The sequence below is a fragment of the Lissotriton helveticus genome, chromosome 3_1, assembly GCF_964261635.1.
Source record: "Lissotriton helveticus chromosome 3_1, aLisHel1.1, whole genome shotgun sequence".
In the NCBI taxonomy this organism is placed as follows: Eukaryota; Metazoa; Chordata; class Amphibia; order Caudata; family Salamandridae; genus Lissotriton; species Lissotriton helveticus.
In genome coordinates this window covers 2,064,748,384-2,064,820,472 of record NC_136061.1, presented here as the reverse complement: position 1 = coordinate 2,064,820,472, position 72,089 = coordinate 2,064,748,384, and positions in this window count along the sequence as shown.

Sequence of the window (72,089 nt, the reverse complement as noted above, 5' to 3'; positions counted from 1 at the left end):
AAGCGCAGTACATAACTATTGTGGCCAGTATCTATCTAACTTCCCACTTCTTCATCCTTGCTCTAACATTAGTGGGAGTTTAAGGAATCAATTCTACAAGCACTATGGACTCACTCCATTAGAGTCGACTATGACAGTACACCAGTCTTATTCTTCTTCTTCTCTCTTGTTTAGCAAAATTGGTACGTTAACTACTGCAAGCCGGCATAATGCCAGCGCAGTCAACTTGCACCCGAGAAAAACAGATGCCCGCCATGATGAGTGAGACAGACTTGCGTTACTGTACCAGTCCAGTACATGCAGGTGGTGATGCTCTTACTTTTCTATTACGGGTGGCACTGAGAATACTCTGTTACAAGGGCTACTGCTTAATTAATTTAACTTTCACCCTACAGTGCCAATGAATACTAGAAAAGGAAAATGAAGAAGATAAATAATCTGATTATCTATCACTGCACATGGTATGTATTTGCTTACATATGGGATGACTTTAGGTGCTTTGCTTTTTATTGAGTCAACAGTGATACATCCACACAAGAATGACCGAGTTCTACTAAACTTATTACCAGAGGTAGTGAGTGGCCATCGTAATAGCCGGATATATGCTGTGCTTCCAATACAAACTACTGCTACTATTCATGGTAGTATTCGGACAAAATTACAACTTCTTTTCCTTGCCTTTCCTACACTGGGACAGACGTGCGGGTGCGGTGTTACATGCTCTTCAAAGTAACACTTAGTTCATCCAGTGACCGTCTACTCTCTCTAGATACACATATGCTATCTAAGAGTCAGATAGTACCATGATCCAGGCATCCATCCATTCAAACTATATGCCAATCATTCTTCTTCATGTCTCTCATCTGGACAAACCTTACGTTTTCTCACGGGAAAACAACCTTTTCATTTTATTTGGGAAACCGCAAGCCATACATCCGTGCTTGACTTGCATTTGAATTTCAACCAAAGCATATATTGCGCACACATACAGTTTCTGTTTCACCCACCCAGACTGTTCTCCTTCCACCCATCCTGGCTTCATCCTTCACCCAGCCATGCATCATATTCCTTCCCAGCCACCTCGGGCACCAATCAAACACGTATCATTCTTCTTTGTCAGTCATCATTACTTTTAACTTGCTCGTCCTTCCACACTTACTTACACCCTTCTTTCGCTTTTCGTTCATCCCATCCATCAAGTTCATCTCAGATCTGATTTGGATTCTCGAAAAAAAATTCACCGCTGAGTTGAAGTAAATTTAGAGGAGGCTACTACCTGGTTGATAAAAACTTTGTTCTAAATTTGAAAGTCTGCTTAACAGTATAGTAACTAAACTGTAGAACATATATACTACACCCGTGCAGAGAGCACACTATGCAGTCTGCAATCTCAATAAGTAAGGAATATAAGAGCTTACCACTGCCCGCCACTACCGTGGCAACCCGCACAGCTGTTTCGTCCGGCACTTGCACCGCCTCCTCCCCAGAAGTGTCCTCCTCCACCTCCGCGCTGGGCCCAGCACCCGATGTTCCACCTACAAAGTACATTTAAGAATGTTAGATGTCATAGACAGTCACCACTCACTAGTATTTTGTCTAGGAATGAAGAAATGTGAATACAGAAACCAATCTAATCATTTGTGACTGTCTACTCTAAAGTAAAAATGTCATTTTTTCCAGGGAAGGGTGTTGTCTTGCTGCACTTTTTGGCACAACTGATAAATGCTTGCTTTTTAACACGCACCATATTTCTCATAACAGACAGAAGCTTCACTTCTAAGAACAAATCATCATCACTAGGACGGAGTGACCAACGATTCAGCACCAAAAAGAAAAATTAAAGTTCAAACCAGGTGAGGGCTCGACTCGCCCACAATAAATGTGTGAAATAAATCACTAAGCACTTTTCCATTTTTAATCAACCGTTTATGTTTTATGACAAGCTTGATTTTAATAAATATTTTTACTTTTAATAAAGCTTTAAAACTTAAATAGACTCAGTGGTTTTTGGTCAAGAGTGAATGAGCAAAAGGTTTTGCAATTTGCAAGCATGAGTCCGTGCCTCTGACACTTCTGGACTCTGACTCCGTACTCTTGTCCTGCGTTGGATAATTATCATTGGGGGATCAATCATCGATGAATTCGGGAGCTAAATGACTCTGCCAAACTATCTAGTCAGTAAGGAGATTGGGGGGTTCTTCAAAGTCTGATATCACTGAGGTATGTGTAAAGTCTACCTGCGCCTATTATAATTGATAAACAATGCACTATTTAGTGTCCATAGTTCTGTTTGTGCAGATTTGTCCCTGCAACAGTAGTAGTATGGATTGTCCTCCTATCCAAACCAAAAGTAAAGTAGTATCTTATTCTTTCTTGGTGGTCATTCGCCTTTTTATTGTTGGTAATTGTCAAAGCATAAACATTTAGAAGACTTGAAAAGACATTATGGACAATCCCAGAGGACTGCACTCAGTGCATAGAGCTATTGCTGACTAGAATGGGAGTTTTGTTTAACACCTTTTGCCAAATGTGCAATGTTAGTTAGCTACACAGACAGACTAATAAGAATATTCTAGTAATACCACAGGTAGTCATAGTAGAGGCAGTATAAGAATTTAGGTACAGTCTACAAGAAGATCAAAGACGATTTAGAAAAAATTGAATGAGGAACGCTAGGAAAATATAGGTACTTTATATTAAAATTAAAACTTACCGGGGCCATCAAAGGAGCCCTTGCCTCCTCCTCTGTCCTCTTGCCCCTGGGGGGAGCTGATGTACAACATGAAAGAAAGAAAGACCCGAAAACATGGATGATTGTTGTCAACCAAATCAAACATTTCAAAAGAACAATAAGAACATATTTTGGCGAAATAGCAAATAGACAACTATTCCACGGGATATATTGACCTATCTCATGTGGTCTACTACGATATTAGTATTGCTTGATTCGCGGACTGTCGACTTGGAAAGTTATGTAACTCACTAAACAAACTACTAAAAAGGTTCGCCTAGGACTGGCAGGCAGCAGTCCGCAGCATGCGAAGTGACAGACAAACTCCGTTGTGATTGCAGATCAGCGACAACACTAAAAAGTTTCCTATTACATTAACCAGTCATTAAAATACTCAAACTATCAATCCACCACCACTATTTCTTCTTATTGCCAGGTGTACAAAGGAAGGACTGGACTTGAGTCTGTAGGGGCAGATTTACAAGCCCCTTGCGGCTCTTTTGCTCCATTGTTGCGTGACTTTTGTGACGCAGTGGCAGAACAAAAGAGGCGCCATGGTGCGGCATATATTAACAACGTGACGCGTATGGGAGATGCATCACGTTATAAAGCCCTGCGCCATCAGGGGGCGTTCCGGCGCAAAGGAGGGCGTTGCTGCGCAGGAATGCATCCTAAAAGTGGCTGAGGGAAATCTACAAGATTTCAATCATTCACTTTTAGGACAATGATGCGTCACTCAAACCCTGCGCCTGCTTGAAGCAGACGTACGGCTTGACGCAGCATTGGGGAGATAGGGCACCCCAGAGCATTGCTGGAGCTGCTCCATCGTTGCAACGCAACTCCAGCAATGCGCTGCCTTTACGGCACAGATGCGTAACGCTTCAGTGACGTTCTGGGCCCATGGCGCACAATTACTGGCGCATCCCTGCTACTTTTCAGGGATGCGCCGGTAATTGAAAATATGACCCTTACTGTCTAGCATTACGCAGTTCTTTAAACTACACTCATACATAATTTCTCAGGCCAATGAAATGAACACAAAATCGAAAACAAATAAGCATAGTAGCAACGCTACTGAGAAGGAGAGCAGTGCACCTGAAATGCACAGAAGATTTTGAAATATAATTTACCTACAATGTAATCGGCAGCATTATTGCTCTTGGTAAAAAACAAACATTTGCAATATAATAACACACAGAGCAGGAGAAAACAGAGTAGTGATGAAATGCTACTACTACTCACCAAGCCCGGGGATCTCGATGCCGAGCAGGTCGAGCAAGTTGTGTTCTCGGTCCAGGAGATCCGTCCAACGGTGGGTGGCCTGGTTGTAGGTGCGCCGGACCCGAGAGTGTTGATACATGGCCCGGCACACCTTCTCCCACCGCTTCCGGCGCTCCCGGAGCCCGTAGCCGCTAGCGATCTTGCCGCCTGCCATGATGGTCCTGGGGAGGCGGCGCTGGACATAAAACACTAGTGCGGCCACCTCCTCCGCGCTAAAGATCTCCCGTGGCATCACTAGCTCCCCCCTCAAACGCCCGCACGGGAGCCGGGCACGGGGTGCGGGACCCTTCCCCTTCTCGGGCTGCTTCCTGGCTCCCTTTACCATGGTCTGGGCAGAAAGGAAGGTAAATAATAAATAGGAAATAGAAAAGGGAGGAAGAAAAGAAAAGAGTTTAAAAAAGTAGTTTAAAATTAACCAAAAGTAGCAGAAAACACAAAAATATAGAGCTAGAAAAATAGAGGGATAGATAATAAGTAAATTTGATTAAAAAAACTTCAAACAAGCAAAGGATGGCAGAGATTGACAGAGGATACAGAAAGCATGCCCAGAACCATAGCAATGAATGAAAAACAAGATGGCCGCGCCCGTTCACGACTGCGTGGGTAAGTTTGCGCGAGATTTCCCTCGCGATCACACGCGAACTTGTACTAGCGAGCCGCACACTTTGCGAGATTACACATAGCGCCCGGAAACGGAAATACGTCATGCATACAAGATGGCCGCGCCCATGTACGACCGCTAGGGTAACTTCGCAACGTTGCGCTACAAGCGGCTTGCGAAAACGCAAAAAATCACGCGAACTAACACGCCACAAAAAAACGAATCGTATATTCGCACGAATTCGCGGCTTCCGAATTCGATCTCGCGCAAATTGACGCCACGCGAATCGCGCGAAATTGCAGAAAAACGATTTTTGCTAAATTGAAAGCACTCAGCAGGTGCAAAAGCTCAATCTTATCATTAGTAACCATTCCCTGTAGTGCTTCCTGAGGGGCCCTTCCAGAGTTCAATTGCCTATTTGCAACTATTCTATGACCCTGCTCTGACCCTCACAGCAGGCTCAGAGAATAGCTACAAGTATGCCACAAAGGTCCTGTTAAAAAAAATTACACTGCAACAGAAAGCAATTACAGATAAGGAAGCAGGTGCCAGACTGGAAGTTCAAATTGAGTGACACATTAATCAGCCCCTAATTCATTCATGTCAGTTGAGGCAGGGCAGGTGTGCCTTTCCCCCCATAATCTACAGTGATGAACCAGAGGGTGGCATGGGTGAGCCAGAGGGTGGCAGTGGTGAAACAGAGGGTGGCAGTGGTGAAACAGAGGGTGCTGTGATGAACCAGACGTAGAAACAACATGGTCGCGACCTCTGCTACCCGACAAGTAAGTTCGCGTTTGCGAACTGGTAAAAAACCCTTGCGAAATGGCGGAAACACTTGCGAACACAAAAAAAAATCTGCAAAGTTCGCGAGAGTTCGCGAATTTTGCGGATTGCAAATCCGTAAATACGCAATTTCGCGGATTGCGAATTCGCAAAATTATCCATGTTACCTATGAGCTCAGAAGCCCAGGAGCAGCAAGGGAGTGATTCTAATGAGTGTCCTAGTAGGAAGGCCACAGTTTGTGCTTCAATGAATGAAAGTTTACCGGGAGAGCAAAAGCAAACAACAACAAAAAAAAAACAAGTAGGTCGCAAAGAGGAAAATTACTTCTGATTTGCCCACCCCTATCCCTACTGCACTGGTACATCAAATAACTGACTCTACCACTAATCAGAACACCATAGAACCCTCTGGCCATAATGTAAAAACACAGTGGTTAGATGATCCCATGGAGACTCTGATTGGCCAGGTGAAGGGAATATTAATGGGACAACTGTCTGGCAAACTGAAGGAGATTGATACATTCATTAAAACTGTCAAACATCAAAGCCCTGAAACCTCCTGATAATTCATTTAACAGAAGCAGCATGCCCATATGTTGTGGTGATGGTAGGAGTGCCACCACTGATGGATGGGCTGAATGAGTTCCATATGGATCTGAAAAACATGCCTAAACGGGTTGGGAAAATTCAGGGGCTACCCAGTATCCAAAGCCAATGAAATCCTTTTTACTCACCGAGAAAGGTGGATTGGTAGGGGAATGAAAGATTGGGTGGGTGACTGTGTAATTATTAATTTCAGGAACCCAGCTGTGGCTTAGAAATTGCTATTTGGTAGTAACCATTATGAGGCAAAGGGTACTGATTTAACACTTCTTCCGTTGGGGTGCCTCTATTAACTCACTGTTCTTAGAGGGGGATATAGGCCCAACTATGAAGGTTAACTACACAGCCCCCTCATACCCGCTTACCAGCTACCTACATTGGGTGATTATTTTCACAATGTGCCTGTTAGCAACAGGTTTAGATAACTGGACCAAGTAGACTGACTCAATAGTGTTGATCTGAAACCTCAGTGAGAAAGAGTTTCCTGGTGATTAGAATGAAGGGCCTCAACCATAGGAGTTTAACGAATTAATGCCAGAAAACGATACTTTAGGCTCTTTTCACTTAACAATCATCTGGGGCAGACCTTGAATTTGAATTTGAATTTAAAATACTTATATAGCGCAACGTACACCATACGGTTTCTTGGCGCTTTTGGAGGCATGAGAACAGAAGAAAAAAAGGGACAATTAGTGTGGGAAGGCCTGGACAAACAAGAAAGTTTTCAGGCCCTTGCGGAAGAGGGAGTATTGTTTGGTCGCTCGTAGGTGGTCAGGGAGGGAATTCCAAAAGGTGGGAGCCAAAACTGAGAAATTGGAACCTCCCCATTTCTTCCTGTTATAGCGAGGAACCTGTAGCAGGGATTGAGAGGATGATCGAAGCTGTCTAGTGGGGACATAATCTTTTAGCAAGGAAGAAATGAAGGCAGGGGCCGTTCCCTGCCGTGCCTGGAATGCCATGCAGCCCGTCTTAAAGAGAGACCGCTGTAGGACAGGCAACCAGTGCAGGGCCTTCAACAATGGTGTAGAGTGATGGAAGCGGGGGAGGCCATACACCAGCCGAGCTGCCTGGTTCTGCACGAGCTGGAGTTTACGTAGGCTGTACGCCGGGATGCCGTTGTATAGGGCATTGGCATAATCTAGCCGGGAGATCACAAGGGCAGACATAATAAGTTTAAGTGCCAGAGGGGAAAAGAACCGAGAGACAGTGCGAATAGTGCGGAGCATCAGGAAGCAAGAAGAAACGACATAACTGATTTGTGATTGGGGGGCAAGCTGATTGTTAATTTTTATGCCTAGGGTCTTGACCGTGGAAGAAGGGACCGGAGGAGAACCAAGAGTGGAAGGCCAGAAAGAAGAGTTCCAGGGACTGGAAGAGCCACCAGTGAGCACCAACTCGGTTTTATCCGGGTTCAGCTTCAGATGGTTGTGGCTCATCCAGTCCCTGATAAAAATCATAATAGATTGAAAATTAGAAATAGCGTGAGTAGAAGAAGAAAGATTGAAGACGACCTTAGCAGTTTCCCAATTTTAAAATCTGGAATGTTCTTCTGGCAATACTGGAGAGGGGGTTGTGGCTAACAATGAGCTGTCCGATAGAGACATCACACCATCATGCAAGATTACTTGGGAACACATCAGGGAAACCTTCTCTTTGCCTACAATTTATTGGGTAAAAAAGTGAAAAAGAAGACTGGGGCACTTTCATAAGCCACTATGATCTTTTTCTGTTCCAGGAAATATGGCTATGTCACAAATAGGTAGAGGAGGCTATTTTACCTTTAGTGTTGAGACAGTTTCTAATGGCTGAGGAAGATCATCGGGTGGTTTGATGATCTGGGTAGGCACACATCTAAATTGTAAGGTGGTGGGGTGTGAGGTCATCTCAAAAGATGTTATGTGTGTTACAATATGATTATCCACAGGAACCACTATTTGTATTTGTATTTACTCCAGACCAATAGGAAATGGAAAAGAATCACCAGCAGTTAGTCTGTTACATTCTCCTTTGAATAGTCTCAATCCAGGGGTATTAAAAATAATAACCCCTATACCACACTTATCTAGAGACATCTCTGATAGAGGATAGAATTTGGTCTATCCTGGACTTGAATGCTAATGCGATCAAGAAATGGTCCCCTTTGGCAATTCAAATAAATGCACTGGTTTTAAACAATAACTTGCAAGCTTGCAATGGGAGCACCAAGTCATATAGAGAAGGTAAGCACATCTTTAGTGGCTCAAATGGTTCAAGTCTGATTGACTATCTTCTAGTAGATATTAGAACGTGGTGCTTGGTTAAGGACATTAGTGTGAGATTTAGACACAATAGTGATAACAATCCTCTGGAGTTGGTTTTGGATTTGCCAATGGAATCCACATCTGGAACTTCTATGAGCCCCATGAATGAAAGGTGTCACCTAACCCACAATAAACTGAGAATTCATTGGCGCTCAGTGGTACGATCAGATCAAGCAATGAGGTCCATTTACACCCATGTTGAGCCGGTCACTTTAGGGATTATGTAACTTAAATCTGGTATTGACCCTAGATGATGTTCAGTAAAAAACAGGGAAGGTACACCAATCCCTAGTTGAGAATCTCAAAAATGAATCATTCAAGGCACCCAGGGTACAGAGACAAAAGAAATCCGATATATTATGGTATGAAAATCAGTTTAGGAAAGCCAAAACATCCCTGGTTAAGGCCATTAAAACCAAGAATAAGGGGGAAATTAGTAAGAGTAGAGCTAAATACAAAAAGGTAACAAGCAAGGCCAAAAAGAACTAGGGCTACAGGAGAAGGGTCCAAAATCAAACTCTATTTTGGAATTTGGTTACCACAGGGTGTTCTGTGGAAATTGATAATAATATAGTGGATCGACCATTTTTCTTGTCTATATACAATAGGCTATGGTAAGATGTGGATTCTAATATTCTTGGGGGTGCTAGTACAGCCAGCAATGCAAAGAGCTGTGTGCTTCATCCTATCAATCCTCAAGAGATTTAAGCAGCTATTAGAAAGACTGTACTTTATAAAGCCCCAGGAATGGATAAATTCCCAGGTGCTTTGTTTTTATCTGGGATCGTTATCTGGGGCCAGTATCTCACAGTCATTTTCAATGCCATCCTAAATGGAATGAGCATTCAAGAATCATGGGCTGGGGCCGAATTCATCACTGTCTTTAAAAAAGATTCACCTTTAGACCCAGCTAATTATAAGCCAATCAGCCTTATTGACACTTCTCCAAAACTCTTTAGTAGAGTAATACTTACAAGGTTGCAGCAATGGTTGAATGACGAGGCAATCATGAGCCTGCTACAGCGGGCTTTCAAACTAATACATCGAAGATAGACCAACTGTTTAGACTTCAGTTGAAATCCTTAACAACCCTTGGATCAAACATATAACAAAATGTCTCAAGGGGATGGGTCCTGTTGAACTCTGGAGTGATCCAGGGTGTTCATGTTTATGTTTAAGTGCAAAAACGAAATACAGGTCATACAAGCTGTCTATCTTTTTGCTTCTCATGCACATGGCACTTTATCTTGTTTCTTTCTACAGCATAAAGATTTTTATTTATTAGAATCACTTCAGGATACTGTCTAACCTAAGATGGCCAAAAAGCTGTATGTACAATTCAGGTTTGGTATGCTGCCTCTTCGTGCATTTATACTGGGATGATCAGGAGTAGATAACCCCAAAGATCAGAGCCGCCCTAGCTGCAGTCATGACAAATAATCAGTGTGCCATTTATTTGTTTCCTGCCCTTTTTTATAGCAAACCCAGGTTGCAGTGGCTAGATCCTGTTTGCAGGAGTCTGGGCACCAGAAACCATGAGGTGGCCTTTTGGATTTTACAAACTAACCCAGCCCTCCGCTGTTTTTTGCAGTTTCAAGAGTTCTCATGATTTCCTGGTATTTAAGAAGGCGTAATATTCCTACATAATCAGTGCCAGTTTTATGTGTGGTGAATTTTATTAAGGTCATAGGAGTTTCAATATATGATTAATTTTAAAAAAGTAACTAGAATATACTCGTTTTAGCTAATGAATGTTTTTACGTTTGTTGTCTGTACGTTTAAAGTTACTTATGTATCTCTTTTATGGTATCACAAAAAACTAAATAAAGAGTAATTTGATTAAAAAAACCTTGGCAAACGTGTGAATTTGAAGGTTTATCTGATTCACTGATTAGAGATCAGCTAGTTAGATATTTTAACCCTTGAACTAGAATTCAAGTTAAACCCCTATCCAGAAAACAGAGAATCTTAAAGAAGCTGTTGTTATCATAGAAAAAATGGAGAATACCATTACTTGGGTGAGAGAGGTGAGAGATGGTGAAGGCAAAGAGTCACGGTACAAGTGTGTCAGTTAGCGAACAGAAAGAGAGTACAATAGAAGTTGATTATGTTCAAGGTGTGGTTGGTGATAGCAGTGGCAAACCTAAGTATAATACCAACAAAGAAATCCATGGAAAATGTTCTAGATGTGGTAGTGAAGTTCACTACTCCAACAGTCCATGATGTTTAGAGAGACCTGCTAGCTGTAAAACATGTAGTAAGAACAAACATTGTTTCAGAGTATGTAGAAGCTTGAAAACACAAAATGTGCATGTAGTGGAGTCCGACAAGGAAGTGATTCTGAGTATTGAGAGTGATGGAAGTGTGGAAACTGATCCCCTTGTGATGCCAAAATGTGAAATTCTGTTAGGTAGTAAGCCAGTAAATGTATTTGCGGATTCTGGTTCACCTTATGCCATTGTTGGGGTTAAAAATTGGCAAGGTATCTTCTGCTCTGAAATTATACAGTTACTACCAGCCAATATCAAACGTGTGTTATGGTGGTTTTAAAATTAATGTGATTGGGTACACAATTACAAGAATATATTTCGGGGAGAGAGAAACCGTGGAGAAGGTTTATGTGGCTAAAAGGGATGATGACTTGTTAAGGTGTCAGTGATCCTTAATAAAGAAAAATTGGGGCTACAATTAATAGAGACTAGAATTGGTGCTATATTGGTGACGCCCTACCTGGCAGTCAATTTAATGAATAATCAACGTAATTAACAAAATAAGAACACAACAATACAGTGGGACACAGTCCTGCGTCCTACATAAACACAAACCAAATACATTAGGACAAAACAATTACAGGCAAGAAAAGGTTAGCTTGTAAAAGATGCAATTAGTTGGAACAAGCTTAAAGACAACAGCTGTTGCACATGTTTGATCACATTAGATTAAAGGACAAGCTCTTTCAACAAGTCGACGATGTTTCGATCCTTTTAAAACAATAACAGGATCATCATCAGGACAGATTAATACAAGCCAGAGTATTAATGACTGTGGAGAAATGAAAGGAAGAAGGAATGGAGGCACAAAAATAAATATTAAGGTACGTATATACGGGGGAGAAGGATAACAATCCTGAGGCAATCAACTGTGCATGTGAACTTAGAAGCGCAACATTAAAAGAAGTGCATAGTATTGAGCAATAAAATAACATACAACTTGAACTGATAGACTGGCTCAATCCTCTTTGGGTCAAGAGGTGACAGTGTAAACCATGCAGTGCACTGTGCTTCGTGATCAAGCTAGAAATGCACAATAAGGAGGGATTAAATGCAGTTTAAACAGATAGAGTGGCTCAATTCTCTTTATGCAAAGTAGGCAATCGTGAACAACGTTTAAACTCATGCAGTACAATGTGCTACGCGATCAAGCCAGAGAATGATTAAACTTTTCATTTATGGACCATGATGTATCCGAAAGAAATGAGCAGGCGAGTCCGTGCTCGTTACGAGTAAATGGTTTGCGTGATGTGAGGCAGTCCGATGTCTCGCAACAGACGGTTTGCCCTCAAGGCATGGGCTAGCATGGCCTGTGACTTGGTGTACGAACCCAGTGAGCCAGCTCAAGGTGTTTGGCGACTGCGACGATCTAATTAACAGTGAAATTACCCATGACGATAAAAAGCGCGGGTGGTTGAGCTTCGAGGGATCAGTATCTCACCTTGTATGTAGTTACGGGTGGGATCGTAGGAGCAGGGATAGCTCGGTAACATGATCACCTTCAGCTGAGATTCTGAGGAGGAAATACAACTTGGGGGTGAGCGGTAAAGGTGAGTGCGGGGCAGCTGAAAGGGAGCAAACCGTGGGAGGCTCTCAACGCTTGCGCTTACCTGGGATGGAACAAGGTTACTATGCGGGTGCAGCCACTGCCGTTGCGCAACAACTGTGAAATGGTCAATGCACTTCTAGACCTGAGGGAAAGAAGGGAGTGGGATAAGAACAGACTCGGTGAGTGCCTCTCTAAGGTGTCAGTACACAGGGTAGGCACTTGCCTGAATAAAGGAATGTGCTGTCCGGAGCTCGCTGGCTGATTAGGAGGACTGTGAAACATGGGAGAGCAAGCAATTTAACCCAAATGGGACGTGACGTTTTGGCTGACTAGCGCGAAGAAACGCGCAGGGAGTGGCGGCATGTTGGGTGAGGGTTTTGGTAAAAAGTGAGGAAAGACTAATTGAGCTGCCCATGAGAAACTAATGCAAGCCAGTTAGAAGGGTAGTGAAACGGTGATATTAAATATTCACAAATGTATAATTATGTTGACCCGAACAGTTTCAAGTGAGTAAACAATAACTCATATTGATTGAACAAAATTGGTGATGGCAAAGTTAAAATTACAAGTTAAATATGATGGTACTGGAAGATATGGACATTTAAATAAAGGACATGCTTGGCATAAGATGGCAACAACCATTTTAAATTCAAAGTTAAACATGATGATACTGGCAGGTTAAACATGATGGTACTGTTAGGTTTGGACATTGGAATAAAGGTCATACTAGGCTTAAGAGGGCAACAACCGTTTAAAAATGGTGAAGGAACAGATGTGGAGTGAATTACAGACGACTCTCAGAGCAAGGTGGTCCAGTCTTCATTTCTATTCAATCCGTTTTTGATACTTGCAGTCCGGATAATTAGTTTCAGTTCCTCTTTGTTTAGAAGTTGTGCAATGTCTCCACCTCTTGGTGGTGGTTTCCCCACACTGATCACTGTCCATTTAATGTCATCTTCGCTATGGCCAGCAGTAGTAAAATGATCTACCAGAGGCGCATTCTGGGTTTTGCACCGGACACTGCTGCGGTGTTGGCAGATACATGTATTCACTTTCTGTGTTGTTTGGCCGATGTAGTTTTTTGGGCAGTGGCATTGGATAAGCTAAATTACGTTACATGTATTGCAATTTGAGAATGATTGTGATTTTATTACAACATTGCTAAAAGTAAATTCCTTGCCTTCAATTGTGAAATCACAAACATTACAGTTGCCACATTTGGCATATCCAGTGAGTGGTGTGAGCCCCCGTTGTGCATCGAGGGTTAGAGCCGGTTTAGGGTTGGGTAAAGCGGCTCGCACTAGATGGTCTTTTATGTTGCGGCTTTTACGGAATGCAAAAAGAGGGCGTTTGATACTCATATTGCCAGCATTCAGGATAGACCAATGTTTTAGAACAGACTTGCGGATGGGGTTGGATACTGGTGAGAATGTGGTCACACAAACTATGCGGTTGGCGTTAGGCTTGGGTTTAGGTGATAGGAGGATTTCCCTAGGACAGTACCAGGCTCTTTTGAGGGCATTGCGAACGAGACGTCTAGGGTAGCCTAGCACCCAGAGCTTGATGGATAGGGTTGTGGCCTCTCGAAAGTAATCCTCTCTGGAAAAGCAACTACGCCTGATTCTCAGAAATTGGGAATATGGAAGAGAGTCACGTTGTGCATGCGGGTGATTACTTTCATACCAAAGTAATGTGTTTCGCTCTGTGGTTTTTCTGTATAACCTTGTGAGTAATTCACCATTGGAGTGATAAATGGGGAGATCAAGGAAAACGATAGAGGATTTGTCAAAGGATATGGTGAAATTGAGTCCTAAAAAGTTGTTGTTTAACCAGTGTAGAAATTGGTTTAGTGTGTCCTCATTATCATGCCAAATCAGAAAAATGTCATCAATATACCAATGACATAATTTGATGGCAGAAAAAATTTGGTTGTTGGGGAAGAGGATTATCGTCATTTCAAGGTAATCCATGAAAAGTATGGCTAAGTTGGTGACAAAAACTGCCTCCATTGATCTACCTTTAACCTGCTGATAGTATTCACTATCAAAAAGAAAAACATCCTTGTGAGGCAGAGTTCAAGCAATTGTAGTATGAATAGAGTAGGAACAGTTATGTTATGTTATGTTAAATTTGACTTTTAGAGCGCACGTACGCCCGTAGGCTTCATGGCGCTATAGGAAGTTTTCAGAAACACAACACACCAACAGGAGGACAGCCTGGAACAACTAAGGATAGGCTTCCCTAAAGAGCCGGGTCTTAAAGGCTTGTCTAAAGGCCAAAATATCGTCGTGTTACCTTAAAGAAGCTGGCAGGGAATTCCAGAGGGAGGCAGCAAGAAAGTGAAAGGAGCTGCCGCCCTGACGTTGTTTCCTAACAACAGGCACCGTGAGCAGGCTTTTGTGACTGGAACGAAGGTTGCGAGAGGGGACATATCTAGCAAGCAAGTTGATGATAAATTTGGGGCCCTTGCCTTGTAGTGCCCTGAAGATAATGCAGCCGGTTTTAAAAGCCGCCCTCTGGGCTATCGGCAGCCAATGCAGATCTGCCAGGCCTGGCCTGATGGACTGCCATTTAGGAAGCCCACAGATCAGCCTGGCCGCCTGGTTTTGAACTAGCTGCAGCCTCTTGAGCTGCCCGGCTGGAAGACCCAAATATAAACTATTTGAGTAGTCCAGCCTAGACAGCACAAGGGCGATGGTCACCTGTATCAGGGCAGAATGGGTTAGGAGATGGGCAATCTTTCTAATCTTGCGCATCTGAAAGAAGCATGCGGAGACTACTGTTCCTACCTGACTTTTCAAGGAGAGGTCTTCACTAAAGATGACTCCAAGGCTCTTGACCGTGCGGGATTTGGAAGGGGGATTCCCCATCTCCGGAGGCCAAAATTGAGTTCCCCAGCTGAGTTCACTCTTCCCAGGCAAGATCAGTTCAGTCTTGCCTGGGTTGAGTTTTAGGTGGTTAAGGCCCATCCACCTCTGGATGTGAGCCATGACCTCCCTAAACTCAGTAACAGCGTCAGGCGAGCCTAGGGGGAAAATCAATTGCAGATCATCTGCGTAGTTAAAGATCCACACTTTGAATTTCCTCAAGGAGTACAAGAGGGGACGCAGGTATAAATTAAATAAAAGGGGGGACAGGGAAGAGCCCTGAGGGACACCGCAGTCGTTCTTAATTCTAGGGGCTGTGAAGGTGCCCACAGTATGGGGGCGAGGTCTAGACTCAAGCACCTGTTGAATGACAGTCATTGCCAGGACCTGTGGAATGTTTGTGTACAAGTATTCAACATCTATTGTACACGAAATGTCACATGATGTATCGAAGGGCTGGTGCTCTACCAAATTTATCATGGCCATGCTGTCCCTTATATAACATTCTGTTTTTGGGACAAAATCTTTTATGAAAAATTCTATGTACTGGCCAAGAGGTTCTAGTATGGAGCTGCATCCGGATACTATGGGTCGTCCAGGGGGACTGGTGAGATTTTTGTGGACTTTCGGGAGAGTGTTTATCACCGGCATACGGGGTGACTTTACATTCAGAAAGAGGAATTCCTTTTGGTTTTGGAAACCTTCTGATTTCCCTTCAGTAGTAATCTGAAGGATGAGGTTTTGCAGTTCCCTCGTGGGGTTAGTGGGTAATCTGCAGTAATGATCTGTGTTGGAAAGTTGACGTAAAATTTCTGATTTGTATGCTTCCTTTTTCTGCAGCACTATTCCCCCTCCCTTGTCTGCAGATGTTATAATTAAGGATTCATTCTTTTATGGATCTCAATGGCTTTTTTCCCCTCGAAGGATATGTTGTAGGGAATGTACCATTTTTTACTCTCAAGTAGTGATAGATCGTTGAGTACAATTTTTTCAAATGTGACTATTTCACCAGGAATCATATTTCCAGAAGGTGAAAAGGTAGATGGTGGACGGAAGGGTGTGTATGGAGTAGAGACTGGTGAAGGGTTATGAAGAAAAAAAGCATGCAGCCATATGGGCCTGAAAAATCTCATTAATTCAGTCTGTTGTACAAGGAAGTTGGGCTGAATAGTGGGAACAAAGGATAGACCTTTACGGAGGAGAGACATTTCTGAATCTGCAAGGGTGTGTTTAGAAAGGTTGAAAATCGGTATGATTTGTGAGTGCACCAAATCATTACTGTTATTATTTACCATTGGTAAAATTTCTGGTGTGTCTGTCGTTCGCCTGGGGGATTGTGACATTGTTGTTGCTGTTTCACGGGACCACGTTTCGGCGGTTCGCTCTGACCCCTGCCTAAAAAATTGGGATTAGGGTTGCGATTGGAAGTGCTAGGCCATCACCCTGATCTGAGGTATCAGAGGAGTCAACAAAGGTGCCGGAAAATCCTACCAAGGTGTTCCGTCTATTGAAGCGACCCCAGGGTCTGTTGTTCTGCGGGTTACTGTATATACGATTGGTGTCAAAATCTTTATCTAAGTATGGATATGTACGTTCCACACTATAGGCTTTGATATCTTTCCTTACCTTGAGTGATTTTTTATTTTGTTCTATTCTGTGAAATTCGTCCACTGTTTTTTGGATTTTTTTCCAGCAGTTTTTTGCAATCTGGGACAGAACTAGATTCTCTCATTAGTTTTTCAGTCTCATTAATTTCTTCCGCTAGTTTTTTGAGGGTTTTGGTGGCAACAACCAGTGTCTGGAACAGATGGTACCTATATGGCTAAAGTTGTTAATGTATTTCGGGTTGTCTGTGAAAATTCCTGGTATATTTTTGACTTGAAGGCCAACAGGGGCTATATCTAATTTTAAATATTCAGTTAACATCCGAATCATTAGTCGAAGATGGACCTGTTTCTTTTTGCATGTCTCTAGTTGGTCGGAGAGGGATAGATTGGCACTACTAGGAGCTTCAGCTGATTCAGTGAACAGAGACGGACCCTCAAGTATCTTTTTAATATATTTGTCGGAATATAGTGGTGGAGGTGAGAGGAAAGGAGGGGGTGTTAGTTTAAAGGGCAGATGTAGCAGGAATGGCCCACTCAAAAGGAGGGTGATTGGGAGTGTTTCCCTTGCAATCCGGCGATTGCGCTAATCTATTTTAAACCAAACAAGGGAACCCAAAAGCTATATACAGACCTTGGGAGTTAGTATTATAAGAAAACAGTGGTCCTTTAATAAAGAAAAAATGGGGCAGTAATTAATATAGACTAGGATCCGTGCTATATTGGTGACGCTCAGCCGGGCAGTCAATTTATTGAATAATTAATGCAACAAACAAAATAAGTGTTTTAAGGTCAACAAGGGAGCCCAAACGAGTCAGCACAGGACCTCAGGGAACATGGTCATTGAAAGCAAAAGTGGTCCCTTGCACAAAGCAATTTATAAAAAACAATAAATATAGACTCAGTCGATCTATATTAGTTTGACATGTCCAGCCGGACAGAGGGCTCAATCTTTACTTAAGCAAAAATTAGAGACAGAAATTCCTTCAACAATTCAACGTAGTGGGGCACAAGCCTGTACCCAAGCACATACAAATTAGTACAGTGAAGAAACAAGGAACAAAACAGGGCTTTTAGGCAAAAGCTGCGAAATTCTGTAGTTTACAATGAGACAGAAAATTCAAAATGCACCTTTACATATACATGACACATGGTATACGTTCTGTATAGGGTGCACATAAAGGTCGATGGCGTTTCTATCCCACTAAGTAATCATGGGGATCATCACCAGGACATTGATTAATGCCTAATTAGTGTAAGCCTCTATTGCCTAAGGGGAGGGATGGGTGCCTTGCAGGCTCGTAATGACGAGCTGGAGGGAATTGTGAATGGACGAGCTGCCCAGAATTGGGAGCCTTGAGAGGACGCGTCAGTTGGATTATAGATCGCGTCAGGGTTGGGAAGGGTAACCGAATCAGTCGGTGTGTCTTCCTGCCTGACGATGCATCTAGTTGGAACAAGCTTAAAGACGACAGCTGTTGCACATGTTTTATCACATTAAATTAAAGTGCACCCTGTTTCAACAAGTCCCTGGCTCTAGTGGCCTTTTCTGCCCCCCCTGGGTCCAGAATCGGGCAAAAAAGTCTGAATTTAAATGTCCCCGTAGGAAGCCCTTGCCCAAGGGGTTGCTTCCTTTGCTCACAAAATGACGTCCCTGGTGTTTAGTGGGGGCATTCCTGGTGCACGATTGTGACGCTGTGCGTGATCGCGCACCAGGAATGCCCTGCATTGAGACATCAGGGGAGAGGAAACACTGTTTCCTCTCCCCGATGCCTCAAGGCATCCAGAAATGGCCCCCCCGCCCCACCGGAGACCAAAACCTACCTCCTCCTCCGTGGACGCACTGGAAACAAATGGTTTCCAGCATGTCCAGCGCTTCCTGATGACATCGGAGCGCGATGTGCGCACTGATATCATGGGGAAGCGCGGGGGTGGCAGAGGAAACTCTGCAGCTGCCATCCCCCTCTGTGGTGCCACGATCGATGCTGCAGCGGGGGCAGGGGTTGTGCTCATGATGGAGCTGTTCCGTCATCAGCACAGCACAACCGATGCTCATGACGGAACTGCTCCGTCATGAGCATCAAAGAGGTTAAAGGTGCTCTGGCACCTGCAGATGATGTGGCTAAAAATGAGGAAGCATCAAGGATGTAGTTTCTGCCACCACCAAAGACCAGAAGAGTCAGGTAGAGTGCCCAGGTAGAGCAGCAGAAAACCCCACTAGACACCAGGGAATTTATTTATTTTTTAATGGAAGGGACCCCTTGGGCAAGGGTCGCTTCCAGGGGCCATATTTTTTTTTAAAGTATATTCTGCACCCCCCCAGAGGCAGATCGGTTTGTTTAATTGGCCTTTCTGCCCCCAGGGGAGGAGGGCAGTAGACACCAGGAAGTGTTTTACATTTTAAATGGAAGCGACCCCTTGCGCGAGTACTGCCAGCATTCGCGCACGGACGAACAGCTTCACTCCGCGGTTCCCACTTTCCAGGGGTCGGACCTTTTGGCCACCCACCAGGCAGTGATATTTCGACCTGCCTTCATACTGTCCCTATCTTGATAAAGACCCGCCGCGACCACCAACTGGGGCGCTCTAGGGACGAAACGTCGACGCTTACCATCGGTCAAGATAACTCCAGGAGCTTGTACAATTACCCCTGTCTCCTTGGAGGACGAATTTAACATACTGCCCCCCCCTTTCCTGCCCCGTTCTCACTGTATATATTGTATATATGTGTCACTGGACTGAATGCACTGATCACTTTGTTCACCGACAGTCACGCTCACCACATGTTTTTTGTAATGATTTTACCATTTATTGAAATTTGTGTCATCACAGAATGAAGTAATTCCTGTGTATCGTGAATATTTGTTAATATAAAGACTTTATTTTTTGATTGGATTGTTTTGTGAGGGTTTACTTTACATGTAGATTGAACTGAGCTAGCCATTCTTTAAAGAAATTTTTCGCTACCCGACAGAACCACTTTGTATTCAACCACGCTTACCCAGGTTCTGAGGGACACAGGGTCACCCCTTTTATGTAAACCAGTGTTTGTACTGGCGCTTGACTGGCGGTGTGTTTGTACTGGTGCTTGGCTGGCGGTGTGCGTGGACTGGCGCTAGGCTGGCGGTGTGCGTGGACTGGCGCTTGGCTGGCAGTATGCGTGGACTGGCTCTTGGTTGGGGGTGTGGGTTGACTGGTGATTGGCTGGTGGTGTGCGTGGGTTGGCACTTGGCTGGCAGTGTGCGTGGACTGGCGCTTGGCTGGCGGTGTGCGTGGACTGGCCGTTGGCTGGCAGTGTGCGTGGACCGGTGCTTAGTTGGCGGTGTGCGTGGACTAGTGCTTGGCTGGCGGTGTGCGTGGACTGGCGCTCGGCTGGCGGTGTTTGAGTAGTGACTTTCCGCTGGTCACTACACACACTGGTAGCTGAGCCCCATTCCATGCAATTCACCAGTTTGTGTTGTTGCTGTGTCAGGAATGTGGGCGCGTGAAAGTGATGGGCCCTTGAATGGCCCTGTCTGCTGGTGGGAGTGTTGTAATGTGATGGACCCGCGGCTGGCGGTGTGAATGTCTTGTATGTGTCACACGCATGAAAGGTGTATGAATGGCCTGTAAAGAGGTTGGTGCCTTGTGGTGGCTTTACAGCTCACGAGTTGTGAGTCAATGGTTCAGATTCTCGTCCTTTCAATTATTAACAGTGCATTTCATTTTTGTGAAATCACTTGCTAATATGATTGTATATACTGAACCATCACTCACCCTCGTGCCAAATCCAACCAGTATGTATGTGTGCTTGAGGATTAGATGTCTGTGCAGTAATATTTGTCTTTTTAGTCTTTCTGAAGCAGGGTGTACCTTGTCCCTTTTTGTGAATGTTGTGATGTGTTGGTTTTGTGCCTGGTGGTGTGAATGGTCTTGTGTTTATCACGTCTGAAAGGTGTGTGAATGGCCTGTAAAGCAATTGGTGCCTTGCAGTGGCTTTACAGCTCACTAACTGCGAGTCACTGGTTCAGTTTTTTGTCCATTTAATTATTTACAGTGCATTTCATTTTAGTGAAATCTCTTGTTAATAAAATTTTATATACTGAACCATCACTCGCCCTCGTGCCAAATCCAACCAGTATGTGTGTGTTTCAGGAATAGATGGCTGTGCAGGAATCTTTGTCTATTTAGTCTCTCTACCAAGGTATAAATTCCATCTAAGAATAACCTACCAACTGTAGATGTTGTAAACCCATGGGAGTACATGGTGATGTCTCTCTGGTGAATTTCAACAATTTATTTTATCCACAATGTCATGCAAACCTCAAAATGTCTGTCACATTTTCCTTGCAATATTGTGCCAAAATGCTAACGCTGCAGAAATAAACAACTAATTATGTCAAAACTATTTGTTTTGCAAGGGAGGTCACCTGGGTTATTGGCCCCGTGCTCGGCGTCCTTCTAGGGAAACCTACCAAACCCATGCATTTCTGAAAACAAGATACCCGGGGACTTCCAGGGAGTTATGGCTTGTGTGGATTCCCCAACTTTTCCTTACCCAGAATCCCCTGCAAACCTCAATTTTAGCTGCAAAAATCACTTTTTTCACACATTTTTGAGTGGGAAAGTGTGGCATCACTGGGCTTGCACAAATTTCCTACCACCCAGGGTTCCCCCAGGTCTCCCGATAAAAATGGTTCCTCACTTGTGTGGGAGGCCCAAGTACCCGCGACAGGCAAGGGCCCAAAACGTAGTGAGGCGACATCAACATTGCCTATCAAATAATGTTTTGGGCCCTTCTCTGTTGCGGGTACTTGGGCCTCCCACACGAGTGAGGCATAATTTTTATTGGGAGACCTTCCGGAACACTGGGTGCAAGGACCCCCCTTGCAAAACCATGTGGTTTTGAGATAGGTAATTTTGATGTTGCCTCACTCTGTTTTGGGCCCTTGCCTGTCGCGGGTACTTGGGCCTCCCTCACAAGTGAGGCACCATTTTTATGGGGAACCTTGGGAAATGCTGGGTGGTAGGAAATGTGTGTGAGCCCGGTGATGCCACACTTTCCCACACAAAAATGTGTGAAAAAAGTGATTTTTTTCAGCTAAAATTGAGGTTTGCAAGGGATTCTGGGTAAGGAAACGTTGGGGGATCCCACACGCCATACCTCCCTGGAAGCCCCGAGTGTCTAGTTTTCAGAAATATGTGGGTTAGGTAGGTTTCCCTAGATGGCCGCCAAGCACGGGGCCAATAATCCAGGTGACCCCCTTGCAAAACCATGTGGTTTTGAGATCAGCAATTTTGATGTTGCCTCACTACGTTTTGGGCCCTTGCCTATCGTGGGTACTTGGGCCTCCCACACAAGTGAGGCACAATTTTTATTGTGAGACCTGGGGGAATGCTGGGTGGTAGGAAATTTGTGTGAGCCTGGTGATGCCACACTTTACCACACAAAAATGTGTGACAAAATGATTATTTCAGCTAAAATTGAGGTTTGCAAGGGATTCTGGGTATGGAAACGTTGGGGTTTTCACGCAAGCCATACCTCCCTGGAAGCCCCCGGGTGTCTAGTTTTCAGAAATGTGTGAGTTTGGTTGGTTTCCCTGGATGGCTGCGGAGCAAAGGGCCAATAACCAAGGTGACCTCCCCTTGCAAAACCATGGGGTTTTGAGATAGGCAATTTTGATGTCGCCTCACTACGTTTTGGGCCCTTGCCTGTCGTGGGTACTTGGGCCTCCCACAAAAGTGAGGCATCATTTTTATCAGGAGACCTGGGGGAACGCTGGGTGGTATGAAATTTGTGTGAGCCCAGTGATGCCACACTTTCCCACATAAAAATGTGTGAAAAAAGTGATTTGTTTCAGATAAAAGTGAGGTTTGCAAGGGATTCTGGGTAAGGAAACATTAGGGGATCCACCAAGCTATACCTCCCTGGAAGCCCCCGGGAGTCTAGTTTTCAGAAATGTGTGGGTTTGGTAGGTTTCCCTAGATGGCCGCCGAGCACAGGGCCATTAACCCAGGTGATCCCCTTTGCAAAACCATGTGGTTTTGAGATAGGCAATTTTGATGTCACCTCACTACGTTTTGGGCCCTTACCTGTCGCGGGTACTTGGGCCTCCCAGACAAGTGAGGCATCAATTTTATCAGGAGACCTGGGGGAACGCTGGGTGGTAGGAAATTTGTGTGAGCCCGATGATGCCACACTTTCCCACACAAAAATGTGTGAAAAAAGTGATTTTTTTCAGCCTTGTAAGTTCCCGGGTGTCTACTTTTCAGAAATGTGTGGGTTTGGTAGGTTTCCTTAGGTTCTGGCAGAGCTAGGGTTCGAAAACTACAGCTAGGCACTTTGCCAAAAAAGGGTAATTTTTCACTGTGAAACTGAAGTGTGACCGCGTTGCGTTTTGTGCTGTTTTCTGTTGCGGGCACTAGCCGATCCACACAAGTGAGGTACCATTTTTCCTGAAAGACTTTAGGGAACACAGAGTTGGTTGAAATTTCTGGATTCACACAGATTCCAGAATTTTCCACCATAGTAATGTGGGGAAAAATATTTTTTGTGACAATTTGTTAGGTTTGCAAGGGATTCTGGGTAACAGAACCTGGTGGGAGGCAGTCAAATCACCCCATCCTTGATTCCCTTGGGTGTCTAGTTTTCAAAAATGTATAGGTTTGCTAGGTTTCCTTAGGTGCTGGCAGAGCTATGGTTAAAAAACTACCTCTAGGCACTTTGCTAAAAAAGGGTAATTTTTCATGCGAAATTGAGGTGAGACCACGATGTGTTTTGTGCTGTTTCCTGTCGCAGGTACTAGGCTGACCCACACAAGTGAGGTACCATGTTTCTCAGAAGACTTTGGGGAACACGAGGTCGATAGAAATTTGTGAATCCACGCAGATTCCTGAACTTTCCACCACAGAAATATGGGGAAAATGTTTTAATTTTTTACAATGTTTTGGGTTTGTAAGGGATTCTGTGTAACAGAACCTGGTGAGAGGCAGCTACGTCTCCCCATCCTGGATTCCCCTGGGTATCTAGTTTTAAAAAATGTATAGGTTTGCTAGGTTTCACTAGGTGCCCGCAGACCTATGGTTAAAAAACCACAGGTAGGCACTTTGCCAAAAAAGGGTCATTTTTCACTGCGAAATTGAGGTGTGTCCATGTTGCGTTTTGCGCCGTTTCCTGTTGCGGGCACTAGCTAACCCACACATGTGAGGTACCATTTTTCTCGGAAGACTTTGAGGAACGCGAGGTCAATGGAAATTTGTGGATCCACACAGATTCCAGAACTTTACACCACAGAAATATGGGGAAAAATATTTTTTTGGGCAATGTTTTAGGTTTGTAAGGTATTCTGGGTAACAGAACCTGGTGAGAGGCAGCTAAGTCTCCCCATCCTTGATTCCCCTGGGTGTCTACATTTCAAAGACCTATGGTTCAAAAACAACACCTAGGCACTTTTCCAAAAAAGGGTAATTTTTCACTGCAAAATTGAGGTGTGTCCGCGTTTTGTGCCGTTTCTTGTTGCGGGCACTAGGCCGATCCACACATCTGAGGTACCATTTTTCTCTGAATACTTTTGGGAACGCGGGGTGTGTGGAAATTTGTGGATCCACGCAGATTCCAGAACTTTCCACCACGGAAATGTGGGGAAAATGTGTTTTTTTGACAATTTTTTAGGTTCGCAAGGGATTCTGGGTAACATAGCCTGGTGGGAGGCAGTCAAGTCACCCTTTCCTGGATTCCCCTTTGTGTCTAGTTTTCAAAAATGTATAGGTTTGCTAGGTTTCGCTAGGTGCCGGCAGAGCTAGTGTTCAAAAACTAAAGCTGTGTCACGTGTCCTGTGTCACGTTGGTTTTTGAGCCATTTCCTGTCATGGGCTCTATGCCTACCCACACAAGTGAGGTACCATTTTTATCGGGAGACTTAGGGTAATTCAGATTTGTAAAGCAACTGTTATTACCTATTGATTTTTTATGCATTTTTGCCTTACAAATGAAAGCCATAGTGTAAAAAAGAAGTCATTTTGAAAAATGAATGATATTTCTTATGCTAATATGAGTATTCCCAATTTCGAAAATGTGGAAATGTGAACTGTTTCTAAACTCTATAATTTGTTCAAATTTCAGAAATACATAGGTGTCTTTCATATCGATTTTTCCATGTATACATTTTCCCACAATAATTACAATATACCCGCTACATAATAAAAAGCCATTGCAAATTGCTGCTCAGTTTTTGACTCTGGGTTCGTCGGGTTCTTGGTAAACCTACAAGTCCTATATATCCGCACAACCAGGAACATCCAGCGGATGTAATGGTATATTGCTTTCAAAGAGGTGCCATACTTAGCAAAAGTTACAGGTAAAAACGTTGACACAATAGGATGTTTTTTCAACTAATTTTCAATTTTTCCTAAATTTAACTGTTAGTTTCTATCAAGTAACCTTGATGGATCCACACAAATGACCCGTTTCTGAATTCAGAATGTTGTCTGCATTTCTAAAATGTATAGCTCTCCAGGATCCATTATTACTTTCACATCCATTTCTACCATTAACTGTAAGGAGGTTGAAAGCACAAAAAATAGCAAAAATAAGCTATGTCCCAGGAAAATGCCAAAACTGTGTGAAAAATGTTGGTTTTCTGACAAAAGTCTGTCATTCCCTAAAAGCTGAGAAAATGGTGATTTCAGCCCCACAACCCCTTTTTTGATAACATTTGCAGGAAAAGACCTAGACGCTTTCATTTGCAGCCAGGTTTTCCAATTGTTCCCCAACAAAACAAAATTTTGCTGTATTTTGGCTAATTTCTGGAACCCCTCCAGGGGAATCTACAAACCCTGGGTACCTTTAGATATCCCATGATGTTGGAAGAAAAGGACGCAAATTTGGCGTGGATACCTTATGTGGTCAAAAAGTTACAGGGGCTTAAGCGCAAACTACCCCAAATAGCCAAAAAAAGGCTTAGCACGGGGGGAGGCCTAGCCGCGGCTGGACGAGGTTGGGCTGGCCCACCTCTCTTGGCTGTCACTCTGAAAAAATTCACATTCTGCAGGGATGAGTTTTATTTATACCTTCTAAATTTAAGTGGTTCATTATAATGGGAAAACCTAAATGTACTGGCGGGGAACTTGCTACCCGGTCACCTGAAAAAGTAACCACTATTGACAAAATGTTCCAGAGGGCCATAGGTATTATAGCCACTGAAATAGAACTCATGGAAAAGAGACTCTCTCTTGGGGGTAGCGGAGAATCCCTATCAAGTACCGTAAGTATAATACCTCTAACATCGACCCCATCGGAGGACCATACAGAAACTATAGCTGCTACTCCATGTGCTACTGCCTGTTCTCAGCATATTACGCCATCTAGGTCACACTCAATTGCTGCTATGGACAGGAGGAAGAAACAACTGGATCCACTCCTTCATGGGCTTAAACCCAAACAGGTTGCTCCCAACAAGCATCCTTTGATTAGTGCTGATTCAACGCCTACATTGCCTGTTAAATCCAAAGCTCAAACTCGAGGAACCACTCAAAAAAAGGAGAAAGGCCAGTTGCAATCAAACTGATTGATAAATGCTTTTGTGGGTGTTGTGATGGACCAACTGAAGGCTTGTTTGTTTAGAACCACCCACTCCTGGATTAATTAACTGTTCATGAATCCAGGGTAGTCTCTCTGGCCAAAACTACTCCACAACTAGAATGTCCTCAGTCAGAAGCCACATCCGATCCCACAGAAATGCCTTCATGTGTTGGTATCCTCTGTAACTAAAAACCCTTGTCCCATGAAAGCAATGCAGGCATGCCTCAGGGTTTGGAGAATACAGGGCGTGCTAGTTTAAAGATTAACAACCGTATGACTGATACCACTCTCCGAGATCTTTGAGGCACTTCAGAAAGTGATCGAATGGCTGACATACTCCCCTGTGAAACCAAAGACCTTGTGACAATTGATCTGCCTGCGGAACCGTGTCTCCAAGTGGTTGTGAAGAAAACAAAAATAAGTCTAACAAGGTAGTGACTAAATGTGCCACCTCAATAAACACATGTGTTGTTTTTCTTTAACCGCTTAACTGCAGGGCCTTTCCCCCAACAGAGTGCTGAGCCCTTTTTTGGCTATTGTTTTGTGCTTAGGGCTCCATTCATTTTTTCAACATTAAGTTTCCATATCAAATTTGTGTCCTTTTTTTTCTACTATCCAGGGAATTCTAATTGTAATCAGGGTTTGTGGATTTCCCTTGACGGGACTGCAAAAGTTGGCAAAATATAATTATATTTTGTATTTTTGGAGAAAAATAGGGAAAAATGCTATCGATATTAGTGTTTTTCTTCCTGCTAAATGAAGCATCAACAAATGGTTTGCTTTGCTAAGGTCGCCACCTTCCCAGCTTTCAGGAACATGCACTGCTAAATAAAAAAATTAAAAAATTACCACAGTTTTGTCATTTTTTAAAGAGGTAGCCCATTTTCCCTATTTTTTGTGCTCCCAACCTCCTTCCAGTTTGTGATGAAAACCAGTGTGAAACCCATGTGTGATCTGAAGCCACAGTTTTCTGAAAAGTAGACAAAATGGCTAATTTGGAAAGAGTAATGGTTCATACTTGATTAACTTTTGGATTACTAGGAGTGCATCTCATCCCCACTCAGCTCATAATTTGGAAAGAGGTCATATGTGTGGATCCAGCAAAGTTTTTTTCAAAGAAATTTACTGTTAAAATAAAAATATATTGAAAATTAGTAGGAGAAAAATTGCCATTTGTGACTATGTTTTCATCTGTAACTTTTTGTCACAATGGCCAACGTAAAAAAGCAATACACCATTACCTTTGATAGACCATTCTGGTTGTGTGGATATAAATGGTTTATATCTTCTCTTAGAACACAAGATACCCAGAGCCAACAGCTGCGCTGCACCACACCGTACAATGGTTTTTCATTATGTACCGAGTATAGACCAATTCATAAGGCGAAATATGTACAGTGAAAAATGGGTATAGAGAAAACCTATGTATTTCTGAAATGGGCACAATATATGGAGTTTAGGAGCAGTGGTTATTTGCACATTCCCTGAATCTGTGGGTGCCCGCATACTATTTAGAGTGTATTTCTCAAAATGTCTTTTTTCTTACACATTGGCCATTTGGAAGGCACAAATGCCGAGAAAGTCAATTTGTAATAGCAAATGTTCTACTATTCTATGCTCCCACATGTGTTCCAATAGAAACGGCACATCACTTGTGAGGGTAGTCCTAGTGCCTGTGACAGGAAAAGGCCCAAAACACAACCTAGAGTGCCTCTCATTTTTCCGCATAAAAGGGACCCTTTTTTGCAACTATTGGTAGCCAGATTTTGGCACGAGCTCAGCTGGCACCCAAGGAAACCCTGCTAAACTATACATTTTTAAAAACTAGACACCTCAGGAAACCCAGAGTGGGATGACTTGCATGCTTTAACCCAGAATCCCCTGCAAACCTCAAAGTTTTACTAAAAAATACATTTTCCTCACATTTCGGGATGGATAGTTCCGAAATCTACTGGGGGCCACAAACTTCCTTCACACAACATTTCCCTAAGTCTCCCGATAAAAATGCTACCTCACTTGTTTGGGTAGTCCAAGTCCCTAGGGAGGAAATGACCCAAAACACAACATGGGTACATCACATTTTTCCACAGAAAACTGAAATTGTTTTTGCAATGTGGATAAGGGGGGTAGTTGTGAATTTTGGGCCCTGGCTCAGCCTGCACCTAGGGAATTTAGCAACCTTACACATGTTTTAAAACTAGACACCTAGGGGAAACCAGGGAGGGCTGAGTTGCACAGCTCTCACCAGATTTTTCCAACAAGAATCCCTTGCAAACCTCAAACCTTTACTAAAAAAATCACATTTAACTCACATTTCTGTGATGGAAAGTTATGGAATCAGCAGGGAGCCACACACTTCCTTCCAACCAGCATTCCCCCCAGTCTCCCTATAAAAATGGTATCTCACCTGTGTGGCTAGGTCTAGTGTGCGTGACAGTAAACACTACATGGATACATCACATTTTTCCATTCACAACTTATCGTTTTTTGCAAAGTGTGGTGCTGTGGATTTTGGGCCATAGCTCCTCCTGGTAAACCAAGCAAACTTGACCAGTTTTGAAAACTAGACACCTAGGGTAATCCAGGGTGTGGTGACTTGCATGGCTAATACCAGGTCTTTTTTTAGCCACAATCCCTTGCGAACCTCACACTTTGACAAAATAACTAATTTCCCTCATATTTCTTTACCTCAGATTTCTGTGATGGGAAGTTCTGAAATCTAGGCATGGAGCCACAAACCCCCTATCACCCAGCATTTCCCTATGTCTCCAGATACAAATTATACCTTACTTATGTGGTAGGCTTAATGCCTGCGACAGGAAACAGCCCAAAACGGATACTTTATCTGCAAAGTGGAAAGCTGTGGGGTTTTGGGCCTTGTTCAGCTGCACCTTGGGCAGCCTAGCAAACTTGTGCATTTTTGAAAACTAGATAACCAGGGGAATATAGGGGTGCATGACTTGCATTGTTTTCACTGGGTAACTTTACCCAGAAGCCATTGCAAATGTTAAACTTTGGTAAAAAAACACAAGAGTTTTCTCACATTTCTATAAAGAAAGTTCTGGAATCTGTGGGGAGCCACATATTTCCTACCACCCTGAGTTCCTACTTGTCTCCTGATAAGAACGCCTCTACTTGTATGTGTTTGCCAATAGACCACTACACTAAAAAGCCCTAAAGTGCTACATTGAGAGATAAGCAGTATTGCAGTAACTGCGATATTTGCTAGCCTTGAGCCTTGCCTGTTGCTGGCCTAGTCCCAGCCACACAAGTGGTGCAGCGTTTTTACCAGCAAAAATGGGGTAATACTGGGTGTTAGTAATGTTGCGGATTCCGTAAGTTTCTATCACAGAAATGTAAGGAAAGTATTTGGTTCCACGCATAGTTTGAGGTTTTCAGGGCTTCGGGGAAAGGAAACCTCACATCATCTACGCCCTGGAATCCCCTGGTGGTCTAGTTTTAAAAAATACTTGTGATTTCTAGCTTTCTTTAGGTGGCGGCCGACCACGCCTCCATATCCCACAGCTACCCCTATCACTGTTCTGTCCATTTAGTGCTTTACTGACTTTTGTGGAATGGTAACGTGGGAAGACCCAATACACCCTTGGAGGCTTGGGCAATATAAGTAGTCTCTGGTAAAATGTGCCAACAAGGGATTTTACTTAAACGGTGCAACTTGTAGTAACTTATGTTAAAAATATTTAGAAAATTAATTTCTAGCAAATCCTGAACCAATAATGAAATAAATTACATCAATTCTGCAATGAATGCGCAGAAACACAAAAAACTGCAAAATCAAAACAAACACGGGAATATCATATAACCAAAATATAAATGTATTTTCATATATCAATTACATTAGGTAGGGTACAATCATAACGTGAAATAGATCCACTGCAAACACATGAAAAAGGTAAGTTGCAATTAAACCTATAGTTCATGAGCCTAAAACATCCATTCCACATTTGATCAAACAAGTGACGTATCTCCTAGTAAATACAGAAATCACTTAAAATATCTCCAGTATCGGAGAAATGGACGGTACTGTCAACGTTTTGGTCTTCTGTGGTATGAATCCCTCAGACCATCTTCAGGACAGTATTAATTGCATCTAGCAAAGACTCCTATGAAAACAATGCATACAGTTACAAATATGGCATTCCCCTTTAGTTCTAATCAATTAATCAAACAATAAAATGATAACCTGTGTGAAAAACAGACCAACAAGTATGCGGCATTTATGTGTGGTGATCATCTTCATCAACCCACACATTATGTTGTAACTTCATCTAATTTCAAAATCTGCAAGATATACAAATTATCCCAACCTCTCCATGTAGAAGGTAGAGATATGATGTTAAACGTTTATGAGCTTACTTTTAGCAAAAAGGCCAATTTGACCGTAATTCAAAGCAGCTGCTTCAATTTCAAAGGAGCTCGTTGGTGCTCGCAGCCTGAAAAGTTGGAAATGACTCTGCAATTGAAATATATATAAATTATATTCAAATTGTTTGTAAATATTGTCATTATATTTCCGCTCTATGGAATATATTTCTAATATACCTGATGTGCTACTTTTCAGAGTAGTGACTGTGATTTGCATAGATGCTCTGATTGGGTACACAATTTAGTCTATCTGGCAATCAATCTGAAAATAAGTGACAATGCACCAGTTTCATTATATTGTGAATGCTAAATGTTACCAAACACAAAACGAACTAAATAGATCTTCTTATATTGGATTCATGAGTCTACTTATTATGCAACCATTTAAGTTGTTCATATGATCTCATTACTAGAAGGACTGTACTTAGATCTTGCATTCAGTCCCATCTAACTGCAAAAGCGAATACATTCTTTTGAACCTGAGGATTATCAGTACATTCATATTTTTCTCTACGGCTCGTTAACGATGATTTTGTATAGCCAAGAGCTACTGCATAGTGACAAAAAGGGGGCACTCAAGTCGCAGAGTTTTACTGCAACCTATTCACAATGCACGAGCAGCGATATAGAAAAAGCAATATTAAAAAGCAATATAAAAAAGCATTGGCTGTCTTGGGTGCCATGTAGGCGCTACATGTTTCAAAAAGCCTTACGGAGTCCAGATTAAATCAACAGTGACCACAAGCCTACTGGCAAAAACAGTTGCCTCACTCTTAGCATACTGATGACAATGTGTCCTGTTAACAGTCATGTCAGGTGGTATCACTGAAATCTGTTTTCGGCATTCTAATGACGAAAAAAAGCCTCTAAATAACGGCTTATTGATATTGACGCATGTATCCTTTAAGAGACAGTCAGCCATTCAAAGTTGTGATCATATCACATGACTATTTAGTTGAATCAACCACATTCAGACAATCGTCTGAAAGCCACAATATTCCGATTGGTTAAATAAATAAAATTCCGCGGTGGCTAGTTCAATCTTAGCATTAGTTTCACTGTAACAGTGACTTACTTTCAGCAAGGCGACTGGACATGACGAAAAAAGGGGCAGCAATCCTTTGTTTGATAAACATGAATGTGGACCGCTATAGCAACGTTTTTTTTAAATCCGTGCAGCCGAAATTACAACAGGGAGAGAGCGGAAGTGTTTAAGCCACTACTTTCCCAACGGGGCGGCCATCTTAGTGTATCTAACTATTGTAGTACAATCAATATTCGGGCAGCAATCCTTCGTTTGATCTACGTAAAAATGAACCACGGTAGCAAAGTTTTTTAATACGTGCACCCGGAATTAAAACACGGAAGGACCTAAAATGTTTTGGCTGCTACTTTCCCAAAGCGCCGGCCATTTTAGTATGTCTCACTGTTGTAATACACTCAATATTTGTAACGAGGTATAGTAATTACTTTCATATATCTAAATGGTGGTATTGTCAGACAAACTGACTGTATCCAACTTACACAATCAACTGGACCCCAACACCACATCCCTCCTGGACAACCTCCACAACATTGGACTCCGCCAGATCGTGACCGAGCCCACGCACTCAGCAGGACACACCCTCGACTCCCTCTTCACTACAGGAAACTCCATCACCTTCAGCCACACCACCGAACTCCCATGGACCGACCATCGTTGCGTCCACTTCACCTTCAGAACACCCACCATCCACAGACACCAGCACCTGCTTCCACAAAGAAACTGGACCAAAATCAACGATGACCAGCTCACCTCCTCACTCAACAACTCCACCCCAACCATCGCGGAAAACGACGACCCCAACACCGCAGCCCGAACCCTGCATAGATGGATCTCGGACAGCACCAACACCATAGCCCCCCTCAAGAAAAACAACAATACCCATGCCAAGGAAGCCAGATGGTTTACCACCGAACTTCGAGAGTCCAGGCGCACATGACGCCCCCTCGAAAAGGCCTGGAGAAACACCAAATCCACAGAAGCCCACAACAACTTCAGAGCCGCCACCAACGCCCACCATCAACTCATCAGAGAAACGAGGAAAAAAGCGATTGAAGACAGAATCTCCACCCACGCACACAACAGCAAGGAACTCTTCAGCATCATCAAGGAGTTCGCCCAACCCACCAGCGAGTCTACCGACATCCCTCCATCACAAGACCTCTGCGACAAACTCAGCATCTTTTTCCACCACAAAATCAAGAGCATCTACGACAACTTCGACGAAGACAACCAACACACTGAACTCTCACCAACCACCCCCGACACCCGGAAACCAGTGATTGATGACTGGACAGCCCTCACCACCGAAGACACACTGAAGACAATGAAGTCAATCCACTCAGGGGCCCCCACGGACCCCTGCCCCCACCACATCTTCACAGAGCCGCCAACACCATCGCACCCATGCTCCGCCAAACCATCAACTGCTCCCTGGCGACCGCCTCATTCCCCGACGACTGGAAACACGCCGAGGTCAACCCCCTCCTAAAGAAACCCTCAGCGGACCCCACCGACCTCAAAACTACAGACCCATCTCCCTGCTCCCGTTCCCAGCGAAAGTCATCGAGAAAGCCATCAACAGCCAACTCGCCACATTCATTGAAGAACACAACATCCTCGACTCCTCCCAATCCGGCTTCAGAAAAAAACCACAGTACGGAAACCGCCCTCCTCGCCGCAACAGACGACATCCGCACCTTACTGGACAAAGGAGAAACAGTAGCCCTCATCCTCCTCGACCTATCAGCGGCGTTCGACACAGTCTCCCACCGCACCCTAATACGCAGACTCTACGATGCAGGAATCCAGGACAAGGCCCTCGACTGGATCTGCTCCTTCCTCTCCAGCAGGACGCAGCGTGTCAGACTCCCCCCTTTCCTCTCGGACCCCACACCTATCACCTGCGGAGTCCCCCAGGGCTCCTCCCTCAGCCCGACGCTCTTCAACGTCTACATGGCTCCACTTGCCCCCATCGTCAGAACCTACGGACTCAACATCGTGTCATATGCAGACGACACCCAGCTCATCCTCTCCCTATCCAACGAGCCCAACACCGCCAGACGCAACTTTCGAGAAGGCATGGAAGCCGTCGCCAAATGGATGAAAAACAGCTGCCTACAACTAAACACCAACAAAACAGAAGTACTCATCATGGGCCCAAACCCCGACGCCTGGAGTGACACCTGGTGGCCCACCGCCCTCGGAAACCCGCCAACCCCCACAGACCACGCACGCAACCTGGGAATCATCCTGGACTCCGAGCTCAAAATGGACCGCCAGATCAACTCTGTCTCATCTTCCTGCTTCCACACCCTCCGCCTCCTTCGTAAGACCTTCAAATGGATCCCCCTCGAACACCGAAAGACAGTCACTCACGCCCTGGTCACCAGCAGACTCGACTACGGCAACGCACTCTACGCCGGAATAAATAAAAACCTCATCCGCAAGCTACAGAACATCCAGAACGCCGCCGCAAGACTGGTCCTCAACCTGCCAAAACACTGCCACATCTCCCAGCACCTGCGCACACTCCACTGGCTCCCCGTCGAGGCGAGAATCACCTTTAAGATGCTCACCCACGCACACAAGGCCCTCCACGGCACCGGACCAGCATACCTGAACAGTCGACTCAAATTCCACGCACCCCAAAGGACCCTACGATCAGCCCAGCTTTCCTACGCTGTGGTCCCCCGCACCAGAAAGACCAGATCGGGAGGCCGCTCCTTCTCCTTCCTCGCGGCCAAAGCATGGAACGCCCTTCTGCTCCACCTCAGACAGACAACATCGCTCCCCATCTTCGCAAGAAACCTCAAAACCTGGCTCTTCGACAGACCCCCTCCTTGATGGAATGGAACCTGCACCCCCCCCCCACCCCTAGCGCCTTGAGACCCTTACGGGTGAGTAGTCGCGCTTTAACAAACTCCTGATTGATTGATTGACACGCAGTCTAAAGTGCCAAATATACTCCGCGACTTGTGCTCAAGTGGACAATCTTGAAAACCAAGTCACATTATGCCATATTTTGGTGATAGACGGAGCAAGATAGAAAAAATGTTCAGCTAGCCGATCATATTGAAATACTTTTCAAACGAGCTAAACAGATAGGTAATCATTGGCTATTGTGCATACATTACTCACAGATAAAGTCAATCAAATTGCTACATGTTTCAATAATTTAACAATCCCTATTTCACTGACATCCATTCAACGGGATTTATCCACATGTACAGCAATATTTACACTCAAAAACAGACACAAATTACAATATTTTGCTTGTAACCTCGCGATTTTTACATCAAAGTAGCGCTCAAAATCTGGACCAAAGGATGATCTAAGCACATTGTATATCTATATTGCTATTTATATTCTATGCATCCTTATGTGAGTGCAACGGATGGTGGGGGCAGATCTAGTACCCTATCTACGTGATGCAAGCTAATGTATGTCATTCGGTGACTGAATTCAAGCCTTGTTTGACACTGTCTGCTTGACACATCCAGCGATTCTCCTTTAATGTAAGGATCCTGTTAACATTAGTCTGTCTTATTGTGGGTTTAACCACCTCTATTACCCACCAAGACATATCTTTCTCAGTGTGTTTAGCTTGGCTGAAGTGTTCTACGAGTGGCGCATTCTCGACTTTACCTCGTATCCTGGATTGGTGCTGAAAGATACGTTTTTTGATCATTTGTGTCGTTTTCTCTATGTATATCAGGCCACAGGGACATTGAATGCAGTACACCACATTGGTGGTGTTGCAGTTGGAAAAATGCTTGATGGTGTTTCTAGGGTCATTCCGTTCAAAGGATTTTTTGTTGTTGGTGGTAGAACAAGCAGCACAGCTACTACATTTATAATGTCCTATCACGGGCATTAGTTGTCTCATATTGTTCACTACATTGGGCTCCTGCATCATATGCATGAGCAAGACGATCTTTAAGGTTAGAGCCTCTTTTGAATGAGAATAGTTTTTTTTTTAACCAATTCTGGTAGGGAGGACAGTAGAGACCAATGTTTGTTTATTATTTTCTTGATCTGGTTAGTAGCAGTCCCACAGGTTGTTACATATACTAGATGGGGTTGAGTTGTCTTATGCTTAACTTCTAGTAGTGCCTATTGGTTATTATACCAGGCCCTCTTTATCAATCTCTTCAGAAGTCTATTGGGGTATCCTCACGCATGCAGTCTTTCTCTGAGTTTTTGGGCCTCTAGGAAATAGTCCTACCTTCTAGAACAATTTCTCTGCAAGCGGAGAAATTGTCCAAATGGAAGTCCATCCCTCAGTTCCTGCGGATGGTGGCTACTCTATTTAAGCAAGGTGTTTCTAGCTGTTGGCTTTGTAAACAATGTTATATATAGAGTATCGTCTGATTGAGATGTCTGGAAAGTTCATGTTTCAGTTGTCAAATTCCCGATTGAATTTCAAGTTGGAGTTTCTGGTGTTTAGCCAGGTATGGAATTCAGAAAGTAACTCCTTACTGCCTCTCCAGATCAAGAAAAGGTTGTCTATATATCTCAGCCAATATTTTATGTTGGCTGAGAATGGATTCAAAGAGTTATAGACATATCTTTGTTCAAAATCTGAAACGTAGATATTTGCTATATCAGGGGCATACACAGCTCCCATTGCAACGCCCATCAGTTGCTGGTCAAAACATATTTTCACATTGAAAAAAATTCTCACAAATAGAAATTCTAGTGCATTCAAGTATGAACTCAGTAGGAACAGCGTGCGGTCTAGGTCAATTATCCAATAGTTGTTCTAAGATCTCAAGGACTTCCTGTTGTGGGATGTTAGTGTACAGGCTTTCTATGTCCATGGACACTAGTAACTTGCACTCTGGATCAAAACAATAACTGTCAACCACATTGATGACTGCTGTGGTGTCCCTGATGTAGGTATTGGACTCAGTAGCATATGGCTGGATAAAAAAATCCGCTTATTGTGCCAGGGGTTTAAGTATGGAATTGCACCCTGACACAATCGGTCTACCAAGAGGTGCTGTTTCACTCTTATGAATCTTTAGAAAAATGTAGATTACTGGCACTGTGGGAGATTTATTTATTAAAAATGCAGCCTCTTTTTCGTTCAGCCATCCACCCTCTATGCCTTGTTGCCTAAGATTGGCAATAGATTTTTCTAGACGACTGGTGGGGTTGCTGGGTAACTTTTTGTAGCGTGACTCTACTGACAGCTGTTTATGTATTTCAGTCATGGATGCCTCTTGATCCCACAGCACTATGCCCCCTCCCTTATCAGCAGGTTTGATTATAGTACCAGGCAAAGATTGTAAGCTTGCTGTTCTTTTGTCAGATTATTTTTGACAAAACCTAATTTCTTGAACAGATTATCGATTTCGGTGATAATCACATTCTTGTAGGTGACAATTTCTTTCGCTACTATGGTGTTGGTTGGAAAGAACGTGGAATGATTATGTAGTCCTGTAACATCATTTTCACATGCTATGGTCTTATTTGCAAAACATTTTATTAGTCTTATCGAGCGAAAAAATTTATAGAGCTCTAGTTTGGTTTGGAATTGGTCATTCTTATTGGTGGGTACGAATGACAACCCTGCTGAGAGCACTGCTATCTCAGCTTCAGACAGTTGATGCTGCGAAAGATTGAAAATTGGGATGGTTTGTTTTGAATTCACCATTCGTACTATTGGTTCCGGGTCTGTCTGAAGCCCGGGCTATACTCGTGCCGGTACCATCCTCTCTTCGTTCCTCGTGGTCTCCGGGGTTGGCCGGAGCCACGCCTGTCCTGTCCTGAAAAAGACCGCCTGGATGTTAATGATTGCTGACCGTAGGTTTGGATAATCAACCTACACCGCACACTGTTCCTACTGAGTTCATACTTGAATGCATTAGAATTTCTCTTTGTGAGAATTTTTTTCTATGTGAAAAGTTGTTTTACCAGCAACTGAAGGGCGTTGAAATCGGGGCTGTGTATGCCCCTGATATAGCAAATATCTACGTTTCTGATTTATTTATATTTATTTATTTATTAGAAGTTTTGTATACTGGTAGCTGGACCCAGGGGTATCAGAGCGCTTCACAGCATATACAGTAATGAGCAAACATATGATACAGGTGAGTGGTAAAGCATGAGGGTTCAAGCAGGGAAGGGAACAAACGAGTGGGCGAAGGGGCATAGGAGAAGAGGATGCAGGATAAGTCTGATGATACGAATCAGTGTCGTCTGTCACAAGGTTTGAGGTAAGTTGGAGTGTCGGCTGAGGAGCTACCTGGGTTCTATCGGAACGCTCAAAATCGGTCGAGGAAGAGGGCTTTGAGTAGGATCTTAAATTTTGGAAATGAGGGGGTTGTTCTGATGTGAGGGGGGATGGAGTTCCAGATTTTTGGAGCGTTGCCGTCAAAAGATTTGGATGAGGTTTTATGCTTGCGAGTTCTTGGAGGGATGAGTAGTAGAGAGTTGGAGCTCCTGAGATTTTTTGCCTGGCCTGCCCTTTTGAGGTTGTCGGCCAGGTATTCCGGTTTGCCTGTGTGCATCGCTTTGTGAGTGAGGCAGGCTGTTCTGAAGCTGGCTCACAACTCGACTGGGAGCTATCTGAGTTCTCTGAGAGCTGGCGAAATGTGTTTGAATTTCTTAATTCCAGTGACCATTCTGGTAGCTGCATTAAGGGTTGTCTTCAGGGGGGTGAGGTGGGATTTTTCTGTTCCAGTCAGGGTAGCGATCCCGTAGTCTATTCTGGAGAGGACCAGTGCTTGGGTGGCTTGTTGAAGGTCCTTGGGTGGGAGGAAGGGTTTAATTTTGTAGAGTAGTTTTAGGTTGAGAAAGGCACTTTTGGCAGATCTTGTGATGTGTTTCGTCATGTCAAGTTTTGGGTCCAGGGTGATCCCTAGAGATTTTACCGATTCCGCTAAGGTGAGGTTGCCATTGAGGGCGTCAATGGCTTTGAGCCATTCTTCAATTTGTGGGTTTTCGTCTTTGTTGGAGATGAGGAGTATTTCTGTTTTTTCTTGGTTGAGTTTCAGGTGATTGCTTGTAAGCCAGTGTTGAACCTCCTTAAGCGTGTTGTTAAGTGTCTGGATGTTGTCAATTGAGGAGGTTTCCAGATAGAGTTGCGTGTCGTCTGCATATAAATGAAAGGGGATGTTGGATTTCCTGAGTAGAGAGGTAAGGGGTTCCATGAAGATGTTGAAGAGCTTGGGGGAGAGTACTGATCCTTGAGGAACACCTCTGATGACTGGGTATAGGTCGGACTCAAAGTTTTTGATTTTTATTCTTTGTGAACGATTGTGGACAAAGGAAGAGAACCAGTGGAGGACCGACCCTTGAAGACCGGCCCTTTCTTGTAGAACCTTTATGATAAATTTGTGGTCAACTGCATTGAATTCTGTGTCCCCTTTGGCTCAACTTTCGTCCTGGCCGGATCTCTGCCCCTCAACTCATTTGGAGATTCTGAGCAAAGTTAAGTCAGGCTCGCCACTGGACCCTTTGCCTGTCCCGATATTATGCTCTTTGGATTCCCTTCATCTTTCTACACTCTGCAAAATGCTGAACCACTCACTGGGCATTGCCACTGTCCCCAGCTGCTGGAAGCACGCAATGGTCACCCCGCTACTGAAGAAACCCTCTGCGGATCCTAAGGTTGCCTCTAACTTCCGTCCCATCTCATTATTACCAGCATTTTCCAAAACCCTAGAAAGGCACATCCATGTACATTTGTCTAAATTTGTGACAGAAAATAGTCTTTTGCATCCTTCCCAGTCCGGCTTTCGTCCGCGTTCCTCCACGGAGACTACCCTTTTGGGCGTTACAGATAATCTTCGCCTGCTTTTGGATCGAGGAGAAACGGTTGCGCTGATTTTACTCGATCTCAGTGCAGCCTTTGATACTGTTTCGCACGGTATCCTTCTCAGATCCCTGGCTTCCATTGGCATTGGCGGAAAATCCTTGGACTGGCTTAAGTCCTTTCTATCTGATCGTACTTTCCAAATCTTTTCAAGTTCATCCTCTTCAAAAAGTTATCCCTCCCCGCACGGTGTACCCCAGGGATCAATCCTTAGTCCCCTCCTTTTTAATTTGTATGTCACACCCCTGGCTCATGTTGCACAACGTTCTGGATTAAATTTATTCACTTATGCAGATGATTCCCAAATTGTTTTTTCACTATCTCAAACGGATTCCACTTCTCCCTCCCCCCTGCAAGCAGGCCTGAGCGAAATATCCGGTTGGATGAATCGCAACCTTCTTAAATTAAATGGTGGAAAGACTGAGGTACTGGTCCTCGGAAATAAACCTGACCTTTGGAGCTTGAGACATTGGCCTATTGCCATGGGTCCCTTACCAACACCATCAGAACGTGTGCGGATCTTGGAGTAAATATTGATAGGGGACTATCTATGAAATATCAGGCTAATAAAGTTGCAGCCTCCTGTTTTACCATCCTGCCGTGGCTACGTAAAATCTTTTGGATACTTCCATCCAATACCCAGAGATCCATCGTGAATGCCTTGGTGACCTCGAGGTTGGACTACGGTAACGTGCTCTACCTGGGGTCTACCAAGGCTGTCACACGCCGCCTCCAATTGGTACAAAACGCTGCGGCACGGTTTCTTTGTGGTTGCCGGAAATGAGACCACATTACAGAGCGCCTGCGGGAGCTTCATTGGCTTCGTTTTGAAAATCGGGTAAAGTTTAAGGCCTTGAGCTTCATGCACAGGATTAAAATTGGAGTAGCTCCCCTATACTTCAGGCGCTTGTCAGTCCTTACATCCCTTCTCGCTCACTCCGCTCCTCGTCGCATCATCTCTCCAGTGTACCTAAGTTTAGGCTCACTAGAATGGGTGGAGGTTCCTTTTCGAACTTAGGACCCAGATTGTGGAACTCACTTCCCTTGGACATTCGGATGGAGAATTGCCACATGCGTTTCCGCAGAGCTGTGAAAACTTGTCTTTTTGACCTATAACATCGCCGGCAGCAGTTTTGCTGCATTTGTCTTTTAGCGCCGGGAAACCCTTTTGGGTAGCTGTCGCGCTCAACAAATTCAATAAATAAATAAAAAATAAATAAATGCTGCCGATAAATCTAGGAGGATGAGCAGGCAGCATTGATCCGAGTCGAGTGACTTGAGTAGGTCGTCTTTGATGTGGAGGATTGCTGATTCTGTGCTGCATCCCTTTCTGAAGTGATTGATGGGGATCTAGTTTTGAACAAAGATATGTCTAGAACTCTTTGAATCCGTTCTCAGCCAACATAACATGTTGGCTGAGATATATAGATGACATTTTCTTGATCTGGAGAGGAAGTAAGGAGTTACTTTCTGAATTCCATACCTAGCTACACACAAGAAACTCCAATTTGAAATTCACTCGGGAATATGACAACTGAAACATGAATTTCTAGACATCTCAATCAGAGTAGGAACTGGCAATACCCTATATACCACGTTGTTTACGAAGCCAACAGCTACAAACACCTTGCTTAAATACAGTAGCCACTATCCGCATGCACTGAGGGATGGACTTCCATTTGACCAATTTCTCAGCTTGCAGAGAAATTGTTCTAGAAGGGAGGACTATTTCCTAGAGGCCAAAAAACTTGGAGAAAGACTGCATGCACGAGGATACCCCAATAGACTTCTGAAGAGATCGTTGAAGAGGGCCTGGTATAATAACCGAGAGGCACTACTAGAAGTTAAGCATAAGACAACTCAACCCCATCTAGTATGTGTAACAACCTATGGGACTGCTACTAACCAGATCAAGAAAATAATAAACAAACATTGGTCTCTACTTTCCTCCCGACCAGAATTGGTTAAAAAAAAACTATTCTCATTCAAAGGAGGCTCTAACCTTAAAGATCGTCTAGTTTATGCATATGAGATGCAGGAGCCCAATGTAGTGAACAATATGAGACAACTAATGCCCTTGATAGGACATTATAAATGTAATAGTTGTGCTGCTTGTTCTACCACCAACAACAAAAAATCCTTTGAACTGAATGGCCCTAGAAACACCATCAAGCATTTGTCCAACTGCCACACCACCAATGTGGTGTACGGCATACAATGTCCCTGTGGCCTGATATACATAGGGAAAACAACAGAAATGATCAAAAAACCTACCATTCTGCACCAATCCAGGATAAGATGTAAAGTCGAGAATGCACCACTCGTAGAACACTTCAGCCAAGCTAAACACACTGAGAACGAAATGTCTTGGTAGGTAAAAGAGGTGGTTAAACCGACAATAAGACAGACTAATGTTGACAGGATCCTTACATTGAAGGAGAATCGCTGGATGTGTCAAGCAGACAGTGTCAAACAATGCTTGAATTCAGTCACCATATGGCATACATTTGCATGCATCACCTAGATAGGGTAATAGATCTGCCCCCACCAGCCGTTGCACTCACATAAGGATGCATACAATATCAATAGCAATATAGATATACAATATGCTTAGATCATCCCTTGGTCCAGATTGTGAGTGCTACTTTGATGTAAAAAGTGCAAGGTTACAAGCAAATATTGTAATTTCCTTCTGTTATAGAGTGTAAATGTTGCTGTACATATGGATAAATCCCGTTGAATGGATGTCAGCGACATAGGGATTGTTAAATTATTGAAACATGCAGCAATTTGATATCACTTGATCTGCGAGTAATGTCTGCACAATAGTCAATGATTACCTATCTGTTTAGCTTGTCTGAATAGTATTTCAATATGATCGGCTAGCTGAAATTTTTTTCTATCTAGCTCCGTCTATCACCAAAATGTGGAAAAATGTGACTTGGTTTTTAAGATTGTCCACTTGAGGACATGTCGCGGAGTATATTTGGCACTTTAGACTGCGTGTAAGTTGGATACAGTCAGTTTGTCTAACAATACCATCATTTAGATATATGAAAGTGATTACTATACCTCGTTACGAATATTGAGTGTATTACAACAGTGAGACATACTAAGATGGCCGCCGCATTGAGAAAGTAGCAGCCGAAACATTTTCGGTCCTTCCGTGTTTTAATTCCGGGTGCATGTATTAAAAAACGTTGCTACCGCCGTCCATTTTTATGTAGATCAAACGAAGGATTGCTGCCCGAATATTGACTGTACTACAATAGTTAGAAACACTAAGATGGCCGCCGTGTTGGAAAGGTAGTGGCTTAAACACTTCCGGTCTCTCCGTGTTGTAATTTCGGCTGCACGGATTTAAAAAACGTTGCTATAGCGGTCCACATTCATGTAGATCAAACAAAGGATTCCTGCCCGTTTTTTTGTCGTGTCCAGTTGCCTTGCAGAAAGTAAATCACTGTTACAATGAGGCTAATGCTAAGATTGACCACCGTGGAATTTTATTTATTTAACCAATCGAATATTGTGGCTTTTAGACGATTGTCTGAATGTGGTTGATTCACCTAAATAGCCATGTGACATGATCACAGCTGTGAATGGCTTACTGTCTCTTAAAGTATACATGCAGCAATATCAATAAGCCTTTATTTAGAGGCTTTTTTTCGCCATTAGAACGTCGAAAACAGATTACAATGACACCTCCTGACATGACTGTTAACAGGACACATTGTCATCAGTATGCTAAGAGTGAGGCAACTGTCTATGCCGGTAGGATTATAGTCACTGTTGATTTAATCAGGACTCTGTAAGGCTTTTTGAAACATTTAGCGCAATACACGGCACCCGAGACAGCTGATGCTTTTTTATATTGCTTTTTCTATATCGCTGCTCATGCATTGTGAATAGGTTGCAGTAAAACTCTGCGACTTGAGTGCCCCTTTTATGTCACTATGCAGTAGCTTTTGGCTATACAATACCATCGTTAACAACGAGCCGTAGAGAAAAATATGAATGTACTGATAATCCTCAGGTTCAAAAGAATGTATTCGCTTTTGCAGTTAGATGGGACTGAATGGAAGAGCTAAGTACAGTCCTTCTAGTAATGAGATCATATGAACAACTCAAATGGTTGAATAATAAGTAGACTCATGAATCCAATATTAGAAGATCTATATAGGACTTACAGACTGAGGGGCAGATTTACAATAAGTGGCGCATCCCTGCATATCAGCAGGGATGCGCCACTTATTGTGCGCCGCGGCTCCGCCACAATTGGTACACCGCATTTACAATGCAGCGCACCATGGGGCAAAAACGGCACAGGTGCGTGTGATGCATATGTGCCGTAAAGGCTGCGCATTACTGGAGTTGCAGACGCAGCTCCAGCAATGCTCTGGGGGGCCCTATCTGTCCAATGCTGCGTCAATCCTTATGCCTGCTTCAAGCAGGCGCAAGGTTTTGACGCAGCATGGGCACAAAAGTGACTGAGTGAAATCTTGTAGATTTCACTCAGCCACTTTTAGGAGGCGTTCCTGCGCCGGAACTCCCCCCCCACCCCTGCGCAGGAACGCCTCCTTCTGGCGCAGGGCTATACAACATGACGCAGCTCCCACATGCGTCACATTGTAAATACCCCACACCGTGGCGCATCTTTTAAGCCACCGCTGCGTCACAAAAGTGACAAAAGGGTGGTGTAAAAGAGGCACAAGGTGCTTGTAAATCTGCCCCTGAATTTTTAGTTTGTTTTGTGTTTGGTAACATTTAGCATTCACAATATAATGAAACTGGTGCATTGTCGCCTATTATCAGATTGATTGCCAGATAGACTAAATTGTGTAACCAATCGGAGCATCTATACAAATCACCGTCATTACTCTGACAAGTAGTACATCAGGTATATTAGAAATCTATTCCACAGAGCGGAAACATAATGACAATATTAACAACCAATTTGAATATAATTTATATATAATTCGATTTGAATATAATTTATATATATTTCAATTGCAGAGTGTCATATCCGACTTTTAAGGCTGGGAGCATCAACGAGCTCCTTGGAAATTGAAGCAACCGCTTTGAATTACGTTCAAATTGGCCTTTTTGCTAAAAAGTAAGTGCATAAATGTTTAACATCATATCTCTACCTTCTACTTGGAGAGGTTGGGATAATTTGTATATCTTGCAAATTTTGAAATTAGATGAAGTTACAACATAACGTGTGGGTCGATAAAGATGATCACTACACTGTTTGATTAATTGATTAGAACTAAAGGGGAATGTCATATTTCTAACTGTATGCATTGTTTTCGAAGGAGTCTTTGCTAGATGCAATTAATACTGTCCTGAGGATGGTCTGAGGGATTCATACCACAGAAGACCGAAACGTCAACAGTACCGTCCATTTCTTCGATACTGAAGATATTTTAAGTGATTTCTGTATTTACTAGGAGATAGATCACTTGTTTGATCAAATGTGGAATGGATGTTTTAGGCTCATGAACTATAGGTTTAATTGCAACTTACCTTTTTCATGTGTTTGCATTGGATCTATTTCACGTTATGATTGTACCCTACCTAATGTAATTGATATATGAAAATACATTTATATTTTGGTTACATGATATTCCCGTGTTTGTTTTGATTTCGCAGTTTTTTGTTTTTCAGCGCATTCATTGCAGAATTGATATAATTTATTTCATTATTGTTACTGACTTTTGTGTCAAGGTCTCTTGGCCCACCTAAAGAAATGAGGTACCATTGTAATCAGGAGACTTGAGGGAACGCTGGATGGTACGAAATGTGTGGCTCCCAGTAGATTCCAGAAGTTTTCCACCCAGATATATGAGGAAAGTGTGTGTTTTTAATCAAGGTTTGGGGTTTGCAGGGCATTGTGTGGGATGCACTCAAAGCATGCCACCCTGGACTCCCAAATGTCTAGTTTTCAGAATTGTCTGGGTGTGGTAGGTTTTCCTAGATGGCAGCCTACCCAAGCTTAACTAGTGCAGCCATTTAACATTGCAAGTGGGACGAATATTGGGAGTTAGCCACACCATCCTTGCCTATATGCAAAATCAAGTTTCAAAGGAACCAAATGTCCTCTTGTTTGCCATTGGGATGGGATTTCTTAGTGCACCGAAGAACAGAAAGGCTGTTAAGGCTTTAGGGGCAAGAGAAGGGCAGTTGTTACGGTGGACCAGAACCATCCCATTTTTTTTACGGAAAAAACATATTCCTGCCATACTGAGGGATTTCTGACCCCCAGGGGCAAATTGGTGCATATCCCCTGTCTCCCCCATGGGAGGGGACAAAAAGACTGGTTTGTTCCTTTTTAGGGGGTTGAGGCTGTGTCCAATGCAAGAATGCAACACCTGCAGCAATTTCTTATGGCCCAAAGGCAAAATCCCTGGTGTTAAGTGAACTTTCTACCTCCCCTTCCTGGGTGGGGGGATGGGCATATTTAGGGTAATCTCCCCAATTGGGAAAAAACTCTTAATGCCCCTTAGGGGAGGCAGGAAGACACTACTGCCTCTTCTGGGGAGGGGGTATTGCTCAGTGTCAGGGTAGGCCTCATCCTCCTTCTGCTTGTTTTGGCTCGGTTTTGAAATGCCTGCTATTTAGTGGCTTTCTGCCCACATGGGGGGCAGATTGGGAGTAAATACCCTATCTACCTCCTGGGGAGTAGAACATCTAATGGAGCACAGGGTGGGGGAGAGCATGGGTCTATGCCTAGGGAGACTACCTCCCCCAGAAAAATACTACATAAATGTAGTCTCTGGTGTCTAGTGGGAGTTCTGCTCCCCAGGAGGCAAATTTGGATAAAAGCCCCAATCTGTGCAAAAATAGTGTCTGTGCCTTTTTGGGGTGTCTGGTGGACTTTCAACCCCTGGGGGCAGATTGGGTGTAATTATGTATCCACCCAAGGGAGGGGCAGCAAGACTAGCTCCTTGTTGGTGTGGGTGCAGGCCATGTCCATAGTGAGCAGCCCCCACCCCTATATTTAAATAAAAGGGTGTCTAGTGGGCTTATTGCCCTTCTGTCAGGCAGATTGGAGGTAATCACCCCATCTGCCCTCCAGTAGGGCAGAAAGACTGTCACCATATGCTTTTGGGGATGGGGCTGTGGCCATAGTGGGCAGCCCCCAACCCTATATTTATTTTTATTATAGATCCTGGTGTCTAGTGGGCTTTCTGTCCCCCCTGGGATGCAGATTGCTGGATATCACCCCCATCTGCCCTCCGGGAAGTGGGTCGAAAGACTGTCACCTTTGGTTTTGCTTTGTTTGCCATAAGTTGGCAGGGTATGCTCAGACGTGAGTCCCTTGCTCACTTTGCCACTGGATTCAAGCAAGCCGGGCTGAAGACAGCTGTAATGCCAGAAACCGGTCCTCGGAAGCTTGTTTCCGGTCCAGGGAAGGCATCGCATGGCAGTTCGGGCTGGACTGTTCCCATGAGGCACAGGGTCAGACTGATTTGCATATGGCCATGTCTGAACTGGGGTGGCAGAGTGGGCTAAAGAACGGTGATGGATTAAACCCGGATCAGTTGACTGGGGGTGAGTGCTTGTATTGTCAATGCTCCGTCCATCACCACCTTTGGTTTTGCTTTGTTCGCCATAAGTTGGCAGGGTCTGCTCAGACTTGAGTCCCTTGCTCACTTTGCCACTGGATTCAAGCAAGCCGGGATGAAGACGGCTGTAATGCCAGAAACCGGTCCTCGGAAGCTTGTTTCCGGTCCAGGGAAGGCATGGCATGGCAGTTCGGGCTGGACTGTTCCCATGAGGCACTGGGTCAGACTGATTTGCATATGGCCATGTCTGAACTGGGGTGGCAGAGTGGGCTAAAGAACAGTGATGGATTAAACCCAGATCAGTTGACTGGGGGTGAGTGCTTGTATTGTGAACGCCCCGTCCATCACCACCTTTGGTTTTGCTTTGTTCGCCATAAGTTGGCAGGGTATGCTCAGACTTGAGTCCCTTGCTCACTTTGCCACTGGATTCAAGCAAGCCGGACTGAAGACGGCTGTAATGCCAGAAACCGGTCCTTGGAAGCTTGTTTCCGGTCCAGGGAAGGCATGGCATGGCAGTTCGGGCTGGACTGTTCCCATGAATCACAGGGTCAGACTGATTTGCATATGGCCATGTCTGAATTGGGGTGGCAGAGTGGAATTAAACCCATATCAGTTGACTGGGGGTGAGTGTTTGTATTGTCAACGCTCCGTCCATCACCACCTTTGGTTTTGCCATATTTTTGCCACCAAGGGGACAGATATGGGGTAATTACCCCATCCACCCCAATGGAAAACACAGCAAGACTGTCTGTCCTCTTGTAGGGGTGGTCAGCCCCCACCCCTATATTAATTTTTATTATAGACCATAGTGTCTACTGGGCTTTCTACCCCAGGTGGCAGATCGAGGGTAATTACTCTCATCAGCCTCCCAGGAGAGGAAGAAAAACTGTCAGTACTCTTGGTTGGGTGGGACCATGTCAATGGTGGGCAGATCCCACCCCTACATTATTATTTTTTTTTTAAACAATATTTCCTGGTGTCTAGTGGGCTTTCTGTCCCCCCAGGGATGCAGATTGCTAGATATCACCCCATTTCCCTTCCGGGGAGTGGGGGGAGTATGAAAGACTGGCACCGTATTTTGCTTGGGCGGGGGCAAAGCCTTGCCCATAGGGGCAGCCCGCACCCCCACATATTTTGTATAGACCTTGGTATCTAGTGGGAATTGTGCCCCCGCAGTGGACAGATCAGGGGTAATTACCCCATCCACTCCCAGGGAGAAAACAGATAGACTGTCTGTCCTCTTGTTGGGGTGGGGGTATGGCCATCCCCTGTAGTGGGCAGCCCCCACCCCTATATTTTATACACCCTGGTGTCTCAAGGGCTTTCTGTCCACAGGCAGATTGGGGGTACATAATTACCCCACCCACCCCTGGGGAGAGGCAGAAAGACTGTCTGTCCTCCCATTGATGGCTGCCCTAACCCTTATATGTGTTTTAGAAAAAAAATCTCAGTTGTCTAGAAGACTTTTCTTCCCCCCAGAGTGGCAGAATTGGGACAATTGGCCCCATCTGCCCTCCATGGGGGCAAAAAAAACCATATATTTTTAGGGGTGGATGCCCCCGCTCTTATTTAAAAAAAAAAATGTTTTATTGACCCTGGTGTCTAGTGGGCTTTCTTCCCCTCCATAGGGGCAGGTTGGGGTAATTAACCCATATACCCTCCAAGGGTGCTGAAAGACTGACATTTTCAATGGGGCTTGGGGGAGCCCAGGTCTTTGCTTAAGAGGCTGCTTCCCTATCCCTGGTGTCCACTGGGTGGATCCCTGCTTGGGAATTGCTCTCCTGTGTCGGTCCCCAAACATTGATCCCCTTTCCAACAGTACCTCCCCCAAGATAATAAGTGCTCGGGGGCTGAAATATGCCCACAAGCACTGATTCAATAAAAGTAAAACCAGTCCATTGGCTCATTTTACTGTCACTTTTACTCCAATCAAATCAGCGCACCCTGTCTGCTGATCGTCATTACTGTACACATAAAAAAACACTCCGGCTTCTTGAGAAACTCCCACTTTGCAGCTCGAGCTAAAACAAAATAAAGGAATTCCTCTAGTGCAGAGCACCAGAGAGGCCTTCATATACCTTGTCAACCACATTCAAGGGGTTAAAGAATAATCTGCAAGGGAAGGTGTACCACAGATTTTATCAACTGACAATAGTGTTCTGTTTTTTATCCCGAGAGATGTGAGACTTTTTGGAGACACATTTGAAGACAGCTCTGTATACCATGCAAGCTAATGGTCTAGCTGAGATAGAATGGTTAAAAGTTGTATCCAAAGAGCTGTTGATAATGAGGTCTCACTAATGGAGGTGTTCCGCAAGACCTGGTGGGCTAACAGGGTCACCCAAAATTGCATCATCTCAGAGACACAAATTTATACTTTGAGGCGCAGACTACCAAATTTCAATCTCAATTCAGCATTGTTGCAATGTAGTACAAGGAGAAATTGTACTAAAAATATTCATGAGGAAGCCGTTGTGGAAAGGTGCAAATCCTACCAAAATAAGTACAAAGACATATATGATGTCAAGTACTCCACTAAAGAAGTTGATTGGAAAGTAGGTGAAAATTTTATGGTCAAACGTGTTGGTTATGTACAAAAATAATTATCTGAATTCACAGGACCTTTTATCAAAAAGAGGGTGAAAAAGAATGCGGTGTTTCTGGATTTGTGAGATGTGTGTAAGGTTAGTTAAGGTGTAAATTAGTTTTGCCTTTACAACAATGCCACCTGAACACACCTGTTATTAGTATATAGGTTACATTTGTCTTTTTCAACAATGTTATCTTAATAGCAGTTATTGTTGAGTTTAATATATTATGATTATATTGTGTGTATTTCTAATTACTTAATTATTCCTGGAAGTCCTTTCCCCTATTGTTTTGCAACTAATGTTGATATGTTTATACCTTAACAGCTATAAATAATTTTTGTGTAATGTATATAGGGTAGGAGTTGTGTTATGACCTGATAGTAGTGCTTCTGTCATCTCTGTCCTTTGGTTGTGGATCCTTGCTGATGTCATCCCGAGAGCCCTACTGAAGTCATTGAGATGACACAGCAGCAGAGTTCTATGTTGTCCAGTTGAAGGAGATTTGATGGGAGATGAAGAAACCAACAGCTGGTGGTCTCTTTTGCTCCTCACTTGAGCAATAAACATGTTCCTACCACAAGAAGACCTGTGTGGTCAATGAGGACATAATAGTTCCTTCATACTGCTGAACCTTTATCTGTGAACAACTTCCTCCAGTTTTAACCTGGAGGATTTGCACCCAGAGTCATTCACAGTATTGCAGCATGAGGTATTACTACATACCTCATAGAAGTGAATCGAGTGGTAACCCTTGTTTCCACACAAACTGATATTAAGAGCCCAGTAATGCTGTGGGTCTTTCTGTCCAGAATGTTCCACTTCCCCAGAACATAATGTCAGAGAACATAAGGTCAGAGAACATGTCAAAGTTAAGAGATTAGCAGGTATATTGGCTCCTCTTTTGCAGTTTTTACTCCAGACTAATGCACTATTATCATTTAGGTTTGATTGAAGAATTGTGCACCTCGGCGGTAACAGGTTTTCAGAATTTAACTGTTTCTGTTACTACCTTCTAATAAGTTTTAACTCCTCATTTACAATCCTGTCTGGGAAGAGAAAGGTCTACTCTTCTGCCTAACCTGCTCCCTGTTCGTAACTTGTGGACCTGTGCTATGTTTCTGGTTTCGCTTCTCTAGAAATCTCTGTTTCGGGCATCCTTCACTGCTTTGTCAAGTTTGGAGAAACTGGACAGAGGAGAGGTGCAGGAAGTGCAAGAGTTTTTTTAACACTTTATTTATCTCCATTATCAACAAAAAACATTACAATCATTACACATCAGGGTATACATCATACGTTCTAATTCTGTACTTCAAAATCAAAACCATCTTTATTCGACTTCCATAATTCTTAGAAAACCATAAAAGCACAGATAAAACATGTTTAAAAGGAAACAATTATAAATCTATCATATTTCGATACATACATAATACCGACAATTAATTAAGGTTAAGATTACCACGGTGGTTAACACAAAATTTCAAAAAACAGGCTACAGATTTAGCATGTATTTCGTTATCCAAAAATTGAAGTGCTAGGAAAGCAGGACGGCAGGCCCGAAGTCGCATAGTTCTTAGTATGGGCGCAATCCAACGTTTGCATGTTGCTTCATTGTATCTACAAAACAACTGTATATGAATTGAAGATTGTGGGGCAATGGAGTCACACGGACAGGGTGCTAAGTTCCTTGTCCAATCGTTTTGCTGGGGAAAAGAAATCAAACGATGGAAGCTATCTAATCTAAATCTTGTTAAAAGAAACTTTTCATACTGGTTCAGGTTAAACGTCAAATAAGGCTGCATGGAAAAGGTGGTTTGTACCGCTAGCAAGTGCTGTACTGAGGGTTTCCCTATTTCTTGGGAGAGTCGTAGCTCACCTAAGTGGGAAAGACACAGTTTTTTCAACTCTTTCCTTGGCACTTCAGAGATAGTAGGTGGGTCTGCAGTATATCTCTGGAGACCTAAGTCCTCCAAGAATGACCTTACATAAGCTAGCCATCCTATCTTGTCCATATTATCCAGTACCATACATTCCTGAATGAGACTTCGCATCAGTTCACACTGCTGTGTAGTCCAGATACGCCTCCATAGCATGATCGGTTGAATCTTTAAAATATCAGAGATATAATCCAACCCTAATTCTAGGTGGCAGCCATATGTCGTAGTACTTTGTGGGACTGCGAGTAGATAACGCAAGAAGGAGTTTTCTACTCTCTGTATGTCATCCTTATTTATGAACCCCCACAGCCCTGAACCATAGCTAGCAACACTAGTGCACTTTGCCTGATAGATTGTTAGCAATTCCTGTGGTGGGCTCTTTCCTAGCTTTTGTGCAAATGCCACCAGCGCAAAAGTGGCCCTCAGGAACAGTAATTTCGTAGCCTGTACGGCCGCTGTCCATTTAAGCTTATAAGCTATTAAAATCCCTAAATAGGGGTATGTTGTCGTGCACTCTAGACTGCTGTCATTGACAAAAATATCTCTGTTTTTTTCGGTCTAGGGCCAACGTGCATGGCGTAAGTCTTTTTTATATTTACTTTAAGATTCAGTGAGTTCATAAAGTTACAGTATTTATTTAATGACCGCTGGAGCTGGACAGGGGCTCTCGCCAAGATTACAGCATAGTCGGCGTAAAGTAACGCCGGAATTGGCCGACGACGTATTGTTGGCAGGTCCTGACTTCCCTTCCCCATCTCCATTTCCAGCCCGTTGGTGTATAATGTGAATAGGAAGGGGGCCAGAACACAGCCTTGTCTGACCCCCCTCTCTATCCCGAAGGGCTCAGTGAGTACCCCCCCTGTTCCATACCTCACTCTTGTGGTTGCCTCCGAATAAAGCTCCCTCAAGAAATTCACCAACGGAAGGTCCACACCCATAGCCAGTAAAATTGCCCACAATTTGGAATGACTGACGCAGTCGAAGGCTGCTGTCAGGTCAACATAGACCATGTACAAGAACCCTTTTTTTGCTGAAACATACTTCCCCATGAAAAGTGAGAGGTTTAGTGCCTGGTCCACTGTGCCCAGACCCTCTCGAAACCCATATTGGAGGTCAGATATTTTGCTATTATCGCTTGCCCAATCCTGAAGACGATCTAAAAGAATTCGACCAGCGATTTTACCGAGAGAATCTAATAACGATATCAGTCGAAAACAGGTGGGGCTATGGCGATCGCCTTTTTTGAAAATCGGCACCAGAATTGATGTGAACCAGGAGTCAACCAGACCAACCTTTCTAGCTGTTTCCAAAACTCTAAGTAAAATTGGGGACCATAGATCGGGTATATATTTAAAAAAGTCTACGGGAACCCCATCGGGGCCTGGGGCTTTTCCTGATTTTGATGTTTTTAGGGCGTTAGTCACCTCCTTATGATCAAAAGTTAGCTGTATAGGATAACTTATTTGAGGTAGAGCCGCCTCTAGGCCCGGAATAACGTCATCTACTTGTTTAAAAATTTCCGTAAAGTGATGAGCCCAAGTGTGGGCATCTAATGCTACATCCAATTTTGGAGAATCGTTAGCCTCAAGTAAAAACGGAGATTTAACTATTCTCCAAAAAGTGGTCATGTCCTTCATATAGCAGCATTCATGCAGTTGGTTTCACAAACTATTTTTAATCTGGAAATCACGATTTTTTAGTGCAGCATTATAAGCTTTCCTCAGTATAACAATTTCGTTCCTGTCCCTTACTTTCTTGGTCATTGCCAATTTTACTTCCTTGTAAGATTTTGTGCACTCGGAATTGAACCATCCTTTTCTAGGAGCCCCTTTTAATTTCCTTTCATAAGTTAATTCTTCTTTGATAATCTTGGTGATGGTCGTATAGCTGAGGAGTGTTCATTCGGGAGTGGAATTAGGATCTAGACAGACATCAAGGGAAGACAAGCCTCTCTTTACTACGTTAGCCGTAACTAACTCTCGGTCTACTTTGCCCCATTTTAGGGAAAAGCCATTAAGTCTGTCGATGTTCAGAGATCGTTGATCCAAAAGACTCCAATAATCTGTATCTACCGAAGATGAGGGACTACTTATAGTCACACTATTGGGAAAGTGGTCACTTACGGCACTCATAATTGTCTCGAAGTTTGAAAGTATTGGTGAGATACAGTGGGAGATGAATATAAAGTCAATTATGCTTGTAAGTCCTCTCCCGCTAAATGTGGGGGCGAAAGGAACTGGGGGGTTGACTAATTTGTTTGCGAACCCTAGGACAAGGGATACCATTCATTCGATCTCCTACACTCGTATGTACAAAATGCGTTGGGTTGTTCCCAGCCTCGTCCTGAATTCCACAGGTGTTAGAGTTGCTTTTTTTGCATAATGACAGATTAAAATCACCACCCCATATTGTAGCTAACGATTTATCACTGTGCTTCAAACTTAACCCTTGTATTAAAAAGGAAACCTTATTTAAAATCTCAATTAAATCAGTTGAATTTATATTGTTATGAAAATTTACCATAAAGTAAATGGACGCCTTATTGATGAACATCAGAAGTACCGGGTAATTGCTTTCTAATATCACAACTTCAATTTCATCCACGGACAAAACATTTGATATGTAAATTATTTGGCCCCCTTTTGGCCTTCCAGCAGTAGATTGAATAGCCGCTGAAAAGTAGGTTTTATATTCCACTATGTGAACGGGGGTGTAGAGCCATGTTTCCTCTAATCCTATAATGTTATGTTTTGTCACTAATGACAGCTAATTTTCATTTGCAATTTTAGGGAACAGACCTGCTACGTTCCAAAAAACAATGTCCGATTTTAGACCCTTTGCCTTGGGGGTAAAGACCTTTTCTGCGTGGAGGGTTCTCTATATGGAGTTAGAGCTGGAATTGGGATGCCTATATTATGTTTACAAGTCAAATCACCTAGGTCGTGAGATGCTGTTTACAAAACCCAGCCATTTATACAATGAATGCTAGTAATGTCTGGTGATAGAGCAGCTTGTGTGAGCCCGGGATTTGTTAGGTCCCATCTAGTTGGTGTCTCCATAGCACTCGCTGGTGTTGTCCCTACCGCCGCCAAGTCCAGTCACTCATTGTCATCCAAACCTGATAGGGTGCTGAATCTATTATAAGTAGGAATTGGCTGTAGGGGCCACTGAGCTATGTAGGGATTTCACATATGTAAGGGGGGAAAATGTGTGCTTTTTGGAGGATAGAAAAACCCAATGGCAGAATGTTAATCCCTGCGGTATTAGCAGTATGATTCCGCCCTATATTCAGGACTTCTTTTACTAGTCGGGGGGAGCCAAATGTCATAACTACACAGTCCCCCGTCAAAAGCTTTTCTCTTGCCCCCCACCCATTGGACTTGCCTAACCATCTTTAAAATCTTGGAAAAGGTGGGTATGCAATCCAACCCTGCTGCTCAACCAGTGAAGCGACTTGTTCTTGAGGGCTGTCCATGTTTCCTCACTAGAGGATTGGTTAGGGGGTACGTTACCTAAGATAATAACATAGGGGGTGGCTTCTGGTGGAAGATCCAAATGAGGGTCTACAGCCCTATGTTTGGCCGGGAGAGAGGTAGTAGGGTAATTTTGACTTGGATACTGAAGGGAGGTAGGGACTTGTATACAAGATGTTATTGCCTGTAGAGGTGGATTAGTGAGTGTGTTAATGTGCCTTGGTGATGTTTGCAAAGCCCCTCTTCCAACCTGAGTAGTGTGCATCTTCTTTGTCAGAGAAGTGACCAGAGGAGGTGCCCTTCTTGTTCTTAACCCTTCATTTTCGTGAATATTTTGATTCCCTGGTTGAATGTTTGGAGTCGTGTTTGGACCTGGATCGATGCTTATAGGTTGGGTCGCTGAACTAGATTTAGTCAGTAAGATATTTTCTACATTGGTCATTCTAGTGGATATCTTATCTAACCTGACTCTTATGTATGAATCTAGTCTTTCCACTAAAGCTGTTAATTTCTGTACCTCGGGATGGGGCTGGGTGGTGGCAGTACCAGGGCGGTTAGTTCTTTTTTGTGATTGTATTTTAGACTGACCTACATGTCTCCTTTTAGATGGAACGGTTTTCTGTTGTTTGGATGTGCTAGGGGGAGAATGGACAGCAACTGGGCCCACATCGTTATGGATGTTGTTGCTGCTGACTGTTGCTTGTCTTGGTTTATTTTTAGACTTTTTTTGGGGGGTTTGGGTGGGAGACTAGCTGCCAATAGACTGAATATCATCAGTAAGTGGTTGGATGCAGCCGTTTTCTATGCTGGGTGCCTTCCTCCCTAAATGTAGAGAAGTTGATTCTTCGCTAGGGGGTGGCTCCTGGCTTAGCCCGGAAGATGACCCCGTAATAGACTCTTCTACTGAGTGAATCTGTTTGTCTAACGCATCAACCGCTCCAGTTAGATAGCTCAAAAGAGTCTGCTGTGTATCAGTGTTACGCCTAATTCCCCTAGGGCTTGCTAGTTTCCTTTTACCCATTATTCAATATAAGTTGCCCACAATATCATTTTTTTTGAGGGATTAATCGGGGAAGAAGGAACAAAAAGGGGAAAATAGAATAGACACAGTATGAGCCACAAATATGAACCAAGGGAGTGGGCCCAGCCCAGCCTCTTCCGGCCGATGACGGCCAAGGACGCGCCTGAGCTCAATTTAAAGGTCCTGGGGGTGCGGGGCAACTGCTGAGCACCTCTCGCGAGACTGCGCTGCCCTCTGGGTGTTGTAGTTGGGCAGCACACGGTCCGCTGATGACAGGAGGCGCATCAAGCAGGCAAACACACCCACGAAGGGACAGTCGGACCCCCAGCAATATCAAGGTGGTGAGCAGCGGCGCAGGTACTGGCAATGCCTCAGGTTCGTTTTCAAAGGTGTCCCGCGACGTGGGAGCCCGCGCTCAATTTTAAGGACCCGGGGGGCGGGGCAACTGCTGAGCACCTCTCGCGAGACCGCACTGCCCTCTGGGTGTTGTAGTTGGGCTGCGCTCGGTCCGCGGATGGCAGGAGGCGCGTCAAGCAGGCAAGCACACCCACGAAGGGACAGTCAGACCCCCAGCAATATCAAGGTGGTGAGCAGCGGCGCAGGTACTGGCAATGTCTCATTTTCAAAGATGTTCTGTACTTAAATGTGACATTACAAAGTGAATCATCTCTCAGTAGTCTCCAAAGCCAGGTATAACCTAATAGGTTCCCAGGGATCTTGTGAGTGAGCTTGGTTATGATGCAACTCAGTGTAATTGTCGACACACTCCCTAGAGAGGGCGGCATCTTTCAGACAGTGTAAAGTTTTATGGGAGGGGGCTCTCATCCAGCAACAGGTCAATTGTTTCTTGGCCAGCAGTAACAATACTCCCACCAATCTTCTATCCGGTCTAGTTTGTGTAAGTACTGTGGGGTACAGTACAATCTATTAATAAACTTTAAATTAAATAGTTAATGTCTGTAGTTAATCGATACAAGATTGATTTGGATGCAGCAGTATTTCCAAACATCTGACCCTATATCACAGACCAGGTACATTTTTCATTTCTTCAGTACTCTGGAGTCAACGTTCATGCTTATCTCTGGGTACATCATATACAATGTGGGGAACCAGCCATATCTATCCGACCTCTGGTGTAGTTGGATAATTAAGGTAAACTCTGGTGGCTTCTTAGGTAAAGAGGGCCACGCTGAGGATCCGGCATGTCACAGGCATATGTAATCAAAAGTATCTAAAGGTGAAGTGGCTCTATCCACTGGGAAGTGGTATAGGGTGAAAAACATGCCTTCTACAAAGATATGACGTACTTTTAGAAATTCAGCCTTTTACAACCTATCTTTCACCTCCCCTCATCTAGGGTCAGTGGGAGGGAGGGAGGGAGGGGTTGTCAAGCGATGCAGCTGTGGGGAATAAAGGCGCTTGAGGCTTGCTCTTCCCATGATATGGCAGATGAACCAAACAGTGCATCGTCTCAAGGCCTTGATTGGTCTCAAAGCTTTAACAGTCATACAGGTGTGCAAGTCGCCAGTAAAAACCTGGGTCCGCTCAACTGGGACATGAGCAGCCTCCTGTGGTTGAAGGTACCAGTAGATAACGTATTGGGATGTGCAGCATGATATTATTTTTCTTGGTCTGGTACTGCACATCCCCCACCAGGGAATACAGCATGAGACTCTCCCATATCAGAACCAGGTTCCCACCCTCTACCAGCCGGGTTAGGGCCAACCGAAATTAGTAAAAAAAAAAGGCTTATTTAGTGGTATAGGAGTATTTTGAAAGCAGTATAGAAACTCACGGAGAACAAACATTTTAATTAAAGCAATGGGCCCCGCCATAGACAGAGAGTGCGAGCCATCTATTTGTTTGGTAAATTTAGCAAGTGCAGGCCCATAGTTTTCCAATATAAATTGGCCCCGGCCTCTGTGTAATGTATAATCCTCAGGTAGCGGAAAGAGTTGTTGCACCACTGCAAAGGGTACTGTATCATAGTTCTGTGCACAGCTCTGGTCAGTGGTAGCATCTCAGATCTGCACCAGCTGATGTGCACACCAGACCCATTTCCAACCTCAGCTATGACTGCTCTGGGGTTCTAATCCAGTTCTTTAATACATAGCAATATGCCATCTGCATAAACTGACTGAAGCATATGATTACTAGGAAATGTGAGCCCGCGGTGTATGTGTCTAACTCTTAGCTAAGTGGCCAGAGGCTCCGTGTTGAGTGCAAATAGGAGGGGGGATTGGAGGCATCCCTGCCTTGTACCCCTGAAAAATGTTAAGGGTTCGGAGAGGCAGCCATTAATTCAGATCTTGGTTATGGGGAGGGTGTATAGTAATTTGAGGAAATTCAGCATTATGTGAGGGATACCTAGTTTACGGAGAACTGCAAACAAGAATTGCCTTTCAAAGAAATCAAAGCTTTTTTGGCATCGAGTAGTACCACTATGGTGTTCACCTCCAGGCAGATCTGTTGCATAGTTGCGTGGATGGTGGGTAAGTTATTTGAGTGTGCCCTGCCCAGAATGAATTCCAACTGCTCTGATAGAACCGTGGGGACATCATAGGAGCAAGCCCATTTGCGACTATCTGCAGCAGTATTTTGTTATTGAGATTAAAAAGTGGTAATGGTCTATAGGATTGACAATGTTGCCCATCTTTGCCAGGTTTCAATATTGCCTTGAGGATCACCTCTCTTTAATTGGGAGAAAGGATTCCTGCATCCACCTTTTCCTGATAAAGAGTGGCGAGATGTGGTGCCAATATCTGTTTAAAGTCCTTGTAGAACTCAGTCATCAGGCTATCCGGCCCTGGGTACTTTCCATTTTCTAGGCTGTCTTTGGCTTGAGAAATTTCCTGTGTGCAACAAGGGAATCATTCTATATCTTACTGACAAAGTTTTTACTGAAAATTCATCGATATTAATCACATTAAAAAAAATGCTGTTGATGTTGACCAACAAAGTTAGAAACATGTAGGAGGAAACATATTTTGACACTTGGGCCTATAATAAAACTATTTTTTACTTGTAAACAAGAAATATAACAAAAACTATTATTATGAGGGCTTGCACAAGTTTTATCGTTCAACACTTGATTGACCCATATCAGTCCACAGTATAATAGCCCATAAACAAGGTTACAGGCAGTGTTGATCCACCCTTGCAATGAAGTAAATATTCAGAGAATCAATCAATAGATGACAAAATGACGCGCATTGACGAAGAATGGCTTGATTAAACAGAAGAAAATGGTTAATGGACATCGACTTTTCAGTCTCTCAAACTAGTAATATGGCAGAATATGCAGCAATGACAGTGTGGGCCATATAATGTCGCACTTGTGTAAAATTATATTGCAGTATGTTAAACCTATGCTCAACTTTTCACGACCCCACTGCCCTGCAGTCACTGAACGATCAAATGCCGGCCAACAACAATGAAAATGAGCATACCATTTTATAATCACTTTGGTTTAATTAATCATATTTCATGTGATATTGTATCCACATTCATTCATTGGTAATGTTCAATCAAATGCTTCTGGAGTCTCGTAAATTGTATTTAATCCACTTTATTGCAGTTTATTCATTATCACAATTGCAATTCAGCGCAGCCAACCCGTTTCATGCTTACGGACTTCATCAGGGTCAGTTGTAGTTGTGTAGTTGCACTAAATGAAGTGAAAATCTGGTAAAAATTCTGGACAAACTGTAGTGCGTTAAAGTACCCCCTGGTCAGTCTCCTTTGTCCAAGTCTCAGTTAAGATTCACGAGCTCAATGGCTTGCGTCTCTACAGGTCATTTTTAATCCTTTTCTTTTTTGTTAACAGATGCATTCCACCAGTAGACAGTTGTACTTCTACTACTTTGTAATTTTAATGTCTAGAGCATATGTTTAAAAACAAAAAAAAGCTTGCTAAGGTCAGTGTTATTGCCTTTGCCAGTGTTTGTTTGTAACTGGATGGCAATGAAGTCAAATCAAACTCACTTCATTTGATTTATCGCTGTAAATCATAAAAGCAGATAAAAATACAGAGCTAATAAAATTCGCACCAGGTGAGACGGTTTTTCATCAAGTAAAATGACCCACCCCGCTAAGAACCAAGATACATAAAAACAAACTATACAATTGTCTAAAAATTGAAGTTACAATAAAGCAGGCCTCACTTGCTTGAAATTCAGTGGCAAGAGGAGGGAATGTGTATACTTATGTCTCAGATTGGCAAATGTGAAATAAATATCCATATCACATGTGTACATAGCAGGTTCTGACGATTTATGCCAGCAAATCAAATGCTGGGGAAACAAATTTTGAGGAAAATAAGATAACAAACGTCTTTTCAAAATAGGCATATCCAGTGTTAAATACAATTCTATCTGACCTGGTGTTTTAACCATCACATAATGTCTGCTTAGGCTTTTCAGCCTGAAATGTTCCTCCCTTTTTCCTTCCACAAAGGCACGAACTTCATCCTTGACCCATGTAACATCTGCTGTGCAAACTAGTTCTTGGCTAGTAAGCAATTCAAGTCTTCCCAGGTCACACAAAGCACCTTTGACATACTGTAACCAGGGAAATCGGTGAGAATTGTCTAGCCCCAACCAGTCCTTTAGGATCACTTCATTAAAATCTCATTATTTTTTTACCAAACAGAAAACCAGACAATTACAGGACGAATACCTATAAAATCACATATGAACCCTATATTTAGTTCCTCGTGCACAATCTCTGCTGGTACAGTCTGTGGCAACCTTAGAATTCTACGAAAGAGTTTATTTTCAGCCACTTGGATGGTACGACTGGATTAGTAGATCTCCAAGCCAAAATCCACTGTAGGGATGCATTTGTTTTTATAGAGGTTCACTGTAGATTTAACATGGGGGCGACCGAGACGTCTTGCAAAGGCATCAATACTGTGAGCTACTCTATTAAAGAACTGCACATGAGCTCTCATCAGGGGGTCCCAATCAAGTTTGTGGTCTATGTTGATTCCTAAATTGGTGAACTTGTCTGTGTTGACAATGGGCACACCCACAGTTGGATGGGTTTTAGTTGTCACGTTTTGTGGTCCCAAAACCATGGTATAGGTTTTAGATAGATTTGTTTTCAGACCCACCAATAAAGCTAGGACCATCCTGTTCCTTATCCTTGGTACATCCTTACATTAAGCCACTGAAAATTAATCTAACTGATTAATATATAATAAAAATCAAGGGAGCTAAAATACAGTCTAGGCAGACTCCTCTAACCAGCTGAAAATACTTGGTACATTCCCCCTTAGTGCCAAATCTAAAAGAGGCCGCCACACCATTGTGCAAGTCACATAAAAACGGCTACAAGAGAACAATCAACACTTGGCCCCCAACACAGACTATAACCTTTTCCTATCAACAGAGTCAAAGGATGTGCTGAGGTCCATGAAGGCAAGATGGATTGACTGTTTCCTTACTAAAGAATATTTAGCAACTAAGAAACAAAGAGTAAAGATCTGTTCAATCGTCCCTCATCCCAGCCTGAAGCCATACTGAATGTCAGATCTAACCTTCCACTTCTCTCGCCATGTCTAACAACCACTTTAACAGAATCCTGCCTATGATCTTAACGAGGCCAACCCAAACCCCCAAAGAGAGGCCGGGTCAAACAGCAACAACGCTGGTACAATCCACCAGGGGAACACCAGACACATCACAAATAATACCAGTGGTAATGTACCCAACAGTAATAACAACTATGAGCGACAATTCGCTGATACCCATCTTTAACCTCTCTAATCACCAACTGTCAGACCCTTAACAATCATTATAAAGTAAGGGTTTGTCATTTGTTCCCACAACCCATCCCAACTTTTTGGATTTACAAACCAAATTACTGAGATTCTTTCGCAAAATAAGACTGCCTAGCTATTTGTTGCTCAATCCTTAGCCCACTCATACTCCTAATACTCCATTACGACCACACTCCACTTTTTTACCCTTCTCAAACATGGTTCCTGCTGAGATATTTACATTAAAAAAAATGGTACTCAAGGACGTCGCACAACTCGAAACTTTACGCCGCTTCATTTCATATAATATCTAATTGGAAGAGAAAGCAGCACTGACCACATTAAAATCTAATGAGACTGGTCATCTAACCAGCTGACAAGGGGGGTGGAATAGTTCTTCAAGAAATAGACGTATACAAAAGTGAAATACACAGCCAATTGGCAAACACCGAGCACTATTGTATTGCCTACTAACCCGACCAGAGAACTCCAAAATATGATCCTTCAACTGACTGATGAGGGTTTAAAAAAAAAGGATTTCTGAGTAATCTTGAGCATCAGTTTCTTAATACCAAATCACCCTGTAGGCCGGTAATCTATACTTTACCCAAAATACACAAAAATCAAGATAACCCACCCGGCTGCCCCATAGTTTCGGGCTGTGGCTCTATTTTAGAACCGCTCGGCCGATATGTAGACTTGTTCATTAGGGAATTAGTTCCAACAACTGAATGTTACATCCGTGATAGCATGGCAATGATCAGTTTTGTTGAAAATTACCCATTTGCCCCAGCCTCTGACACTCCATGCACTCTTGATGTAGAGTCGCTTTACACAAACATCCCCCAAAATGATTTCTTACAGGTCATTAAACAAATGCTCAAAACACTTCCCCGCCCTCATGCGGTACCCACCATCTTTATATTACAACTATTGGAAATTTGCCTCACAAGGAATTTCTTCATCTTCGATGGCCAATATTACCAGCAAACTAAATGGGCATCAATGGGGGCCATTTTTGCCCCCAACCTGGCCATATTTTATATGGACTACCTTCAGACCAGATTGATTCTGTCTCCATTGACTCCTTTACGCATTGCCATTTTAGTGTGGAAGAGATACATTGACAATATATTTACGGGAGAGGATGTAGCCTTAAGGCCAGAGCGGTCGACTTCGAAGCTGGGGAACCGGGTTGGTGTCTCACCAGCGACGTTCAACATCCTATGATTCTGGGCAAATCACTTAATCTCCTTGTGCTTAACAAAATGAATGTGTCCTTCTGTAACAAAACTGGTGCTCATGTAAAGAGCTCTGATACCCGATGTCTCGAGTATAGTTTGGCCTATACAAAACTCTAAAATTAAAAAATCAAAAAAATAATAATCTGGCAAGACTCTGAGACTACTATGAAGCAAGTCCTTCAACAGCTAAACAATAACTGTGAGGGGCTCAATTTCACGCTGTCACACAGCAAGACCATGATTCCATTCCTTGACCTCAACATCCAACATAAGGCAGGTACACTAATCACAAATTTGTTCAGGTAACCCACCAAACGTAACTCGTCCTGATATGCAACAGCAACCACCCACATGCTCTCAGAGACTCACTACCCTACTCACAGTTCCTACGCAATAGAAGGAACAGTACACTGAAAGAAGATTACTTCCATGAAGCCAAAGTCCTAAGTGAAAAATTGACAACAATAGGTTACCCTCGCAGATTAGTTCGCAATTCCCCGAAAAGAGGCTGTTATTGCCCAAGGGATTGCCTCCTAAAACCCAAAACTAAACACTCACAGAACCGCATAGTATGTGTCACAACCTTCTCCCCTGTTTCACATACCATATGTAAAAGCACTCTTAGACATTGGGAGGTCATCAATGCAGGAAGATTGAAACTGGAACGCCCATTGTTTGCATTTAAAAAGAACAAAAACCTAAAGGACCATTTGGTCAGAGCAGCCTTGCCAACTTCAGCACGCACAGGTACACTCAATGACCATTGGGACTTGGCCCCACTCACTGGGCATGTCAAGTGTGAGAACTGTATTGCATGCAAATTTACTATTGAAGGCAAGGAATTCGTCTTTGGCAAAATCATAATTGGATTGAAAGTTTTTTCGAACTGCAACACATGCAATGGTATATATGCAATTCTATGTCCCTGCAATAAAATCTATATTGGCCAAACCACACAAAAAGCACGAATAAGGATCTTCCAACATCACAGCTGATTACATTGCAGAACACCAAATGCCCCCCTTGTGGAACATTTTCTGGCATCGGCCCATACAGAGGACGACATCCGTTGGACCATCATCAGTGTGATCAAACCAACACCAAGAGGCGCGGATCTCTCACAGCTCTTCAACAAGGAGGAACGCAAGTGGATTTTATGAACTGGCAGCATACACACTGGCCTCAGGATTGGACTGCATTCATTTAACCTGTCTTACTGTGCCGTTATGTCACCTCTCTCTGATAACTTAATACTCTCTGTACAATATCAGTAATTGTTCTGTAAACCCCCTGGTGGTTAATTATTTTTCCTCTATCTTTCTTACATCTCTTTCTGACTCTTCTTTTTAGTGTCTTGATAAATCTAAGCGTAATTTTCACTTCCTTAACATTCACGCTATACTTATTCCTTCTCTCATTCACCACTACAAAATGGCTGCCTCCTTTACATAACCTTGTCTTATTGTAGTTCTATCTAGGACCCTAAATTTGATAGTCCTGATTTATGCCCTTGTGTGGTTATAATACATAATATCCCTATAAAGGCATAAGAATCATATCCATATTTAGTCGTAGCCCATGCGGTCCACATTAAGCAAAGTCTACTTCGCCAGGCTCCTAGAAAGTACAACGAGTTCTGTAAACAAACCAAACCTCCAGCAACCTGGGAATTCCCCATTGCTTTTGTTTTGATTTCGTCCTAGAACTCCTGTGATCCTGTGAGCACTCTAAGAACGGCCAGTTCTTAGTGACATCTTTATTGACGTCTTATGTCCAACCTTACGTCAAAACCCGGCACCTTTCAGGTATAAATATACCAACGTTGCCTTAAGCAAACACACGGTGGTGGTTTTGGAGCAGAGCGGCTATCTACTTGCCCGAGAGCCCAGCGGATGCGAGAGCTCACGGACGCCGCCCCTCCTCTTTGACGCACTGAGAGAGACGCTGTCTTTTCTCCTGCCGAGAAATCCAGCTCCGGTGTTTCCAGATACCCTCGCGGGTTACTGGGATATCGAGTCCTGAGAGAGAGATACCAGACCTCCTGCTTTCTAATACCCAGGTACGGAGCTGACTAAACCCTTAAAGAGAATTCTTGATTCAGATTCTTGGCAAAAACCAACTTAACTTAAACTGCTACTTACTTACTCCTTCCCACGTATTAGGCTTAGGTCAGGTACACCGGGGTAGGCGTATTTAGAAGCACCAGTTGAGTACGTTAGTCAATGTATATTTGTATGTATATATTTTATCTATTTTAAAGAAACATATGGCTAAGAAACCATATCAATGCTTTTACAGTATTATTTTATAATACTCCTTTTTACTGTACGCACTTTACTTTATGCTAAGTATTGCAATTGTGGCAATTCATTTCTCTTGTATGAGAAAGAAGACTGCTCAATAAATAACACCTTTTATTGAAAACGCCCGTCTCTCTTTTCTCTGCACTCTGGTGAAACTAAGTATGCACACTTGACTGAGTGAAATAGCTGTCTATTGTTTTCACACAACTCTAGAGATACACTCTTATTCTGAGGGAGCAAAGTTGTCATGTTATATGTTTCCAGTGACCTCTGAGCTAGCTGGCAAAACTTAAGTCTAATATAGTCAGTAGAGACCTAGTCGACTTCCGTCCTACGTCTACACTGCTGAATATATTATTCCAATGCGCAGAGCCTATTGGGAATATAGGAACTACACTACATGGCGCCCAACGTTTGGTAAGGCGATAAATCTAACGCAAGACGTTAGAGTAACTCAGTCGTGCTTTTTCACACAGAACCCTTTTCCCGTAAATACTCCAAAAGACGTCTGGAGTGGGTAAAAGGTTAAAATCTGCCAGAACTTAGTAGGAAGAGATTCCTATGTAAAGTTTTTGGTTTAGTCAACGTTGAAGGATACAGTGTTCCAAAATATTGTGCACCTAATCTTTGTTTCCTTGAAACCTGATCTGCAGCCAAAAAACCTTTTGTCAGTAAAATGCCTGACGGAGACGAAGAAAGAGATGCTACAGCGTCTCAACTGTTGTTGGAAGACACAACTCTCCAACAGAATGACCCGAACGCTATACTCATTCCGGTCAACATAAGAAGAACTATAACTATTAAACTTATAGAAAACGGACTGACATCACGAGGTGGTATAGTCATATTCGTGATAGAGGCCCATGAATATCGGCAGACAGAGGTATTCTATTCATGGATAAACTTTCCAGCAGCAAACGCTGTCACACACGACTTCCACTATTACAAAATAGAGGAACCTCCGGATGAATACACTCCTTTCGAGGAGATTGAAATCCCATTAAATTACCAAGAGCACCTGCTCTGGTTTAAAGGCGCCCTAAAACATAACAATCACATCACCAGGCTCGGTCCACTAGGTAGACCAGGAGCAACGTGGCCGGTTCTAGCCAGCTACACACCACATCCAGACATCGAAAAAATGTCAGTACCAGAACTTTTAGCACAGCTAAAACAACTGATTAAAATACATAGACAAATAGTCCAATATGTAAAGCGGACCACAACGGTCCAACCAGCAATTAACATTCCACAGCTGACCCCTCATCAGGGGAACACAAACAAAATAACACCACAGAACATACAATCCTGTCTTGGTAAAACACCCGCAAAACGGGAACAAATTCCATTCAGGTTAGCACAAAAAATCACTCCAATAGAGGCAGTATTCCCGGATACTACACCTACTGAGAAACACAGAATTCTGACTATCTGTCTTCCAATGGGGATCGCACCACATGTGGAGGACTGTGACACTTGGGGCACAGTCTTTGCTTCCATTTACACAAGAACACATGGTGTTCCGTCCATGGCGGTAATACCAGATGTGCTAAGAGAGATTCAAAATGAAAACGGTCCAGAACCTGCTTTAACTCTGGGTATGAAATTACTGAAAGACTTCAAGCAGGTCTCGGCTATATTATTAGCCAATATAAAAGGAGAAGCAGCATCTGTGGCGATCCGCCAGAAATTGAAAGAAACAGATATAGCAGAACAGCCATTTGAACTTGCCAGAATCATAGAAAAATCCTATGAAGAACTAGTAAGAGATAGTTTGGGTGGGAAACCAGTAAAACCCCAACTAACTGAAAATCTGAAAAAATATTTATTAAAAATAATCTTTTATATTTAAGAAATTTTTATTGAGTTTTAGCAAAGACACAAACAAGCCATACAATAATGTAAGTAAATATAATAAGGGAAAACAGGAGGCACCAGGGCTAAGAAAAGAAAAATTTCAGAAACATCAATGAGGAGGAGAATGAAAAATGAAGAAAAGAAGAGGAGAGAAGAAAGGAGAACGGAAAAGAAAAAGAGAAAAAAAGGAGAAGAAAGAAAAGGAAAGAGGAGGGAGAAAGAAAGAAGCAAGATGAAAGTTGGGAATATGCAAGAAGAAGAGCAAGAGATGAACTTATATGGGATTGGTAGAAGAGAGGTAAGAAAACAAAAATGGGAGCCATAGGAGATCGGATTTAATTTTTAGAGGGACAGAAGTAGAAGAAGCAACAGAAATCCTATGTTCATCACATATGAAATTCCACCAAGTTATAACAGAAATTTTAGAATTATCTTTCCAGCAAGATAGAATCACTTTAAATGCAATAGCAATAAACAAATCAAGTAATCAAGCATTAGGTGAGATCATATCTATGTCATCTGATAAAGAACCTAAAAATATATTTGGTAATGAGAACGGTGTGGAACATTTAAGAATGCACATGCATAAATCCCATATAGAGTTCCAAAATGAAAAGACAGAAGGGCACTCAAACAGTTGATGTTTAAGTGTACCTGGTACAGAAGAACAGGACCAGCATACAGAGGGTGAAGCAGGAGAGAACTTGGAAATGCTTAGAGGTGTATGAACAACTCTATGATAAATGAAAAACAGGGATTGAGTAATACGAGCAGCAATAGAAACTTTGAATAATTTGGACCATAAGCGATCCCAAACATCAACTGGTAGTAAAATGTTCAAATCAGCTTCCCAGGCTGTCTCAACACGGGATTTAGGACGATCCGAAACATTAGAAACCAGTAAACTATATACATGAGCAGCTTTCGGTTGTTGTAAAGAGAACAAAGGGTAGAGTGGGGATGTGGGGGAAAAGGAGGGCAAAACAACGGGTGGAGAAAGGAGCGTTAAGTGAGAACGAATAGCATCAGTTATGTTGGTATATTCCTGTAAACATGAAATAGGCAGTTGATACAAAGTTTGCAATTCTGGGAAAGAGAGAATAGAATTATTGAAAAAGAATTGATATACAAAAGAGATTCCCTTTTCCTTCTAATATTTGTAGTAGAAAGACTTGCCCTTATATTTGAGGAACTTATTATACCATACAGTGGACGATAAAAAACATTGAAGGGGAGATAAGTCTTTGGTGAAAGTGTCAAGCAACAGTGTCTTAGAGTATTTCAGAACTGGGTGTTGAGAGAAAAAGGAACAATTGGACATGAAAACAGCATGTTGAAACGAAAAGTCTCTCAATAAGGAGCGTTCAAACAACACCCATGTGGGTACAGGTGAAGTCAAAAAATCATAAGCTAATGAAAAGGATTGTTTTATAACAAAAGCAGAGTGATATAATTTAAAATTGGGGAACCGTACACCACCTTCATTTTTAGGACGAATGAGTGTTTGTAGAGCAATGCGAGGATGTTTGTCCTTCCACAAACATTTTGTGCATAGAGAATTCAAACGAGCAAAAAATGAGCAAGGAATTTTTATGGGGAGCATAGATACAGTATAAAGAATATGAGGCGTAATCATCATTTTAATGGTATCCAGTCTACCCCACCAGGACAAGAATAAGGGAGACCAACTTTGGAGAAGGGACTGGAGTTTATTTACAAGGGAATCAAAAGTGTACTTAAGGGTATCAGCGAGGGAAGAGGAAAACCAGATGCCAAGGTATTTTATTTTGGAAGGGCACCAGGCAAAGTCAGTGGAGTGAAACATGTATTGGTAGCAAATGGAATTGAGAGGCAGGACTTCTGTTTTGGAGAGATTAAGTTTGTAACCAGAGATGGAAGAATATAAACGAACTTCATCCATGAAATGTGGTAAAGATGAGACTGGGTCAGCCATATAAACAAGGATATCATCTGCATAAGCAGATATTTTTGTTTCAATAGATGCTAATTTGAAACCATGGATATTGGGGTTAGTTCGGATACGTTCCAAAAAAGGTTCGAGACATAGGATAAACAATAATGGGGAAAGAGGACAACCCTGTCTCGTGCCTCTATTCAAAGAGAAAAATCTAGAAAACTGGTTGTTGACAAAAATACTAGCACGAGGGGAGGAATAAAGGAGTTTCACTAAGGAAATAAAAAAGGGACCAAAACCAAACCATTGCAAAGACCGAAACATAAATTGCCAGTTGATCCGATCAAAGGCTTTCTCCGCATCCAAGGATAGGGCTGCTAGTGGAGATTTAAGTGATTTACCCTGTGAAATAATATTAGCGAACATACGAGCATTATCAGAGGCCAATCTACCTTTGACAAAGCCAACCTGGTCAGTTTTAATCAAGAGAGGGATGAGGACATCTAGGCGGGAAGCAAGAATTTTAGCAAAAATTTTACAGTCATAATTAATCGGGGAAATAGGGCGAAAATTTTTACATTGGGAGTGATCTTTGTCTGGTTTGGGAATTATGATAATGAGGGCTTCCAGGAAGGAACCAGAAGCTTTAGCAGAGGAAATAAAAGAATTAAAGAGGTGGTGTAATTGGGGTACAAATATGGTATGAAATGCAGAGTAAAATTCAAAAGGTAATCCATCGGGACCTGGGGCCTTAGATTTTTTAAGGGAAGAGATGGCCTGGAGAATTTCGTGGAGAGAGATATCTTTCTCTAGTTGGGCAAATTCATCAGGGAGGGAAGGTGGAGAAGGGAGACCCTCAAAAAAAGACGTTAGGTTAGAGTCAGAGGGATGGGTGTCATCAGTATAAAGGCTGTGATAATAATTATGAAAAACTGCTGCAATGTCTTCATCAGAGGTAACCAATTTATTAGTTTGGTCATTAAGAATAGGACCAATCGTTTTACGTTCAGATTTGATTTTGAGATAGTTGGCCAGCATTTTACCCGCCATGTTTTGGCCCCCATGGTATTTGGATTTAATTTTCAAAAGTGTGTTACATGCTTCAACCGTGGCAATCTTATTTAACTCAGATTTAGCCTTGATTAGATTCTGAAGAGCATCTTTGGATTTCGAGGAAAAATACAAGTGTTCGAGACATTTAATATGCTTAAGATGGTCATCATATTTGAGTCTATTAAGTTTCTTCTTTTTAGTAACATATGAAATGGTAAATGCTCGGAAAGCAGCTTTGAAAGCATCCCAATTATTAGGAATAGAGGTGTCAGAAGGGATATTGAGGAGAAAAAATTCATTAATAAAGACCGTAGCTTCCTTGAGAAAAGTAGCATCAGACAGTAGGAATGTATTGAATTTCCATCGACTGAATTTGGAGGAAGTTACGGTGAGATCAATGGACGCATGGACAGGGGCATGGTCTGATAAAAAAATAGAACCAATATCTGACTTTTGGAGTGAGGGAAGGAGTGACTTACTAACCATAATATAGTCTATCCTAGAACGGGTATGATGCACATTGGAAAAAAATGTATATTCAAGGGAGTCAGGATTACATGTTTTCCATACATCATAAAGAGGACGCGAGGCAATGGCAGATTGGAAACATTTATGGGTTTTATCAGGTTGGAATTTATGAGAAGAAAGTCTGTCAGCAAATGGGTCCAACCATTGATTAAAGTCTCCAGCAAGTACAATATTGGGACAATCCATAGTAGAGATAAGCATTTTGATATTGTTCCAAAATGTGGGATCCGGCCGAACTGGACCATAAATGTTTAATAGAATTAAAGTTTTATGTTGTATCACAACCTTTGCCATTACCCAGCGTCCTTCCTCATCATTTTGAGACGATACAATTTGAACTGACAACCCTTTATGGAATAGAATTGCAACACCTCCTTTCTTGTTAACCGCAGGAGAAAACACCACTTGACCAACCCAGTTACGTTTTAACTTAGAAGATTCAACGTCTGTGCAATGAGTTTCTTGGAGAAAAACTACTTGAGAATTAATTTTAGACAAGTGAGACAATACCTTCTGACGCTTGACAGGATGACCAAGACCTCGAACATTCCATGTCACAAAGTTACACATGATGTGAGGGAAGTATGGGGCATACATGTGGGGTGGATCCACTGCAGGAAAAACATCTACAAGAGGGAACAAAACAAAAAGACTCGTTACACCAGGATAAAATAAACAAGAAATATAAGAGATGAAAACACAATATGACCAAACACAACGTGGGAGACAACAAGCACCAAAGAAGCCAAAGGACAAATAACAGAGAGTGTGCACGGAAAAAGAAGGAGGAGAAGGTCAGGAATAAAACCACAGTGAATGAGAACAAAAACCAAAGAAGCCATAAAACAAGAAGTGTAGACTGTCCAGAGAGAAAAAAACGGAAGATAGCCCAAGTCAGAGGGAAAATTAAGAAGAGGGGAGAGCAAGAAGGAAAAGAGGTAAAAAAGAAAGAAGGAACACAAAAGAGAAAAGAAGACAGATCAAGGCTTGAAAGCCAGGTCTGAGAGGACAGAAACAGCCGAGACATTGGGGGTTGGAAACGCCGGAGAGGAGACGGAACCCGTTGAGCAGAAGAAGAGCAAGAACGGGCATAAAATGAAGAAAAGTATGAAACCTCAAAGGAGAGGAAGACACAAGGCAAGAATCATGGCAGAGTTAAAGTAAGCAATGAATCATCACCAATACAACACATTTCAGGCCTGCAAGAGAAAATATGAAACATTAGTGTCCATGTCAGGAGAAGAAGCAGATTGTAGGTAGGTGTGTAGCTTCTGGGGGTCGTCAAAGGAGCGAGTGTGACCATTATGTGTGATCTTGCAGAAGCAGGGATGAAGAATACCATACTGTATATTCAGTTGTCGCATCAGAGGACGAAGGTTCAAAAACTCTTTTTGTTTGGCATTAGTTGCATTGGAAAGGTCTTGTGAAATAAAAATATTAT